The sequence below is a fragment of the Gossypium raimondii genome, chromosome 1 (genome assembly GCF_025698545.1).
Source record: "Gossypium raimondii isolate GPD5lz chromosome 1, ASM2569854v1, whole genome shotgun sequence".
In the NCBI taxonomy this organism is placed as follows: domain Eukaryota; kingdom Viridiplantae; phylum Streptophyta; class Magnoliopsida; order Malvales; family Malvaceae; genus Gossypium; species Gossypium raimondii.
The window spans coordinates 35,472,708-35,544,796 of record NC_068565.1 but is presented as its reverse complement, the minus strand read 5'-3'; the positions used below and the strand labels follow the sequence as shown (position 1 = coordinate 35,544,796).

Genomic DNA, 72,089 nt, shown 5'->3' with positions numbered 1-72,089 from the left:
TTGCGCCATCTTTTTTTGGGCAATATGGCATTAATCGTGAACAGAATGAAAACTTTTGATATTGTGCTATTGTTCAAATTTAGTACATTGTCAGATATGATCCTTTTGGCGTTCCATACTGACATATGATTCTTCACGAATTTGCTAACTGTCGATTTTGTGACATTGGCATATGAAGCAGCTTCCACCCATTTAGTAAAGTAATTGACAACCACAAAGATGAATCGATGACCTTCAGATTTTTTTGGCGAGATCGACCAAATGATCTTCATGCCCCACATAAGGAGAAGTCATGTATCCCAATGATTCTTTGTAGGGTAAGATTCGTTTCTCGACTTGTTCTACCATCCTTAACAAGTCCGGAAATAGGCTACAATCTATGTCAACTTCAAAGTCATGAGATCCCTCTAAACACATGTCTCGCTCAAAAGGAGATTCTGAGTCTGTATCAGCGTCACTCATGTCGTTGATATCCAGGGACCTATTGTAGGTACAAAAGATTATACAAAGAATGTATGAATTTAAGAATCAGCAAGATGATTATGAATGAAAGATTTATTTGGAAGATAATCCAATAGAATGAAAGAATAAAAAATAATTATTCATAAAGAATGAAAGAATATTGGCTCAAAAATGATCGCAAAGATGCATTTCATTAAAATAATGACGTTCAGACATTAGCCTATTTCACAAATGAGTTCTTATTGCCTCTAGGCTGAAAGCAACAAGTGTGTTCGAATATTACTCTAAGTAAGCTCTAAATACTACTGAGGATTTCTTCTGCGATCGATTATTCAGAACACTCCCAAGTTTATAAGGGTAGATGTCTAACAAGGTCCCTTTTCAGTTGTCTTCATGTATGACATTGATGTGAACATTTCTTTTAACTCCTTCATTTTTTATTATCCATCATATTTTGTTGGACCTTAGCTAACGCTCTTGCAGCAGTAACTAGTCCTACCTCTCCCTTTGGAGTTGTTCAGGTCTTTCCAATCTTTGGTCCATTACTTTGTTTTTTCCTCATGTGCCGATATTCTAGGATAACTGCCAAAATTTTAGAGTCATTTTGTGAGATTTAATGTATATGATGCAATGTAAAGCTAATGCAATGAATGTCATGAATGCAAAAGAAGAGAGGCGTTGATTCTGATTCAATTCTATTAGAACAACTTTTCTAGAAAACAAATCTCTTTACATAAAATGGATATTTATACGGCCTTGCCCTCATACTCCAGGTGAAGACATCAATCCCTTTTTTCATATCCGGATGTTAAAATCTCGTAAACTTTCCAAAAAAGGTGTCTCTTCTATCTCTTTTTTGCTTGATCCGGGTCGCGAATTGTTGCCCATTCATCCTCGTAATGCTCGTTGGCTTCTCTTTAAAAGGTCGGGAGGTTGACGACTCTCGAATAATCTTTATCAACTTGAATTCTCGGGCAACGAAGCAAAGTTGCGTAGTCCTCCCTTAGACCATCATCTTTCTCTCGTTACGTTTTCTCGGACTATATTTGGACGACCGTATTATCTCCCACTTTATCAAGAAATCTATTGTCTTATGACAAGCTCTCTATTTAGATACTGAACGTGAATCAACACCTCTTTTCTATGATGAAAATGCAATGCAATCATAACCATAACAAAATGAAACAGGTTAGTGCAAAACAAAAGCAAGCAAGAAAGAAACAAATTGAGCATCTACTCTGGAAACCACTAGGGTTTGGTGTAATTATTCCTAAGGTGGGCAACTAGGGTTCACTATATGTAGTTTGGCTCTAAGGTAAGGGTACCTGAACTAGCAGATTCCTCGATCCTCACCCATTATAGGCTCATACGGACCAAGTTCAGTTCAGGGGAATACATTTCCCTATGGCTGCACGAAGATGAAAATCTCACGAAGACATAGGTATGGATGTATCCCGAAAGCAATCCGCTATCCTGCACGGAGGTGAAGACCTCACGAAGAAAATAGCTTCTCACTCCCACTTAAAAGGATATAATCGAGTGGTTATGTAATGCAATATGCAGAAACATCAAAATTCAAACCAATAAAGTAATTACAAACCGAAGTAATTATAATCGTAACAAAAATGGAAAAAAATACAACAAAATGATCGTAAATTTAAACCAAGTTTTCGGGTGACCTCTAGGCATTCGATGTGATTCTACCTAGGGTAGGCTCCTAAGGCTCATTATATGCGGTTCGGTTCTAAAGTAAGGGTACCCAAACCAACAAATTCCTCGATCTTCACCCATTATAGGCTCATATAGATCAAGTTCGGTTCAGGGGAACACATTTTCCCTATGACTATATGGAGATGATAATATCACGAAGGCATAGGTACCGATGTATTCCGAAAGCGATCCACTATCCTATACGGAGGTGAAAACCTCACGAAGGAATAGTTTCTCACTCCCACTTAAAAGGGTAAAATCATTCAACTCATGTAATGTATAATGCAAAGATCAATTAAGCAAGAAAATAATGAATGCAAAAGGATCTCATGAATTTTTTTTAAAAAATATTCTCTCGACCATAAGACAAAAATTAATCAACTTTGTGGCTCGACTCTCGTATTTTTTTAAAAAGTCCCCAGTGGAGTCACCAAGCTGTCGAAACCATTTTTTATTTTTGGAAAAAAAACAAAAATTAATTGTCGACTTTAAAAAAAAAACAAAAATTGGGAGTCGCCACCAATCTTTTATTAAGGTGTGATTGGATCACCTAAAAAATAGCTTTGGTCTACGAGTTTCAGAAAAACAGATTCGGAGTCGATTCACGCGTGCGAGGAAGGATTAGCACCCTCGTAACGCCCAAAAATTGGTACCAAATTGATTAATTAATGTCTTAAAGTCGAGAATTTAAAAAAATACTATCCTTAGTTAAATGAAATTATTTATTAAGACTTTCTTTTTTTGAAAAGAAAAATATCACACCTAATGCGTTAGGGCACAACATTTCATTCTCTTCAAGATGAGTTGGTCCAAAAAACTCGTATAATAAAATTTAAGGAAATATTTAATTGTTTAAAATTTATGAGGAAATCGCAGCCCAATACATTAGGGCACGATTTTTTAAAATCCCAAACATTCAATATTTCCTTTATATATATATTATTTTTAAAAAATCTTTATCTCGAGAAATCAACGTGTCACATCCAATACGTTAGGACACAACACATTAAATTCCCAATGACAAGTTTTATTTTGTTTGATTAAAGAACAATCCTCGATTGTTAGATTTTACGAAGAAAATTAGAACTCAATACGTTAGGGCTCAATTTTCTTGAAAATCCTAAATACGAGTATTATCTTTATTTTGAAAATTTTCCATTTTAAATTCGAGTAAAAGATAATGTAATGTTATAATGTATGTATAAATATCGTGATAACAAATACAATAGTAATAAATACAACAATGGCATAGAAATATTATAAACAAATAAATAAATAAATAAAAATAAATCAATAACATGCAAAGCATCAAATAAATGAGCGAAATAAAAAAACATGCTTTTAAAATATAAATGAAAACATAAATTGATAAACAAAAGAAGGAAATAAACAAAAATATATATAAAGAGAGAAAAAGGGTACAAAATATATACATGTACATATATAAAAAAATTATATACATATATATAGATTATAAAAAGATAATTACATATATATATATAAACAAATAATAATAATTACATATATTAAAATTAATTAATTTAGAAAATATATATAAAAAATTTATGAAGAATAATATAAGAAAACATACGTATATACATATTTATCAAAGTAAAAATATATAAAAGTATATATATATATGCATATAAAAGTTAGGAAATAAAAATGTATATGTATATAAAATGTAAATGTATATATATGTATATAAAAGTTATGCAAATATAATAATAATAAAATATATATATATATAATATGTGCATGTGTTTATAAAAGTTTTTAAACAAATGTATGTATATATATTATTGTTAAAAAATATGTATGTGTATATATAATAATAATAATAATGATAATAATAATAACAATAATAATAACTTAATAACAAGAAAATCAAATTTAATAAAAATAAATAATAGATAAAAAAGACTAAATCGAGCTTTGACATAAATTCTGGGCCCAAATCCGCAAATAAATGAAGTCGAAAGGATCCTATTAAACACGCGAAAGAAAATAAAAAAGCAAGAGAAAGAGAAATTTGAGGGAGTACTCTTAAGAATTATTATTACTTCCAACTTCCCCCCTACAATGAAGGGAGAGGCATCTATTTATAGTTCAGCCTCCCCAAATCCAACGGTACAGATTAATTACATCAACGGCTAAGATTAAAAGGTATCTACAAATTAAATCTCTTAGATTACAAAATCATATTTTCTAAGATTGCATAAATCATATCTAAGATTGAATATATCATATCTAAGATTGCATATCATATCTAAGATTGCATATCCTTGAAGTTTATGTTTCCATATGTGAGCCCGGGCTAAAATTGGGTATTACACAAGTCTCTTTGATTTATAAGGAATCAAGACTTGCTAACATGCTACATTAATTATAATCAATCTTCACTTGAAACTACCAAGATAATAAGCATAAAGAACATCTTCAATGAGCACAAGATAAGTCTTGAATCTCCAAGATGTACTTCCAAGTTTTACCCAATTTGATAAAATCCAACAAATATGGGAAGTCGATTGCCTTTGATTCCATCAAAACCAATCTCAAGGATATATTGCTATAAACAATTTTGATATAAAAAATAGGCTTGTGGTAGACCAAAGTATCAACTAGAATCAAAGCCTATGGATTTTGTTACCAAAATTTACCAACACAAACATTGCAAGTTTCTAAGTTGAGTTGTGCCAGACACCATTAAGTAAACACTGCTCAAAAATTGCTTCAACATTTTACATATTTTAATGATCCTTAAATTTTTAATAAAATTAATAGTTTTATATATTTTAAGATATTATTATTAAGTTGTTATTTTGAGGAGGATCATAATGAATACTAAATAGTTGAATTTGCACAAGAGAGACAATGATTGTGAAATATCCTCCATAAGAAATTATTGGTGTTGATTTGAGACGATCTCCTCGAATGAAATGATTGGCAACTCCTACTAATTATACAATGTACCTAAATGAGTTTGACTATGATGTATTGTTGAAGATAGCCTAGATACATTTTTACAAGCTATGGAAAGTAGTAAATCTAAATTGTAATATGATGCTATGAATGATGAGATTATTTACATTCCATTATATTTAGATTTGACTTAAAGATTTCTTTTGCATTACAATTATATTAATAATCTTAATCAAAATCAATCCTTATAAATACAAAACAAAATAATTAAATCGACTCAAATTAATTGGAGAATGATTCATGCAACATGAGTTACTCAAATTAATTGGAGAAGGATTCATGCAACATGAAATCAATTTAATTTCTTAAAAGTTTAAAACCTCAACTATTATCAACAAAAAAACTATTTTAGCTAGACATGAGAATATTGAAAACCAACCCACACTATTGTACTATACTTACACCAAAACAATAATTAATGGTAAAAATAACTTATTAAAATAGTGAAACATACAAAACAACGCAGAAGTTAAAAATAGAAAATTTGTGTAAAAATTAAAAGTTATCACATTAAAAAAATAAAGGTTGCTCGTGATTGATCAATCCAATGACTTTTTTGTAATGTGGCTTTTTATAAACTTGGAGTCTTTTTTTTCTAAAGAATGATAGCTGGAAATTTTATTCAAAATACTTGCAAAAGCCTAAACAAAATAATCTTAAAAAGGCCAAGAACGAAACCCAAATCCAACCAACAATATGGAGCTTGATCTAGTGTCACGAGGCTAGACCTTTCGTCTCGCAAACCGAGTAACCTTAGGCGATCCGTTTGCTCCAAACTCGCCTAAGTCAGCCTTTACGCCCAAAAGTGAGGATTCCTTATAACTCCTCCAAGGCACCAGTTTGTATAGTGGAAGCGATTGTGCCAAAAGAAGCTACAAAAGAACAACAGAAAAACCAAAGAAAGAATGCACACAAAGTGTTTGAGTAAATGCTCAAGGAATTCTATTACTCTTAAGAATTCACCTTACAATGGATGAGAACAAATGAGGGGGAGGCTCTCTATTTATAGTTGAGCTCCCCCAAAACCGACGGTCAAGATACATTTACATCGATGGACGAGATTCACTATATCCCTTGATTTTAGGGATTTACAAGATTTTCCATATCAAATCTAATCTAATCTTTACAATATATGATTCTCTCTATCTTCTAAGATTAGTTACCAAAATTAGCCTAAGTTTCCATATCTTTATCATCGGGCCAACCAGGCTTCTTCAATAGTTCTCTGAATCGGGCCAGTTCTTGTGGGCTAAATGTTCCCCATCTAATCGATAGACCTCTATAGGGCACTTCTTGTGCCATGGTCATGGGCTTTGCACTTTGGCCCGTGACACTAGAAGCTTCTTAACCTCAACCTAATTAATTAATGTGGCACAAGTCCTGATAACCAAGAAGTGCATTGGAAAAATCCTTAGTACAAGTTCTTTTCATTTCCAATTTTTTATTGACCTTTCATAGGCTCATTCAATTTTCTTCCTTAGGCTCTTTCTCTCCCAAATCATTCACATCAAAACAGAGAAAAGAATCAGCAACCCTCTTCTTTTCCATCCCTTTCCACGTCTTTTTTAGCAAACTTAGGAACCCCATCTCGCAGGCACAACTGTTCCCCCACCTTCATGCCCTCGATAGCCAATAAATGGGCAACCCCATTTGTTGATCTAGATCTATATTTGAATTTACAAGTGTAGAAACTTTTGCCAAGGCCTTTCCCATCTCTAATGTATGCCTCGATTTTTTATTTGTCCTCATCTTCTCTTTGTATTTTCTAATAATAGAGAGAGCATCCCCTTCCATTTCAACCTTCAAAAATCCTAGATCCAGTCCCAGTTGACTACTTTGAATACATGCAAGTACTTCTATCTCAAAAGATAAAGGTAAGTTTTCATTTATTACCACTTTCGAACTCAACACTTGTCCCCCATTATATTTGGTTTCAATCCCTGAGCAAGATTTATTCTCTTGTTTTTTGAAAGTTGTGTCAAAGTTTACTTTCATGAACAGGTACTCCGACGGCCGCCATTTTTCCAACTCTGTCCTTTGAACAATTATGGAACTTTTCAACCCATCAAGCTCCTGAACATAATTCCTTATAGATTCTGGTATGACTAACCCTATCTCTTTTTCCCCTTACGCATCCATTTATTTTGTTCTGTCTAGATAGCCTATAAGGCACATGCAAACAATTAACTGTCGATAATAGAAGTGTGGTAAAAAAACTAGGTAACCCACTCTATTAGCTCTATGTGAATCACTGCATCTGACCAATTCCAATTCAAATGATGCCATATATCCTCTATCACAAGGCAATAATGCAAAGCATGTACACTAGTTTTAGCCTCACCTACATATCTCGAACAAAGGCCTTAGTTAGTGATTCTCTTATACTATAGATTATATAGAGTAGGTAGAAAATTGTTTATAATGTGCCAAATTGTCATTTTCAGTTCGGATGGCAAATTCAACCCCTACAATGTCTTGTAAAAATTTGCTTGCTCTATTTGGTTGTATAATTGGATAGCCGCGGTAGAATGTTGTAATAGAGATATATAGGCACTACAAACTGTAAACTCCCCAGATGCCTCACCTCTCCACACCTAGTAGTCATCATGCTGGAATTTTGACAGTGGGATGTTTAGGATTCTTTTAGCATCAGGATCACTAAAGATATCCCTTATACAATCCACTTTCCAACTTCTAGTAGCATTATCAATTAGATCTACCACTAAGATAGATTCTTGACATCTCTCACTATTTTGAATTATGTAATTCGCAGATCTTGGTACCCACGCCGAGTTACGTAACGAGATTTTTGTTTCAGTCCCTACTCGCCAACATAACCCTTCTTGGAGAATTCCTTTGGCAACCCAGATACTCTTCTAGGTATAGGAAGGTATATTTCCTAACCTTGCACTCAAAAAACCTATATCCGGATAGTATTTCACTTTCAAATTACATGCAAGTAACGAATTAGGATAATTAAGTAACCTCTAACCTTGTTTAGCAAGTACAGATAAATTAAATTAAGCTAAATTGCAAAAACTCAAGCCTTCATTCTCCTTTAATTTACATAGTTGCTTCTATTCACACTAATGAATCCCTCTTTTTTCTGTGACCTTTTTTGTCACCAAAAGTTCTCACAAATATTCTCCATTTCATGACACAACGATTTTGGCAGTGAAAAATAGGCCATTGAATATTTCGAGATTGCCTGAAGAATTGATTTTATAAAAATCTCCTTCCCTCTTTGCAATAAGTATTTTGTATTCCAACTGTCAATCTTTTGCATCATGCGCTCTTTTAATACTTGGAATGTCAATTTATTTACCCGACCAATCATATTAGGCAGACCAAGATATTTTTCAAGGTTTGTAAATGTAACACCCCAAACCTAGCCCAGTCATTATGGCCAAATTCGGAAAGCTACATTGGCCACCGGAATGGCCTAGAAAAACTTTCTTGATTTCAAACGTACTTTTTTTAAACCAATTGCACAATTCATTCAAAACTAGTAATATCGATTGGTCAACTTTATTTTCAATCTCATTTCAAAATCCATTTGTCCACGAAAATGGCCGAAATAAACTTTCAGAAGTTTAAAAAATATATTTTAAAACTATTGGCTTATCAATTCAAAACAAATGAAATAAAACATTTACTTTAATTTCATAAAACCGCAAATTTCAAGAATCGAAATAAATCATATCTCAATTGGAAACATTCAATTATTTATTCAAAACTATTTCAAATTTTCAATCATACTTCTAAATCATTTGTCTTTTATTCAAAATTGGAGAACTTGGTTATTCGTCATTATTTGAAATAAAACACATTAACTTCATAAATCAAATGTCTTTAGAAAACTCATTTGTAAACATTAATAATTTTGAAACTAAGTCTAATTTTATTAAAACTCATTTTCGTAATTGCAGTGGAAAATTGTGTTATTGGCATATTCTATTTTAAAAATCGAGTTTCAAGTGAAATCTTATCAAATACTAATTTATGCAAATTTTTAAAAAAAACTTAATATCATGCAAGCAATTTATGTAAATCAAAATGAAAAATTCCCAAAATAAATTTCATGTCACAGTTCATACTCAAACTTATTACAAACCTAAAATATCAAAATAAAATTTAATTACTTTAATTTAAAAAGACTTCTGAAAAAATCCTCCAAATGCCATCATCAAATCCTAAGCTCGGGATTATCCGTAAAATCAAAAAACTAAAAGGGTGAGCTATAAAGCTCAATGTGAGATTAACATAAACACAATCACATGCATATAAGCATATACATTATACAACTATAATAATCATATCAATTTCATATAACTCAATATTTCACACTTATACTATGCATGATCGTTTCAATGCACATTTCGTAAAACGATGTAGATTTTATGAAAACGGTCCTACTCATCTCTGCTACCGAACTCAAGTTCCTTAGAACTCGTCCATCCAACACACCAAATTGTGAACAGTGTTATCAAAATCATAGATAAACTACCAATAATCAATATCGTAGACGAGCCACCAAAATCACAGATATACTGCCACATAATCAAAATCATGAACAGTGTCACATTAATGCAGATAAACTGCCACATACTTTCACCTTTCACATATCCCACCCCATGCATGTGATGTGACCAAAATCACTCAAATCATATAGGCATATCTAACACGCAAATCTCATATGTACACATGGTACCAAAATTTCACAATTTATTTTCATGCGAACATTAAGTATGCCATATAATCACATAACATGAGAACGGGATGTACATATTTTTCAAATCAATAATAAGCATCAATATCACATAATATGCTTTTTCACAACATATACGATTTGGGGAAATACTTACTTGACAAAATCCATATTGATGGTTTATCTCTCTTTGTGGATACATAAAGTATCCTTATCAATAACATTATTTAAGTAACAACATTTTTATCAATATAAAATAAAGACTTAATTTAGTTTAGTGTTAAAATCCACACCTAATCGTAGATCCGATGTGCGACAAATCTCTAAGAATGCCCACACGTGGATCTAATGATTAGATTAACTAATCAATCAACAAATAGTGATCTTACGTTAATAACGATCGTCAATAAGGTTGATACAATAGTGGTGTCGATTTTTCCTTTATCACTTACCCTTAAAATAATCTCTCGGATAAGCGATTTAAATCCCAACGTTTAGTAGTCTCTCGGGTTGATGTTGGTCGACCCTTAAACAATACATAACATAAGAGATGTTAATACACGAGGAAAATAATTTACTAAGATTCTCTAAAGTATTTGGCCAAGGGAAGAAAAATAAGGAGAAGAAAAACATTTCTTCACAACCCTTATGCTTACATTATCACGATTGGAACGAAAGGATCAATAGATTGTCTTGCACACAAATCGGAGAGGAAAGAAGGATCTAAAGAGGACTATTTTTGAAATAAATAAGTCCATAAAAAAGTTTAGAATTAAGAATTAATTAAAAAAATAAATAATACAGAATTTTTGATGACTTAGAAGAATAAAAAAGGTTGAAAATTGAGGAAAAAATGAGGAAGAATCTCAACCATCGACAATGGTGTTACGGCAACGACGGTGGCAGTCTAGTGATTCGGTATAAGAGAAGAAGAAAATATGCGTTCGGTCACTCACTTAAAAAGAGAAGAAATGAGAAGAGAGAAAAATAATAAAAAAGAGAGGAGTTACGCGGTAGTTGACACGGTGGTGGTGGGTGGCGTTAAAGGCGGCGATGGAACAAAAAAAAGAAGAGAAGAAGAGGATGGGTGATGAAGTGGTGGTGGCTAACGGTGGAGGAAAGGAGACCAACATCAATATAATGGTGGTTCAATGTGGTGCAAAAGAGGAGGAGGAGAGAAAATAGAGGAGCAAAGGAGGGGAATGACAATGAAAAGGAAAAGAATGAAAAGGTGTAACAAAATGGTGTTCTTCATCTTTTCTAGGTTCAATGAACATCACAAAAGGTAAGGGTGAAGAGAATGGTATGTTGAGGGGACAAATGAGCAAAAAAGGGATCATGGGAGTGAAAATGGGGCTTAATGAGGAAAGGTTGACTCGCACACAAGGAAATAATCTTTTCCCATGCATGGTAACTAGGTTGGACGGCAAGGAGTGTTCACACTAGCTAAAGTTGTCAAAAAAATTAAATAAAAATTTGGAAGTGGAGAATTAAACATAGGACCTTTAGGAAATTATCTAAGCAGTTAACGACTTGACCACATTACTTCTTTTCATCATTTTAACAGAAAATATTTAAAAACATGAGATGACCTTTGCTAAGGGTTAAAAACAAATTTGCACCAAAAAGAAATTAATGAGAAGGAAGGGATTTGAACCCAGATCATCAAGGACAGCTCTACCACTACTCAATCACTATAATTGATATTTATTTATGAGCAAAAAATTATCTAAATAAAAATTCGGTCATGACCACTCTCGATTTATTAACTAAATTTTTACTAACTCGATTTTTCGGATGTGACAATAGAATTTCAGACATTCAAGATTTGTATAATGCAATTTATCATCTACTTAGTTGTATTCGTACTATAAAAAGCCGTAGACTTTTTATAATTAACACACTGACTAGAAACATCTTCGTACTCTATAAGGATCGTCTTTAACGTTTGTGCCCCCTTCTTAAAGCCTCCCCATATAATATACTATCATCAGCAAATAGTAAATGAGAGATCTACAGGCCTTTTCTGCTTACTCGAGCCCCCTACACCAACCCTTCTCGTTCAGCCAATCACATTAAAATCGATAGACTCCACTACAGCAAAATAGGCTTTTAGAAAACGCCGCAAAAAATGCCGCTATAGACAATGTCGCTAATTTTGGCGGCATTTTTTCACATAAATGCCGCTAAAAAACATGACTTTTAGCGGCGCTTTTATCACAAACGCTGCTAAAGATCATGACCTTTAGTGGCCTTTAAAGAGAAGCGCTACTAAAGGTCATGTTCTTTAGCGGCGCTTTTGTCACAAACGCTGATAAAGAACATGACCTTTAGCGGGGTTTTAACATAATCGCCGCTAAAGGTATCACAAACGCTACTAAAGAACATGACCTTTAGCGGCGTTTTTTTCACAAACGCCGCTAAAGAACATGACCTTTAGCAACACGTTTTCCACAAATGCCACTAAAAGTACCGTTTTTTAGCGGTGTTTTACAAAAAAATGCCACTAACTTTGGAAAATTTGTAGCATCCAATTTTCATCCATATGCAACCCTTCCTGTAGCATTGAATCCAACCAAAAATAGCAAATCTAAATGACTTCAAATTCAACGAAAGATATATGATATAAATTGATAAATGAAGTAGAATTCAAATTATTCTTACAATAATGTTAAAAGTTAAAATGTTAAAAATATTCATACAATAGTCTAAGATGGCGGATTTTGCGACTGCTGAAACATCTTCATCATATTCTAAAGTTGTAGCTGGAGTGCGTCGTACTTTTTGCTCTGCTCTGCTTCTCTCGTTGTTGCCTCCGCTTTAAGTTGTAGCTGGAGTTCTTCATATTTTCTTTCAGCTTCTACTTTAAGTTGAGCAATTCGCTCATCTGTGTTTGCTTGCATCTGTACCATCTGGTCTCTTAACCTCTGAACTTCAGCTTGAGCCTGACTCCCTGAAGGCATGTATTGTTGTAAGCTGGATCCAAAATATTGGGTTGGGTTAACAAAAGATCCTTGAAATCGAACCCGACCATACCTTTTAGGACCTAAAACTTCAGTAATAATCCGGTTATCAATGTCGTCAAGATGAACAGAACTATCACTCAAAGTAACCGCTTCATACTCTTCCTTTTTATCCTTTAGTTTCTCCTAATAAATCAATCAAAGAGTTAGAAACGTAATATATATTATAAAAATAAATGCAACATAACTTAACATTATTTGCATTACAAATAAATAATTAAATCATTATAATTAAACACTATAACTATTTAAAATAATTCAAATTTTATTAAGTAAACATACCATAATTTCTGCAGCTTCAGAAGTCATACGAGATTCATCTTTCTTCCTGTGTGTTATGTCAAAAATCTGAAGCCATCCAACTTTTTGACCAGACAATAGTTCCTATAATATAGTAGTAAAAATAGTATTTAATAGAGTAATAAATATTTGACACTATTAATAAATTTAAAATACCTCGGCCTCAGCTACACAAGCAAAACTTTTCGACACAACTGTGTGAGTGAACTTCTGTTTTTGCCTGTTGCTTGTTCCAACTCGTTCACGATCCTACATTATGAAATTATTATTACGTATATAGTAAATACTATAAACCGAAATAATTATAAGATTTTGGAAGTACATAATACCTCTTCTTTCTTTAAATTCAAAAATCTAACTGTATCTTTTTGTTGGTACCTCAACATTCTCGGCGAGATATTTCGCAATTTCTCTTCGAGGGTTATTTTTTTCTTCAAATATTCTTTCTTTAAAGTATTTTTATGGTCTCTCCATCTTTTTTCCAATGCCTTCTTGACATAATTATCCGAGACCTCTGAAGCAAACCTCTCTTACAAAAAAACACAAGTTTAGAAAGTAAATATAAATGAAACTTAAACCAAAGTATTATAAATTACATTCACATTTTGTTACCTTAATATTTTCGAGAGCTTGATTTTTGTTACTATCAGGCATTTGATGTCATGACTCGTAGTTGATAGGAAACATATTGGCATTTCGTGCTATAATGCCCAAATATCCTGCTAAAAGTCGAGCTTCTGATCCAACAGGCTGACCAAGATTGTTTCTAGATATTTTGACACGCTCGAAAGGATTTAACTAGTATAAATATTTAAGTAGTGTACGTCCTCGACCTCTACGCGTCCCATCACTTTCAGCTGAAAAATGGTATATTATAATATAAGAATTTGAAAAAGAAATCAATAATAAAAGTCAACAAACATGTAAATTAAATTTAACATTACTTTGAATTTCTACAGGTTCGTCAGGTGTATTCGGAACATTCAAAAATCCAATTGCGGTCTGTTGTTCACTATTTGTTTCTTCCGAATTGGGAGTATTTTGAACAATACTTAGATCTCGCAATCTTTTTCTAAGCATTTTATCTGCAATACACATAAAATAGTTTAAATTTTAGTAACTAATTACAACAATAATAGTACATATAAAATAGTTAAAATATTTAATAAGACCAAGATTTAAATTATGATATTACATATAATTAAAAAATCGTAAAATCTTACTACATCATAATTCGTAAATATCTTCATCAACATCCTGGCAAACCTATTGAAATTGTGTACTAGTACTAGGGATTTTTTATTTAAGTTTTGTTCTAGAAAAGGCAAAGTTTCTGATCTTTCGCCGATGCCATCTCTACTTCCATTGCCCATGTCAAATAAGACTCTAGGGATGTTACGGAGTACAGCGTACCAACCCTTATCAGTAGGATCTTTCGAGTAAAAAACTTGTTTCACTTAAGAAGAAAATACATACGGCTCAACTATCAATTGTTGTCCAGTGTGAATCAATCGAGAGAAGTTCACCATTGTAAAACCAAATTGATCTTATTTAATTCTACGAGAATTATTAATATCGACCCAATCACATCGAAATAAGACAACTTTCCATTTGTCATAGTAATCAAACTTAATAATGTCAGTAAGAAGTCCGTAATACTCCACATTTCCCTCAACAGGATTACTGTCCCTAGCACTAGCATACCTTGTAATTGAAGAATTAACAACTATTCCACAATTTTGAGTTCTCTTCAATCTCTCGCGATATTTCGTATGAAATCTGAATCTATTGATGAGGAAGGCACTATATCTTTTTACTACTCTATTCGGACCTTCGAAAAGCCATTTAACTTCGTCATTGATGTCCTGCCGACTCCAAACCTATTGAATCGAAAGTAAATTGAGTAATTATAAATGTTATGAGAAAACATTATTATTTATAAATGAAAGCTTCAATTGCATACCATTTGGCTTAACCATTCATGAAAAGATTCTGTGAATAACTTATTCATCTCTCGATGTTGTAATCTTCGGGAGCGTGAACGAGATCTCAAGATTTGTTTGTACTCACTATGTTAAAAAGAGGTTTACTTTGTTAGAAGATAAACAAATTAAAAAGATGAATATTTCTCAAATTATAGAACTTACTTGTGTAATGGTTCCATTGAATCGTGGTGAAAAAGAACATATCGATGTGCTTCTACCCACGATCTATCATCTAATTCTACAATTTCAACTTTGCTGATTGGTTTTCCTAACTTTGAAATAAATAAGTTTCGGCCAAGTTATGATCAGTGAGCCCAACATTTCTACTTGGTCTGTTAAGTTTTGTTTCAACATCTTCTAAATATCTAGAACAAAAAGTCATACAGTTCTCTGCCAAGTAACCTTCAGCAATTGATCCTTCTAGATACGCTTATTACGGCAATAAGACTTCAATTTGGATAGGAACCTAAACACGATATACAATATTATCAAAAGTTGTAACTAAAGGCATAGAGGTGAATGAATGAATAATTTACAAATAAATTAGCACCTTTCTATAGGATACATCCATCGATAGAAAACGGGTCTACCAAGTATTGCTTCATGAGGGAGATGGATTAGCAAGTGCACCATAATAGTGAAGAAGGAAGGTGGGAAGATCTTCTCTAAATTGCACAAAGTCAAAGCGGCTCGATCTTGTACTTTCTCAAGTTCTTCAACATTCAAAACTTTGCCACAAATGGCTTTCATTACATTGGGTAATCATGTGACATAGTACACATCGAGATATATTTGATGCATACGCATCTGAAACCTTTATATCCTTCAAGACCATGCAGAACACTTCTTTCTCTTTCTTCGAAATTGAAAAAATAGAAAGCAGCAACCGATATTTCCCATTCAAAAGTACTTGGGGATGAAGATCACGCTGAATTTTCATGTGAACTAAATCAAGTCGACTCTGAATATTGTCTTTTGATTTTCCATCGACATTCAAAATTGTTCCAATGATGTTCTCGCAAATAGTTTCTCAATATGCATCAAGATTGTGTCGCAAAATGTGTTGCTCCCAATAAGAAACTCAAAAAATACTTCTTTTTTTCCACAAGTCCGCCTCATTAGGGTCATCCTCTTCATCAGATTCATCCCTCGATCTTCTCTTTGTTTGTGTGTTGGGTGGTTGATTCATCTTCCCATAACTGAATCTTTCAACATGAACAAGATTTCAGATCCAATGGTCTACAAAGGAGCTTCTCTGAACTCTTCAGTACCGTCAAATAGAATACTCTGAAATCTAAATTTATGATTTCTCGGTAACCACCGACGATGCCCCATATAAGAGAATTTCTTCCCATTATATAACCATTTCGAACATGTTTGCGCAACACAATAAGGACAAGTATAACATCCCTTGGTACTCCAACCAGATAAATTGACATAAGCCGAGAAGTCATTAATAGTTCACAACAAAGCTGCACGTAAATTAAAGTTCTCCTTTCTCAATACATCATATGTCTCAACACCCGCCCATAATTGTTTTAACTCTTCAATAAGTGGTTGCAAATTGATGTCAATATCATTTCTGAGACCTTTCTCTCCAGGGATAATCATAGATAATATAAAGGAAGATTGCTTCATGCAAATCCATGGAGGCAAATTGTAAGGAACAAGCACTACAGCCCAAGTATTGTACGATGTGTTCATGATTTTATAAGGATTAAATCCATTAGATGCTAGCCCAAGCCTCACACTCCAAGTATCGCTTGCAAAGCTTGGAAATTTACTGTCAAATGATTTCCACGCTAAAGAATTTGCAGGATGCCTTAATAATCCATCATCGGTTCGTTCATCATGGTGCCACATCATAGACTCGGCTGTCTTTGACGACATGAAAAGCCTTTTAAGCCTTGGTATTAGCGGAAAATATCGCAAAATCTTAATTGGCTTCTTCCTTGACTGTGCACCATTTTTATCCTCATTCACATCTTCTGTATTTTTATTCATCCAACAAGATTTATCGCATACATGACAAGACTGTTGGTTTTTTCGATCACCCCAATACAACATGTAGTCATTTGGGCAACTATGAATTTTGTTGCACCCAATGCTTAAATCTTTTATCAGTTTCTTCATATCTTTGCATGAATGAGGGATTTTTACAAACGGAAACATATCTCTTAAAAAATCTAACAGCATTGTCAAAGAGTTTGCGGTCCACCCTCCCAAACATTTTAATTGAAAAAGATGAATACAGAAGGACATTTTTAAAAATTTTTATCCCTCATAAAGTTCTCCATTCATTTCATTAAGTAACGTGTAGAACTTTGCCGCTTCTCCATTCGGCTCTTCATCAGGTACATTTCTTCCTGTTTCGGTAAAAGCATTTCCACCATGATTACAATCATCGGATGCAACAAAGTCGGGTGGAAAGATTGTAAACCATGACTGCGCATATTAAACGCATCCCGCAACATACCTTCCATATCATCTTCTCTAACAGACTGATGGTAAGCACTATGAGAATAAGCCAGATTAATCGTTGAAGAGGTTCTACTAAGTGTGAACTGTCCATGGAAAATCCATTTTTTATACCCCCGAATAAACCCATCAACAATTAGATATTCGTAGACAACTTCACGAAAATGCCAATTGATGTTGCCACACTTCTTACACGGGTAAAGAATCATATTCTCTTGGCTTGCATTTTGAAATGCAAAATTTAGAAAAGTTTGTACTCCATTTCAATAGTCGTTACTTACCCTTGACAAATTCATCCAAGACTGGTCAATTTCGTAGTTCTTGACGTCTAAAGTTGACAATAAATTACACGGGTAAGTTGTTTATTTACAAGTATAATTAAGTTATGTAAGTTATGTAAGTTATGATATGATATATAAAAGTTATTAAGTTATGTAAGTTATGTGAGTTAGGTAAGTTATGATATGATATATATAAGTTATTAATTTACGTAAGTTATGTGAGTTATGTAAGTTATGATATGATATATAAAAATTATTAAGTTATGTAAATTATGTGAGTTAAGTAAGTTATGATATGATATATAAAAGTTATTAAGTTATGTAAATTATGTAAGTTATGTAAGTTTTGATGTGATATATATTTATGTAAGCTATGTAAATTAAAAAGTAAATTAAATAATTTACTTAATGAGACTTTATCCGTTTAAAATTATTAATTAAAACTGGAAGAAGAAAATTGCACGTTACTTTGAATTTTTTTCTTAAAATAACAATTAAAACATTGATTAATAAATTTTATTAATAATAATTTAATGATATGATAAATAAACTTTTATAGTTTTTATTTTTTATTTTTATTAGAGCTCTTTTTATATATTTTAAAATTATATATTGAACAATCTCAGAGTGCCACATGAACATCTCTTAATGATGATATATAAAATAAATATTTTACATTTTTGACATTTTAGTTCAAGAGCTAATCTAGACAAAAATAATAATATTTAATGAATTGAAAAAAATTATCAACTTGAAAGACTAAATGTTGCTTTGTGCCACAAATTTACCAAGATAAAAACACAAGCAAAAGGGAAACCATTGTATTTTTATTCTCACAAAAGCAAGATAAAAACAAATTTACCAATAATATTGAATTATCAATCTCACCAGACCCGAACCCGGAAACAAGATATTTCGAAAGTTATCTCAAACATACATTAGTAACACTTAAAACTGGGGTTTGAAGCTCGAATCGAACCAGACAAGATCCCTGCAGTCTACATCATTTATAATAACACAACCAAAGACCCAAGCCCTGCCTTCCCTTTCCCAAAAGAAAACAGTGTAAAACCGATAACAAGCAGGAAAGCAATAGGAAGATGGTAGCTAGGATAAAAGGATAGTAGAGTAAATTACATGACAAAGTTAGGAAACTTTTAACCAAATATTTTGAACAAAAAGAAATAATGCAGAAGAAGAAATTACTTGTCTCTTGCCGAGCAAGCAATTGATATTTTCCTACAAGCATTAGGAAGAAAAAAAATCAAAATTCAATGGAAACAGTTACAGCATTAGAATTAAGAAATGAAGATTGGGCAAGATTCAAATAGCTCCAGCAAATTCAGGAAATATTTTTTAGATCGAAAACATGAAGATATATTCACAAATAGATCCATAACATGAAGTTATATATGAGAACTAACACTTCAATATCTTTGAGACAGATTGCAATTTCACCGACTTGTTACGAAGAACAATTACAATACCATCATATTACAGATTATTGACCTTTGCACCTCACTTACTCAGAGTCTAACTTAATAACATTATTTCATCTAGAGGATACCGGGGGCAAACACAATCTCTCAATCTTAACAGCATCAAACACATAATCACCATGCAACAAGGCCGCCACATAATTCCATCAGTATTTTTTTCTTTTAAATAGCCTAAAACCTAAAATGCAAATTTCTCAAGTTTTAAAACTACCAATACTACCCAAATAACACTAAATGGTCAAACTCACGAGTAACAGCTCCATGAATTAATTTGAAAACAGAAACACTGCTGAAATTCCAACTACACGGAAGGACAATGAAGACTAAAATTTAACTTTCCATGACTCAATGGATCTATAGTTAAACGAGATTTCGACAAGCTGCCTAACAGTCAAAATTAAGCCTTTCCAATTCGACTTGGTAGAAACTGAAAGCCCTAGATTTTATAAATTCCAACGAACAGTCTCCAAAAATTATTTTAAAAAATGTTCATTTGTAATTATGGAAACAAAGATGAACAGCCATGAACAACCATGAACACCCATATCCATTTTTCTATCAGTCGAATCCAAGTTCACCATTTTTGAGCAATAATAAGCTAAAATATAGATACGCACATCTTAAAACATAACCAAAAATAATATAAAATCCATACGAAAAAAAACAAATCAAGACACGAGAACAAACCTTCAATATTGATTTCAAGGCTACCGATTTAGGGAAAAATAGTTAGGCTACTGATTTCGGGTGGAACTTAAGGATTTCGGGGGGAAAAAGGAATAAGGAGAACAGGTTGAGGAAAAAAAACAGAGGAAAAAAGGTTGGGCTGCAAATTTTGGGTGAAATTTAAGGATCTCAGACTGGGAAAAAGGGGGAAATGAAATTCAGAAGAAGGGGGAAATGAATAAGGTTCATCGGGTTTATTGGTTGGGTAAAATGGAGGAAAGCAAAACGACGACGTTTTGCCTAAAAGAAATCAACCTTTACGGCGTTTATCCATAGCGCCGCTAAATCCCTACATATTGCATCGTTTAACTGAAAACACCACTAAAAAACCTACAAAAATGGCGCCATTTTGATTAAAACAAAATAACATTTTGCGGTGTTTTTTGGTAGCGCCGCTAAAGCCCTACCTATTGCGGCATTTTGACGAAAATGCCACTAAAAAATAAAATAAAACGGCTTCGTTTTGATTAAAACAAATTAACCTTTTGTGGTGTTTTTCACCTAGCGCCGCTAAAGCCCGACATGTTGCGGCGTTTTACCAAAAACGCCACTAAAAAATCAAATAAAAAGACGCCGTTTTAATAAAAACAGAATAACTTTTTGCGGCATTTTTAGGATAGCGCCGCTATAGCCCGACATATTGTAGCGTTTCACCAAAAACACCACTAAGAAATCCAATAAAACGGCGCCATTTTTATTAAAACAAAATGATTTTTGCTTAATTTTTTGCGGCATTTATGAAAAAAACGCCGTTAATGCCTTTGATACTACTAAATATTTAAAGATTCAATCCAATTTTCTTCTTTGTTTCTATATTTGAAAGGTTTAATTATTTCTTAAATTCCTTTAAATTAAATTTGTTTTGTTCCACACTATATATTTAATTTGTAAAATTTATAATTGTGAATGAAAATAATTTTAAATAATATGAAAACTTGAGCTGGATATGTCTTCCTGATGAATAATACATAGTTTTTTGTATTAAAGAAGACAGAGCTTATGATGTTACGATAGAATCGAACAAATTAGAAGGATCAAATCAATCCGAAAGAAGTTCATGGTTGGTTAATAGAAAGGATAATTCTATTCCTTTGACTCTTGATTTTACTTGAAGTATCAGTGTCTGAAACTTGTTTCTAACACGAGCACGAACATATGACATTCTAAGAACCCTGCAAATAAGGGTGAAAAAGGCTTGATTAAAAAACACTAATTAATCTAAACCCTAAACCCCTATCCCTTAAACCCTAAATCATAAAACATAAACCATAAACCCCTAAACTTTAAACCCCAACCTTAGATCATAAACCATAAACCATAATCCCTAAACCCATAATCCATAAACCTTAAAATAGTAACTCTTAAATCTTAAACCCTAAACCCTAAACCATAATCCCTAAACCTATAATCCATAAACCTGAAAATAGTAACTCCTAAACCTTAAACTCTAAATCATATACCCTAAACCATAAACCCTAAACTATAATGATAATTAATTCAATATTTTAAAATTAATACTATCTCTTTTACAATTACATAAGAAATTATTTAATATATAAATTAAAAACAATCAGTCATGCACCCAAAAAATTTAAAATTATTTTAAATAATAGTATTTTAATTTTTTCATTTTTAACAAATATTTTTCTATGTTTTACTTTCAAATTTTTTCTACGTGTCATTAAGAATTTAAATATTCAATTAAAAATAAATTGTATTTTAATTAATATAAATAAACCAGTTAAATAATAAATAGACAAATAAAATTTCTTTTGCGACGTTTTTCAAAAAGCGCCGCTAATGGTCGACCTATAGCGGCATTTTACAAAAAGCGTCACTAATGCCGCTAATGCTCGACCTATAGCGGTGTTTTTAAAGAAGCACCGCTAATGCCACTAAAGCTCAACATAAAACGACGGCGTTGTGCTTATTTTTTACGGTGTTTTTCAAAAAGCGCCGCTAATGCTCGATCTATAGCGGCGATTTTCAAAAAGCGCCACTAATGCCACTAAAGCTAAGGGTGCTTAATTTTTTTGCAGCGTTTTTCAAAAGGCGCCGCTAAAGGTCGACCATTAGTGGTGTTTTTCAAAAAGTGCCGCTAATGCTTGATCTATTACAGTGTTTTTCAAAAAACGCCGCTAATGCCACTAAATCTAAACATAAAACGACGGCATTGTGGTTAATTTTTTTGCAGCGTTTTTCAAAAGGCACCGCTAGTTGTCGACCTATAGCGGCGTTTTTTGTCCAAACGCCGCTAAAAATGCCGCTAAAAACCTGTTTTGCTGTAGTGCCCTTACTACGCACCATAAATAGATAGGGACTTAATGGGTCCTCTGCCTTAATCCTCTAGTAGGATGAAATTTCTCTCCCTTTTTGCCATTAACCACAATTGAGTACGTTATTGAACTTATGCAATGCATAATGAAATCCACCCACGAGCTAGCAAAACCCATCTTAAATAACATTTGACATAAAAAGGACCATTCAACTCAATCACATGTTTTGCTCATATCCAATTTTAACATCAAAAAGCTTTTTCTTCCTATTATTTTTTGCTTGAACGCATGTAAAACTTCATAAGCAATGAGAACATTATCAGTAATCAGCCTTCTCGGAACAAAGGAACTTTGAGCCTCATCAATACAACATTATAAAACTTTTTGAAATCGACTCGCCACAGTTTTAGAAATAATTTTGTAAAGAACCGTACAAATACTTATAGGCCTAAAGTTTGACAAATTCGTAGGCTGAGCAATTTTCAGAATAACAACAATATTTGTAACATTGCATAATTCCAAAAACATACCTTCATTCAGCCTATTCAGACAAAAAGTGCTCACATCCCTTCCGATAATATGCCAAAATTGCTGGAAAAAGTTGTTGGAAAACCATCACTTCCAGTTGCTTTAGTTGGTCTCATTCTTTTCAGAGTAATAAACACCTCCTCAGGCATATACTTTGCTAATAACATTTGATTCATATCCTCTGTTATTCATCGCTCCACTCCGAACAATATATGCTACATATTTCCAATGCCTTTAGTGGTGAATAAATCATTAAAATAATTTCGAGCAATTTCTTCCATTTCGTCCTCTTTATTAGTTATCGCTCCCGAGTCATTCTCCAATCCCCTGATTTGATTCATATGTCTCATTTGGGAAGCAAACTTGTGGGAAAACGCAATATTTCTATCTCCTATTCTCAACCAATTTGCTCGAGCCCTCTATTCCCAATACACTTTTTGTTTCACCATCTCCCAATTTAATTGTAACTTGACATCAACAATTTCTGCAAGTGTCTCATCATCCCTTTCCGCTTCTGTAAGTAGTTCCAATCTATTATTCAACTTTTTTGTTACATCACTCCGTTTCTTTTTAATTTTTTTTCCCATTCTTGTAAGGTATTTCTGATAGAGTCCATTTTTAACAAGACGTTACCCGTCATGGCCTCCCATACTTAGTGAATTACTTCTTCACAAGAATCCTCTAAAACCCACCAGGCTTCAAATCTGAATTTTCTTCGTGTCCCCTATTTTATAACCTGGTCCGTTTAGACTAAAAGTGGGCAGTGATCTGAAAAAGAGTGAGATATGTGTTCAATTGAGAAATTAGGGAACGAGTTCAACCATTCTGAATTAACCACTCCCCTATCCAGTCGTTCTCTTATGTTAGTTTCTAGTAAATTCCCTCTTTCCCAAGTGAACCAAAGTCCCGAAAAACCCCCATCCACCAACTAGCATTCTTCTAACACCTTTCGGAAATTCTCCATTTGCCTCTCGTCCTTTAGAATTCCTCAAATCTTTTCATGGAAGTACAAGTTCTCATTAAATTCTCCACAAACTATCCATGGAAGATCGCAATTTCTCCTTAATCGTCGAAGCAAATCCAAACTTTCCTCCTTATTTTTAACATCCGAGGCTCCATAGAAACCTGTAAATCTCTAGTTCAAACTATCATCCACCTCTTGAATGTCTGCATCAATATGGTTTTTTGAGAAGCTATGAACATTTACTATATCATTACCATTCCAGGCTAGACTGAACCCCCCTTTAAAGCCTTCCGCCTGAATATGAATCCCATTCTTAAAGCCACAACTCCTGCGCACCTTCTCCATATGCACACCATTTAATTTAATCTCTATCAAGAAGACAATTTGAGGATTAATAGACTTCAGCATGAACCGAAGCCTCCGAATTGCCCGCGTACTCCCTAATTCGCGAGTATTCCAAGATAAGATTTTCATGGCTCCCTATCGACTTGCCCATTAGCAATCGTCGATATCTGATGAAGGTGAACATTATGTTGCTCAACTAGGATTCCTAATGAATCAGAGAATCAGAAACATTAGGAACCGACACGTCAATTCTAGGCCTTATCTTCCCTTCGACATTTTCTACTGTATCATCTTCAAAATCGTGCTCCATATTAATTCGACTCATTTCACTAGACCATTTCAATTCAAATCAACATTAATTTAATATCCTTCCAAATTAAAAACCAAAATCAGATTGATATGTGTAATCACTGAATTTTGTCCTGGAATAATTTCGTGTTTTAAAAAAATTTTCATTTTGACCCCTAAACTTTTCTAAAATTACATTTTAACCCCTAAACTTTCTTAAAATTACATTTCAACCCCTAAACTTTTCTAAATTACATTTTAACCCCTAAACATTCTTAAAATTACATTTTAACCCCTAAACTTTCTTGAAATTAAGTTTTAGCCCTAAAACTTTTACTACGTTTACGTTTTAGTCCTTCTGACAGTAACTAGCACAACTTGCGCCTGCAACGGCGGCGGCCGGCCTACCCCTCCCTAGCCACCTACAACCTGCAAAAAAGGAGAAGAAAAATCAACAATTTAAAAGGGGTTTTAAACCCCCAAAATTTGGAGCCAAGCAAGAGAAAAAAAGAAAAAAAACAACAATTTTGAGCAAAAAAACACCAAAAATAGCAGCCCACTGCCGCCGTCGTGCCCGCACCATCATGCCTACCGCCACAACGCCACCGTCCCAACACCTAGCAAAGTAACCAAAAAGTAAAAAACAAAAACAAAAAAAAAGAAAACAAAGAGGAAAAAAAGAAAATGAGAGAAAGGGGAGATGAAGGAGCACCGCCTTGGCCGCCACACTGTCGGGCAGCAAGGCATCGTCGACGAATGCAGAGGAAAGGGGGTGAATGGAGAAGAAAGAAAAAAAAGAAAAAGGGAAGAAAGAAAGAAGAAAAAAAAAGGAAAGAAGAAAGAAAGAAGAAAGGGAAAGAAAAAAGAGAAAGAAGGAAAAAAATTAAAAGCATCGGGTTAATCCACCAGACCACGTGATCTGACCCAATCAAGAAGAAGCCCAAAGAAGAAAGACAGCCCAAGAAAAAAAAAGCAATGACCAAAAAATAAACCAGAAAAAAAGGCAAAAAAAGAGTAGGCCATTAGCAGCAGACCTGCAGCAGGCCCAATTCCAGCAGCCCAGGAAATAAAAGAAAGCAGGCCAGCAGTTTGGCCCAATAGCAGGACAGCCCAGCAAGCCTGCCCAAGCCCACACGCAGCAGGCCCAACAAACAGGCCAGGCAGGAAGCAGCAAGCCAGCAACTTGCCCAGTCCAGCCAAAAAAAGAAAAAAAAAGGAAAATGGCCCACTCTACAAGCCCATAATTTCGGGCCGTTGGTAATTTTTTGTCCTCATTTTAAATTAGTCCGTATATTTAATTATTGTTTCATTTCAATTTAATTAGTACTTTTAAATAACATATTTAGAAATATTATCACATTTATTTTACTTGCATTTTTAAAATAAAAATTTTATTTTAATGCATAAGGCAACGAATCGATTTAACATTAAATCGTTGATTTCATTGCTATGTTGGGTGAATATCACCGGTTTGTGTTAAACACGATACACCCTTTTAAAAATCGAAAATATTCAAAAATTTTCGTGTTTTAAAAAATTATCGTGCTTTAATAGAATCACGAATAAATATTAAATTGAATCGATTTGACACTAATTCGATGATTTCATCGCTATGTTGAGTGAATATCATCGGTTTGTGTTAAGTACAATAGTCTTTAAAAAAATTGAAAAATTTCATTTTTAAAAAAAACTTTCTCGCGTTTAAAAAATTTTCGCGTTTTCAAAAAAAACTTTCTTGTGTTTAAAAAAATTTTGTGTTTTCAAAAAATTCTCGTGTTTAAAAATTTTCGTGTTTCAAAAAATTTTATGTTTTCAAAAAATTCTCGTGTTTCAAAATTTCATTTTTTAAAAAAAAATCCCGTGTTTCAATCTGATCACGATTAAATATTAAATTGAACTCGTAATTTTTAAAAATTAAGACAACGTGCGTTTAACGAGATACCAATTTTGGGCGTCGCGAGGGTGCTAATACCTTCCTCGCGCGTAACCGACTCCCGAACTCTAATTTTCTCTGAATTTTCACGTAGACCTAAAATCACCTCTTTTTTAGAAAAATTTAAAAATAATTTTTTCTTCTAAAAAGAGAATTTATTAGGTGACCGATCACACCTAGAAAAAAGATCGGTGGCGACTCCTTTTTCAAATAAAATCGAGATTCTGTTTTCAAATTTTCAATAATTACTTCGACTAGCGCCTGTGCCAAATTTTTTTTAGGTCGCTACAGCTGGGGACTCCACTGGGGACTTTTTTTTTTTAGAGTCAAGTCTGATGTTAAACGCGTATTGTCAAAATTTTTAAAATTTCTTGTTCAAATTAATTTTTAATCGTGATCTTTAAATTTTATTTTTAAAAAAGTCATGCATCTTCATCTTGTTTACAAATTAATATTTTTCTAACTCGTTTTATTTTTTCGTTTTTTTCTCAGCTTTAAGTTTTACAGTTTTTTAGTTTGTTTTTTTAGTAAAAATAAAAAATAAAAAGGTTTGTGAGTTTCTCCTCACACACCGTGCACTTGCATTCTTGCGTAACATGAGCTCTTTACCCGGGCTCCATCCGTTTAAGTGGAAATAAACGCTATGCCTTCGTGAGTTAACTCGTCCCTCCGCACAGGCTAGTGAAATACTTCCGGGTTTCATATGACTTATGCTTTCGTGAGTTAACTTGTCCCTCCGCATAGGCATAAGTAAATGTAATCCCTCGAATTGAGCTCGCGAGCCCATGATAGGTGATGACCGAGGCTCCGTACTAACCTTAGTAGGTGACAGTATAGACAATTCGAGTACCTTTCTAGAACCGAAACCGCATATAGTGAACCGTATGAGCCACCCGATTAGAGCCATGTCGAACCTCTGTCCGTTAGATAGTTACCAAAATAAGTACATGGGAGAAACGCCTCTTACCTTTTATTTTTTTTCCATTTATATTTGTTTTTGCAAGAGAATTAGGTCTGTTTAATAAATTGGATCGGGTAGAATATCATGTGGGGTAAGTTTATTTTGTAAAGCATAATGGGGTAAAAACAAAAAAAAAACGTAGGTCGGTTTCCCCAAAATGCATGTTTAGATAGCTTAATTTGTTAGATTTTCCATAGTTTTTCCTCTGTTTATATTTGTCGTGATTGCTACTTTAGTTTATTTGTCTTCATTTCATTTCTCATCATGCATCATAGGCATTTTATTAGGAATGTGTTGATTAGAGATTGGTTGCCCAAAACGAGTTTCTGATGGATGAGTCAATTACGCAAGTAACCGAGAAAAATGCTGTAGTTCGAGATTGGTCTTTGAGAACCCAGAAAGTAAAAGGAGAAGGATATATCTCCGATCTTCCTAAACATGTGACTTCGAATGCTTGACAGAATAACCTCGAAGACTTGACTAGGATCGGGAAACAATGGGACTTAAACACTAGGGGCATTTTCATTGGCAAAATATTTTGTAATGGACTCTTTTGATTAATGAAACGTCTAAGTATGGGGCTATCTTGAAATCAACACCATTTTTTTTTGCATATTCATGTGTGGCTGACATTCATTGGTCATTCATTCTTTCATTCATTGCATGTGCATATCACCCCAATCATTCACTAAGGCCAAAACCGTATAATCCACAGTTGCAACACTACAAGTCTTGAAATCACGTCATTCTTATAGGATACGTCTAAGAGCTAGAGCTATGGATGCTGAACTCAACGAGAGTGATACTATTGAGGATGTTTCAACGATACACCCCTGCCCTCCAGGATATGTTTTGAACAATTGGACTACTGTGGACCTTTTTGTAGTTTCTAAGTCCTCTCCTGAGTAATGCCCAATGTTATTTCTCCATTTATTTTGTGTGCCCCTAAATAGTGAGATTCCTTTTGTAAGAGCTTATTTTTGCTCTTTATCATTTCAATGAAACATTAATGAAGATGCATTTTGTCATGATCTTTTCATTTCCATCAGTTTCATAATTACCCCCTCGCTTCATATCCTTTATCCCCATGTATCTCATATCATTTTATAACATTGTGTATGTTGATTCCAATACTTTTATGTTCCTCTATAGTTTTATTTCCCATTCACCTTTCAGGTGCTCAGATATCCATGGCATGAACAATCCCGTTACAAGTCCTGGAATCGATTTTGAGAAAGCTGTTTGTTTAGGAGAATTCGAAGCCGAAGAAAGTGTTGAAGATTGTGTCTCGTCCTCTGACTTACTAAAAATGGTTGAACAAGAAGAGAAACATATTTGACCCTATCAAGAATCTGTTGAGACAGTGAACTTAGGGAGTGAAGAAAAGAAACAAGAGGTGAAGATTGGGACTTCCATTTCAGAGAACACCAAATAGAATTTGATCGCCTTGCTCCGTGAGTATAAAGATGTATTTGCCTGGTCGTATCAGGACATGCCAGGGTTGAATGAAGATGTGGTGGTCCATATGCTCCCACTGAAACCAGAATGCAAACCAGTTCAGCAAAAGTTAAGAAGGATGAGACCTAAAATGCTACTAAAGATAAAAGAAAAAGTCAAGAAACAATATGATGCTGGCTTCTTACAGGTATCTAAATATCCGGAATGGGTAGCTAACATAGTCCCGGTACCAAAGAAAGACGGCAAGGTACGAATGTGCATGGATTATCGTGATCTGAATCAAGCAAGCCCTAAGGATAATTTTCCTTTTCCAGACATTGATATGTTGGTGGATAACACGGCAAAACATTCTTTATTTTCGTTCATGGATGGTTTCTAGGGTTATAATCAGATAAAGTTGGCTCCCGAAGACATGGAGAAAACCACATTCGTGACAATGTGGGGAACGTTCTCCTACAAAGTGATGCCATTTGGATTGAAGAATGCTGAGGCAACATATCAGAGAGCCATAGTGATGCTGTTCCACGACATGATGCACAAAGAAATAGAAGTTTATGTCGATGATATGATTGCAAAGTCCCGGGAAGAAGAAGAGCATGTTAGCAACCTCAAGAAGTTGTTCGAAACATTAAGAAAGTTTCAGTTGAAGCTTAACCCAACCAAGTGTACATTTGGGGCTACCTCAGGAAAATTGTTAGGTTTCATTGTCAGCGAGAGAGGTATTGAGGTTGATCCGGACAAGATAAAGGCCATACAAGAATTGCCACCTCCGCGTACACAAAAAGAAGTCAGAGGATTTTTAGGAAGGTTGAATTACATTGCTCGATTCATTTCTCAACTTAGCAATCAATGTGATCCGATTTTTCAACTCCTTCGAAAACATAATCTAGGAGAGTGGAATGAGGAGTGCCAAGTGGCTTTTGACAAGATAAAACAATATTTGTCTAATCCTCCGGTGCTAGTACCGCCGACCTCTGGAAAACCCTTAATATTGTACCTGACCGTGTTCGAAAACTCAATGGGTTGCATACTGGGGCAACATGATGAGTTAGGGAAAAAAGAAAAAATGATTTATTAACTCAGCAAAAAGTTCACAGAATATGAGGCAAAGTACCCGTCAATTGAAAAATTCTGCTGTGTATTGGTCTGGGTAGTTCGAAGGCTCAGACAATACATGTTGTATCATACAACATGGTTAATTTCAAAGCTAGATCCATTAAAGTATTTGATGGAATCGCCCGCACTCTCAGGGAGAATGGCACGATTGCAGATCCTATTGTCTGAGTATGACATTGTGTATGAGAGCCAAAAGTCGATAAAGGGAAGCGCGATAGCTGACTTCTTGGCAAGTCGAGCAATGGAGGAATATGAGCCGTTGAGATTTGATTTCCCAGATGAATACTTGATGTGCATTTTCGAAGGTGAATCATCAAAAGATCAGTCATGGAAAATGAGTTTTGATGGGGCATCGAACGCATTGGGGCACGGGATAGGAGCAGTCTTAGTGTCACCGGAAGGAAACCATTACCCGCTCACTGCCAGATTGAATTTCTTCTGTACTAATAACATAGCAGAATATGAAGCTTGCATCATGGGACTTCGTGCAGCTATTGAACGGAAAATAGAAATCTTAGAGGTGTATGGGGACTCAGCGTTAGTGATTTATCAAATTCGTGGAGATTGGGAAGTAAGAGATTCGAAATTAGTCAAGTATCGCTATCTCGTGGCGGAATTGGTCAAAGAATTCAAAGAAGTGACATTTCATTACTTCCCAAAAGAAGAAAACCAGTTGGCTAACGCCCTGGCCACATTGGCTTCAATGTTCAAAGCAAACAGAGAAACAGAAATAATGCCTCTCCAAATGAGCATATATGAGGTCCCCGCACACTGTTTTAGCATTGAGAAGGAGTCATATGGACGACCATGGTTTCATGACATCTTGGAGTACATTAAGAATCAAAGGTATCCCGAGCAAGCAAACGAGAATGACAAGAGAACAATCAGGAGAATAACGGCTGGGTTTGTTCTTGACGGGGATATCCTATACAAAAGAGGAAAGGATCAAATGCTTCTGAGATGCGTGGACGCTGTTGAAGCCAGAAAAATACTTAAAGAGGTCCATGAAGGAATTTTTGGAACGCATGCAATGGGTTTACTATGGCTAGGCAGATTGTGAGACATGGTTATTTTTGGCTGACGATGGAAAGAGATTGTATTAGCTACGCACGAAAATGCCACAAGTGTCAAGTTTAAGGCGATAAAATTCATGCAGCTCCTTCGCCCCTTCATGTCATGACTTCTCCGTGGCCTTTTTTTATGTGGGGCATAGATGTTATAGGACCAATTTCCCTGAAGGCCTTCAATGGGCATCGATTCATTTTTGTGGTTATAAATTACTTCACAAAATGGGTAGAAGCCGCTTCATTTGCTAATGTGACGAAGACCGCAGTCTACAGGTTTCTAAAAAAGAAGATCATATGTCGATATGGTTTGCCTGAGAGAATCATTTCAGATAATGCTTTGAATTTGAACAACAAGATGATGAAAGAAGTGTGTGAGCAATTTCAGATAAAGCATCATAATTCCTCACCCTATTGCCCGAAAATGAACGGAGCTGTTGAAGTGGCCAACAAAAATATTAAAAGGATTATCGGGAAAATGACTAAGACATATAAGGATTGGCACGAGAAGCTACCATTTGCTTTGTACGTGTATCGCACCTTTGTACAGACATCTACGGAAGCCACTCCTTTCTCTCTGGTATGGAAGCTGTTTTGCCTATTAAAGTAGAAATCCCATCCCTGCGCGTCTTGATGGAGACGAAGTTAGAAGAATTAGAGTGGGTTCGAGCTTGATATGACCAGCTAAACCTTATTGAAGGAAACTGCTTGAAGGCAATTTGCCACGGACAGATGTACCAGAAGCGAATGATCACGGCCCGTGATAAAAAGGTGCGGCCAAGAGAATTCCGCGAAAGGGAACTTGTACTAAGAAAAATTCTCCCAGTATAAAAAGACTTTCAGGGAAAATGGTCACCAAATTGGGAAAGGCCATACGTTGTAAAAAAGGCATTCTCAATAAGGGCTTTGATTCTCACTGAAATGGATGGGAAAGAATTACCTAATCCAGTGAACTCAGATGCTGTGAAGAAATGTTATGCCTAAAAAAATAGAAAAAAACAAAAAAAAAACAAAAAAAGCAGAAAAAAATAGAAAAAACAAAAAATGAAAAATCAAGATGAAAACCTGAAAAGGGCGTCTTGATAAACAAAAAAAATTAGGATGAAAACCCGAAAGGGCGTCCTAATGAAACGGGCTCGAACTTAAAGGAGAAAGACGACTTGAACGGGGAGTCGAATGGCGAGGTTACAATATTTGGAGCATTCTCAGAAGCTTGAAATCTTCTACATAGGAAGCCATGCTCGAAAAGATCCTTGACGAAGAAATGTGGAGAAGTTTATGCGTTGGATATCTAGAGCATTTGTGGCAATTGAATTCACTTTCCTTTCTTTATGATGCTTTCTTTATTGGAACTTCCTTGTCGTTTTTCTTTGATTTGTTGCTTTTGAAAAATTGAATGTGAGGTATTTCTTTCATGCCTACTTTGTTTTTTTATGCATCTCTTGTTTGATTCATTTAAATGATAAATAGTAAGATGACATACTCTAAACAAAAGGAATGTTGAGCATTACCTGGATGAGAATTTGATAAATACAAGGGCCTCAAAGCAGGAACAAAGTTCAACAAGGGGACAAGAGGGTGATATACGAAGAAATGTGGGTCACTCAACAAACTTGAAGATGAGTACAAAACCTGAGAGAAAAGTCAAAGATTGAGGCAATGAATGCAGTCCCTCACGAAAATGGGGCATGTAACAAACGGCCCAGGGTGCATGACATGATCATGTAGGCATAAAAGAATTTAGAATAAACACGTGCATATCATGATAACATCATACATGACATATACAGGCATCCCAGTAGAGCCAGGAATTTTGGAAGAAAGTTGCACAGAATCAATGAAAAAAAAGGCTTTTAGTTTCACCCGATGTTTTTTGAAACCCTGTTTCTTTCAAGATTTATTTTTCAATTTCTATTTTTGCAAAAAAATCAACTCATATTGCGAGAGGTGAGTTGAGGCTTGGGTCACATCCTGAGGTATTTTTCAATTTCTATTTTTCAAAAAATCAACTCATAATGCGAGAGGTGAGTTGAGCCTCGGGTCACATCCTGAGGTATTTTTCAATTTCTGTTTTTCAAAAAAAATTAACTCATAATGCGAGAGGTGAGTTGAGCCTCGGGTCACATCCTGAGGTATTTTTCAATTTCTGTTTTTCAAAAAAATCAACTCATAATGCGAGAGTACGAGAGGTGAGTTGAGCCTCGGGTCACATCCTGAGGTATTTTTCAATTTCTGTTTTTCAAAAACATCAACTCATAATGCGAGAGGTGAGTTGAGCCCCGGGTCACATCCTGAGGTATTTTTCAATTTCTGTTTTTCAAAAAAATCAACTCATATTGCGAGAGGTGAGTTGAGCCTCGGGTCACATCCTGAGGTATTTTTCAATTTCTGTTTTTCAAAAAATCAACTCATAATGCGAGAGGTGAGTTGAGCCTCGGGTCATGCTGAGGTATTTTCAATTTCTGTTTTTCAAAAAAATCAACTCATATTGCGAGAGGTGAGTTGAGCCTCGGGTCACATGCCGAGGTTTTTTTTTAGTTTCTGTTTTTCAAAAAAATCAACACATAATGCAAGAGGTGAGTTGAGCCTTGGGCACACGCCAAGGTATTTCTCAATTTCTTTTTTTTCAAAAATCAACTCATATTACGAGAGGTGAGTTAAGCCTCGGGTCACGTCGAGGTATTTATTTTAATTTCTGTTTTTTTAAATCAACTCATATTGCGAAAGGTGAGTTGAGCCTCGGGTCACTTACCGAGGTATCTTTAATTTTTGTTTTTCAAAAAAATCAACTAATAATGCGAGAGGTGAGTTGAGCCTCGAGTCACGCTGAGGTATTTTCAGTTTCTATTTTTCAAAAAAAATCAACTCATATTGCGAGAGGTGAGTTGAGCCTCAGGTCACATACTGAGGTATCTTTATTTTCTGTTTTTCAAAAAATCAACTCATACTGCGAGAGGTGAGTTGAGCATCGGATCACATACCGAGGTATCTTTAATTTCTTTTTTTTCAAAAATCAACTCAAATTGCGAGAGGTGAGTTGAGCCTCGGACACATGCCGATGTATTTTTTAAATTTCTATTTTTCAAAAATCAACTCAAATTGCGAGAGGTGAGTTGAGCCTCGGACACATGCCGAGGTATTTTTTAAAATTTCTGTATTTCAAAAATCAACTCATAATGCGAGAGGTGAATTGAGCCTCGGGCACATGCCGAGGTATTTTTTAAATTTCTGTTTTCAAAAAATCAACTCATATTACGAGAGGTGAGTTGAGCCTCGGGTCACATGCCGAGATATTTTTTAAATTTCTGTTTTCAAAAATCAACTCATATTGCGAGAGGTGAGTTGAGCCTCGGGTCACATGCCAAGGTATTTCTTTTAAGTTTCTGTTTTTCAAAAATCAACTCATATTGCTAGAAGTGAGTTGAGCCTTGGGTCACACACTGAGGTATTTTTCAATTTCTGTCTTTTTCAAAAATCAACTCATATTGCGAGAGGTGAGTTGAGCCTCGGGTCGCACGTTGAGGTATTTTAAATTTCTTTTTTTCAAAAATCAACTCATATTGCGAGAGGTGAGTTAAGCCTCAGGTCACACGCTGAGATATTTTTCAATTTCTGTTTTTTCAAAAAATCAACTCATATTGCTAGAGGTGAGTTGAGCCTCGGGTCGCATGCCGAGGTATTATTTTCAATTTCTTTTTTCAAGAATCAACTCATATTGCGAGAGGTGAGTTGAGCCTCAGGTGACACGCCAAGCTATTCTCGATATCTGCTTTTCAAATAAAAAGAAAATTTTGGATGGTCGAACAAAATTCAGTGCTTTTAAGTCTTTGCTATATCCCTGTTTCACAGCGATGAGCAATGAGGGACAGCTGTAATCACTGAATTTTGTCCTGAAATAATTTTGTGTTTTAAAAAATTTGCATTTTGACCCCTAAACTTTTTCAAAATTACATTTCAACCCCTAAAATTTTCTAAATTACATTTTGACCCTTAAAATTTCTCAAAATTACATTTAAACCCTTAAATTTTCTTGAAATTACATTTTAGCCCCAAAACTTTTCTCAGATTTACGTTTTGGTCCTTCCGACAAAGAATCAACAACTTGCGCTTGCAGAATGGCGATGGTAGGCCTACCCTCCCTAGCCACCTGCAACCTGCAAAAAAGGAGAAGAAAAATCAACAATTTAAAAGGGGTTTTAAACCCCCAAAATTTGGAGCCAAGCAAGAGAGGAAAAAAGAAAAAAAATAATAATTTTGAGCGAAAAAACACCAAAAACAGCAACCCACCACCGCCGTCGTGCCCGCACCACCGTGCCTACCGCTGCAACGCCACCGTCCTAACACCTAGCAAAGCAACCAAGAAGTAAAAAATAAAAAAAAGCAAGCGAAAAAAAAGAAAGCAAAGAAGAAAAAAAAGAAAATGAGAGAAAGGGGAGACGGAGGAGCACCGCCGTGGCCGCCACACCGCCGGGCAGCAAGGCATCATCGACGAAAGTAGAGGAAAGGGGATGAACGGAGAAGAAAGAAAAAAAGAAAAAAGGGAAGAAAGAAGGAAAGAAGAAAGGGAAAAAAAAAAGAGAAAAAAAGGAAAAAAAATAAAACAGTCGGGTTAATTCGACAAGGAGCGTGACAAACCAGTCGTGCCCAAAAAAAAAGAAAGAAAAAAAAAGGCAAAAAAAGAGCAAGCCACCAGCAGCAGACCTGTAGCAGGCCCAATTCCAGCAGCCAAGGAAATAAAAGAAAGCAGGCCAGCAGTTTGGCCCAATAGCAGGATAGCCCAACAGGCTTGTCCAAGCCCACACGCAAAGAAGCCAAAGAACAGCCAGACAAGAAGAAAAGAAAGCCAAAGAACCAAATTTCACCCAAACCAAAAAAAAAAAAAAAGGAAAAGTGCCCAATCTACAAGCCCATAATTTCGGGCCATTGGAAATTTTTTATCCTCGTTTTAAATTAGTTCGTATATTTAATTATTGTTTCATTTCAATTTAATTAGTACTTTTAAATAACATATTTAGAAATATTATCACATTTATTTTACTTGCATTTTTAAAATAAAAATTTTTATTTTAATGCATAAGGCAACGAATCGATTTAACAGTAAATCATTGATTTCATCGCTATGTTAGGTGAATATCACCGGTTTGTGTTAAACACGATACACCCTTTTAAAAATCGAAAATATTCAAAAATTTTCGTATTTTAAAAAATTATCGTGCTTTAATAGAATCACGAATAAATATTAAATTGAATCGATTTGACACTAATTCGATGATTTCATCGCTATGTTGAGTGAATATCATCGGTTCGTGCTAAGTACGATACGTCTTTAAAAAAATTGAAAAAATTCGTTTTTAAAAAAAAACTTTCTCGTGTTTAAAAAAATTTCGTGTTTTCAAAAAATTCTCGTGTTTAAAAATTTTCGTGTTTCAAAAAATTTCATGTTTTCAAAAAATTCTCGTGTTTTAAAATTTTGTTTTTTTACAAAAAAAATTTTCTCGTGTTTCAATCTGATCACGATTAAATATTAAATTGAACTCGTAACTTTTAAAAATTAAGACAACGTGCGTTTAACGAGATACCAATTTTGGGCGTCGCGAGGGTGCTAATACCTTCCTCGCGCGTAACCGACTCCCGAACTCTAATTTTCTCTGGATTTTCACGTAGACCTAAAATCACCTCTTTTTTAGAAAAATTTAAAAATAATTTTTTCTTCTAAAAAGAGAATTTATTAGGTGTCCGATCACACCTAGAAAAAAGATCGGTGGCGACTCCTTTTTCAAATAAAATTGAGATTCTGTTTTCAAATTTTCAATAATTACTTCGACTAGCGCTCGTGCCAAATTAAAAACCAAAATCAATTGATATGACTCCCCAAATCACTCCTCCATTCATCCCTTAAATTACTCCCCAAACCATGCATACTCAGATTTGTTTCCCTAGAATCATCATCCCCTTCCTCACGAAGCCAAACATTGTTTGTTGTATTATCCCTCCTCACTTTTTCTTTTAGAGATATATTCCACCAAAAATTCATAATAATTCATCTTCGATTCAATGTAACAGGGCAAAACTTATCATTAGGGCCTAAGCAACTACATAAGAAACAAAACAAAGTGAGCCTTTCATACTAAAAATTCACATAAGTAAATTTCGATAATGGGAGTACAATTTTCTTCCTCTTCTTCAAAGGTTTTCTAACATCTAACTCTACTTGTATTTTGAGATGATTCATTAACCCTCTATTTAACTGTTTCAAGTCATATTCCAAAAACCTTCCAATAAAGTTTCCCAACTGCTTAGCCACCGTTTCCAAGAAAAAGCCTACGGGTAAATCATGAACTTGTACCCAAAAAGTCGAAGAAACTAGTGGTACTTACATCGGATCTTCGTCATTCTCCAGTTGATGGATGAGCAATAGATGATTTTTAAACGTCCAAGGATTTCCATTAACCACCCGATCTATATCTATCTTATGAAAGAATTTGAATAGGTATATCATCCCCCCAAGATTCAATATCTGAACACCCCTTGTCGAAACCATTTTTAAATTCGAAAAAAAAGGAATCGACTTTGAAAATGAAAATGGGAGTCGCCACCGATCATTTATTGAGGTGTGATCGGCTCACCTTAAAAATGATTTTTTGGTCTGTGAAATTTTAAGAAAATAGGCTCGGGAGTTGGTTACGTACGAGGAAGGGTTAGCACCCTCGTAACGCCCAAAATTGGTACCGAATTGATTGTTTAATGTCTTAATGTCAGAATTTTGAAAAGATTTTAAAATACGATCATTTTAACTTGAATAAATTGAATAATAAAACACTCTTATTTCAAAGAAATAAAATGACACACCCAGTGAGTTAGGGCGCAACATTTTTAATTTTCAAAATTAAGTTTATCTTTTAACTTTAAAAACTCATGCATTTGAGAATGATATTTGATTATTCGGGTCAAATGAGAAAATCAAAACCCAGTAAGTTAGGGTTCGATTTCACAAAATTCCTAAATATCGAACATTGCCTTTATTTTTTTTTAAATCCTCGTCTCGAGAAAATAACATGTCATATCCAATGCGTTAGGACACAACGTATTGAATTCTCGAGAATGAGCTTTTTATTTTGAAATTTCTATATTCAATTTGAAAAAGGGGGTATTCGGTTATTTAAATCCAACAAGGAGAATTGAAGGCCAGTAAGTTAGGGCACAATCCTCTCGAGAATTTTGGATACCGAGTATTTTGAAAATTATGAATTTGAATGATTGTAGTGCTTTAATAAAATTCAATTCTTACGAATGGAACATGATCGAATAGCAACACATATAATGTAAAAAGATGAAATACAATCTAAACTTAAATTAAAAAACATTTAAATAAATTTCATGCAAATACCAACATTAATTTAAATCACATCATACAAACTTAAATAAACACCCAATAAAACCAATAAAATAAATAGAATTTAAGTAACAAAGTGTTTATGTTTAAAACTATATAATAGGGAAAAAGTTAATTCAAAGTTAATGCTATATTTTATATATATAAATACTAAAAATATTTTCATAGAAATTATATATATACAAAAGAATCATACAATATTATTATGAAAATAAGATTTAAGTTATATTTTAAAATACACTATTCAAAGATATAAAGTGACCAATAGAAATGTATCAAGAACAAATGAATCAATGATAATATCAAATTTGAACATATAATATACCATAGAAGTTTTGAAATAATATTCAATAAATTTAAAGCATATTAAAATAATAATATGAAAGAATTTGTATATTATTTATAAAATTTATACAAAAATGTTTTAAAACAATATTAAGCTAAATATTAAAATAATATTAAAGACAATGAATATGAAAATTGATTTGTTAAAAAACTTTTGAAATCAAAATTAAATATGAAAAGTATTTTGAAATTGAAAGTAATAATCAACTATTTTTAAATCGAAGCTTAAATGAAATTAGAATAATAATAAAAGAAAACAAAACTAAAATGCAATTGACTCAAAATATTGGTGTATAATGAATTTAAAAAATAAAATACAAACGAAAATAATAATTTATTACATTCTAAACTATAATAATAAATTTAAACACTATTAAAAATAAATATTACAAATAATGCTTAATTTTATAATATATATGTATGGAAGTAAGACTAATTATACTTATAAATATTATTGAATTAAAAAGGAAATTAAATTCGTATTAAAGTGAAATCTATTTCAATATTGAAGGACTAAATCTGCAATTAAACGCAAGCATTGAAATAAAAAAAATCAATCACAGAAAACGACACCGTTTAGGCTTGGATCCAAATGAAGACAGAATCAAATATGCGGCCCAAATTACGAACAATTGAAGGAAATCAAATTGCAAATGAGCGAAACATAGAGGGACCTACTGAGCAAATGGACCAAACGCCCAAAATGCGCGGATCCTTCCCCGGATCGGGTCACCACGCAGGTCATTGGCCTCTAAACTGCACTGTTTCAGAGCCATTGCATTGGCTCTAAACGACGGCGTTTAAACTTCGTACTCAAAGGTAAAAAACCTACAAATCTGTTTACTTTGAAAACCAAAAGGGGAACCAAAGTCCCCTGCGTCGTTTTGTATTCCGAGGGCACTCGGATGGTTTCCGATTCAAGCCCGTTCTCCAAAAACGACGGAGAGGGCCCGAACCTCGTCACCAGATACGTTCTCTCTTCTTTTGCTACCTCTCCCTTAACTAATGATTATTGAACACGAAAAATAAGAGAAAAAAAGAAAACTGGTACTTGCTGAATGAAAAATGAAAAAAGCCACCCCGAGTCCTTTCAATTTTTTTCTTTATATTCTCTATGCCTCCCCTCTGTTTACAGTGTTTGAATTAGCCTTATATCCGAATCGAATAGAAGAGAAAAAATAAATACAAAAAAAGAATAAAAATCCGTCCTTTTCTCTGCTATTTTTTCTATTTTATATTTTCTGTTGCTCTTGTTGGTGTTGTTTGTGCATTTCTGCTTGTGGCATGCAGGCGTCTGGCGCCTTGTGGGCGTGGAGGCGATGCGCTACGTGCATGAAGTGCTTGGCGTGGCTAGGAGAGGAGGCCTTATTGCGGTGGTGGAGGAAGTGATGCTAAAGGGCTAGGGTTTCTGATTCTTTGTGTTGGGCTTGGGTCAACTTTGGGCTGATGGTTAGGCTTAGTGGGTTTGGGTAGTTTAGGTTAAAACGGGTTGGGCCACGTTGGGCCATGTATTTGGACTATTTTTGGACTGTTATTTTATTTGGTTTATTTTACGGGCCCAGGCAAAAATGGGCTATTACACCCCTTAAAGGATGCCACAGATTTTCCATTATATTATTCATTATCGGAAAATGGACAACACTCACTATCAGAAAACACCCTACCAAACAATACTCATACGTCGCTTTCTATAAACCCAGATCGATCGGCAAAAGCAGTGCTTCCTCTTCCCCATCCTCGATATTGAGCCCCACCATTTCCTTTTCCAAAATGAAAATCCACTTTCAAAAACACCCAATATAGACTTTTTGGAGAAAAAAAAACTGTGAAAAAACTTCAAACAAAGACAAAATAAAATAACAATATTGTGCTACATAGAGCAAACAAATCGTACTTTGATTACTTTGAGTCTTTTTTTAGTCATCAACTAACCATTATTTTGATATTCATTAATAATATATGGATACAAGATGTAATTTTAATTTTAATTTTAATAAAAAGGTTTTAATATTTAAAAGTTAATAACCAAAACTATTATTTTAATCTCAATTTAATAATATAATAGATAAAAATATTTTGTCCGCTTAAAAATATATTTTTATATTCGTAGTTTTATATATATTAAAATTATAAATAATTAAAAATTGAATAATGAAATTCCTTTTTTTTTTTGCAAATTTAATGACGTTCTTTTGGTAAAATAGAAGTTGCAATATGAAATAAAAAATCTCAAATACATTAATTCTCTCTTTAAAATTAGGATACATAAATAGTCACTCAATTATACAAAATTTTTATTTTAGACATCCAAAATAAAATGTTTATAATTTAAGCATCCACGTTATATAGTTCAGTCATATTAAAATCATAAGCGGAAGTGACGTGACAGTTAAAAAAATCAGTATAATAACAAATTTGACCCTCAACTTTTATATATTATATCAATTTAGTCATGACTTTTAAAAATTATATCAACTTATAATTTTAAAAATTTAGTCATAAATTTTAGTTTATTTAATATTAATATAATTATATTTGTTTAATATTAATATTAATATAAAAATTTAAAGTTATTATTATATTTTTAAAAATATTTATGTATTTTTTATATATTTCTTTAATTTTTTAGAATTAAGATCAAATTAAAACTATTTGTAAATTTTGAGGATTAGTTTTAAAAATTATGACTAAATTGATATAATATATAAAAATGAGAAGTAAGCTTTGTTATTATGTCGATTTTTTTAACTACCACGTCATCTTGTCATTTATAATTTTAATAGGAGTGATTCAAATGATCGAATTATATAACGTAAATGTTTAAATTACAAATTTTTATTTCGAGCACTTAATTTTTTTTAATTGAGTCAACGTTAGAATTATTGTGTGAATCAATGGAATTACATCTGAAATTTGTCTTTTCCAAGTCCAAAGAAATTTTAGAATCGCTTTATTCATTATCGTCTTTTGTCGTCTCTTCTTTTTCCAGTTTTGTTTCATTCCATCTCTACTTAGCTCACCCGACAAATTGTCGTGCGAGTCGTTGGATTAGGTTAGGGAGCTGAGCTCTTAGTTTCTACCTATCTTTTTTCCCAGAATGCTTTTAAATAAATAGTTTTTAAATTCTTTTATGTAAGAATTAAAATATTTCAAATATATTTTTTTATTGTTTAGATACCTCAAATTTATATTTAGGCGTGGTTTTTGTGAAACAAATATTTTTGAAGAGAAGTTAAAATTTTCAACTAATTTTTAACTTGGAAAAATACTTTTCTTTCAAAAAGCAGCTTATTTAGGATTGCTTTTGTCCCAAAAGTATTTCTTAGAAACAATATTAAACTAGCTCTTAGATATCGAGTAGTTTTAAGGTGTAACTTTTTAATATGATATTAGTTAATGAATTTTATAGAATTTGAGATTTAATTTATTTATTTAAAAGTTAAAATTTCAATTTTTTACTTTTTTAATTTAAAATTTTAATTCAATCATTATTGTCGCTAGTAATTTTCATTAAAATTTGTCAACTTAACATGTTTATTTTTCGTTAATCATATGTCACAACACAAGAGGGCAGCTTAACTAACATGCCAAGTTGATAAATTTTAATCGAAAATACTTATGATTTTAATAATTGGATTGAGATTTGTAAATAACAAAAGTTGGAAAACTTAAATTTTAACTTTTTAAATACAAGGACTAAGTTTCAAATTTTGTCCAAGTACAAGAATTAACAACATAATTTAACTTTTTCAAAAATAAATTATTTATAATTTATAAGTGAAAAATACTATAACAATCATAATGTATATCAATTTTATCTCAAGTCCAAGCTCTAAAATCCATTATTAAATTAAGATTTGAATTTAAATTACTTCAAAACAAATTTTAAAAATCAAATAATAATAATTAAAAAATTATTTTTGCTCATTTTATATTTTGAGGACTAAACTAAAATAATTTAGAACTATATTAAAAACTAAAAAATAGTCAAAGGGTATTCATTAAATCAATGAAAAATAGCCCTTCCAAGTTAACATGTACCCCATAACTGGTAAAGGAGCAACAGATTTTAATTTTATTTAGTTAATTCAACATGATTTAAACTTTGTTATAAAAAATATAATAATATAGTAAAAGAACAGTGATCTATATATTCGAAATAACAAATTTTACATAGATCAATTAATTGCTGGGTGCCGACAGAATATACAGTAAGAAAAGAAAGAAAAGTACTAATTTCTATGCATAAGTCAATTCCACGGGTATTTTAGATAAATGATAAAAATAAAATTTATAAAATATAAATTATTATATTTTCATTTATATTTTCAGAGTTAAATAAAAAATATATTTTTTAATATTTATGGTGCCGCCACATTATTTGGAGGAATCAAAATGAAATAAAAAATTATTTTTTGGTGCCGCCTTCTTACATGGAGGCACCCAAATTGAATTAAAATTTTTTGTAATTTATTGATGCCGCCACTTCATATGTTGTATCCAAAATTTGAATTTTTGGTCCCGCCACTTCATGTGGTGTTACGAAAAACGGTAAGAAAAATTTCTCAGTCCCTACTAAAGATGTGGCAGCACTAGTATATTTTTTTGAATTTTTTTTCCCAGCATTTCATATAAAGTCACCAGAATGGGTAAAAAATTTATTTTTTTGGTTCCTACACTAGACATGGTGGCACCAAGTAAATTGTTTTTTTGGTGCAGCCTGTAAATGTGGCAGTACCAAAATCATGTTATATAAGCCCCCATTCTAGGCATAATTCATTATATGTGTTTATTGTTAATTGTTAAAAAGAAGAAGAAAAAAAGGCTGTCTTTTTCTTAGTTGGAGTGTGCAGCACAAAAATTGTATAAAACATGAATAACCAAATTATTGTTTATGTTTATTTTGATGGAGTCATTTTAGAAAGAGCGGTTGGTTATGTATTTGAATCTTGTCAGAAGGTTGGAATGAGATTCAATAAAATGTTGGGTTTAAAGAAATGAAAGAAAGGATTGGTACCACAATAGCTCGACGTTGTGAGAGGAAAATGTCTAGACTATTCTACAGATTTCCAATTTCCTTCAATCCATTGAAATTTCAATAGATAGAACTTGTAGACGGAGAAGACTAGGGCACAATGGTAGGAATTTATTGCTCGAATGGAGACAACAACACTAAACAAATTCCATTGTTTGCTGAGTTAGTCGACCCTGAGCTCGTTGAAAATTACGTTCCATTAAAAATACATTCGAACCTGGAGCTGTGTCCGGGGTGTACCGTTGAGGTGGCCTTCTTTGTCATCGGGGGTGAAGGTTGTCGTCATCATTCTCCTTGCGCTGCCCCAAACCTTGGGACATATTGAACAATTCTGAGAAATCATATCCCCTTAATGGTTAGTCGTCGGGGTGCAGTATTGGGTGTCTAGGGATGCTGATGGAAACATATCCTCCATCATCATTGATTGTGGTTGCTCAAAATGACTGCTACATCCGCCCATCTTCGGATTATGATGGTTAGAACTAGAAACTTGCATATTCGGACGATAAGAATTGGCCTTAGATTGTGAATGTGATTGCTGATGCTAGGGATCAAGGTTGGCCTTGGGGTGTGGCTCAGCATCGAGGTATTTGCAGCCGAATTGTCGAAGAACTCGATCGTTGTTATACCATTCAATGGTCGAGAAAATCAACACCGGAACGTTGATGCACCACACGACTGAGTGTGCATGAGCCCACTGTGGAATAACAACGGCAACATCCGACGTAAAATATGACATCCAAGCAAACTATAAATATTTAACATAGTTATAAAAACTTAAAAAAAATGATGTAATCAATTAAAAATCATGATACGATTTTTATTGACATTTTTCATAAAAATTCCACCTCCATTCTGGAATAAGCCTCGATCATTTGACAATTCAGCCCAAGCTGTGTAAACCTCCCAATAACGGGGCACGTAAACCATCTGTCAACAAAGGAAATTATTAACAAATAAATTAATGCCAGAAAATTGAACTATTGATTGAGCTATTTTTTATATTTACTTACCTATTTACAATCGGCCACACTGGTGGTTGATGGCTCACAGATGCCAAAAACAGCACCCTATGCAACGCCTATGATTGTAACAGTATTAGACAACCTCTTATTTCTTGTGTATCGTGCTTTGTAGCCTAGCATAGTTCACGATACAATGTTGCCAAAACTGCCGACCCCAAACTATACTCTCGGGCAATGCGTAAATCTGACAATAAGGGCAAGTACATAATGTGGACTCTATTATTGTTCGCGAGCTGCATAATCAATGCTCGAGCAACACACGTAAGCTCTAACTCTGAGGCAATACTGATACATTTTTGAAATTTTGTTTTAACCAACAAAATTTCAAACTGGTAAATTTATTCTCCCCACAACCCGGCGATCGACCAAGCAAACAGTAGCACAAAATCGCAAGTTTGGCCACTTTACTGAAACCGGTGACCGCATAACCATCCACTAGTAGCCCGAGTTGTAGTTCAACATCCTCGAGCGTGATGGTGCACTCCCCACATAGTAAATGGAATGTGTGAGTTTTTGGCCGCCACCTCTCAACCAATGCGGATATTAAGTCTGTCCACAACTCAAACATCTCGATTAAACCAACTGATCCAAATCCAACCATTTCCAAGTATGGCATTATACGGTCGTCAGGACGATAGTCCGGCCCATGGCAACGCAACCTCAAAACCCGATACTCAATGCTGTCAATTAAAAAAAATTGATCAACTAAAAAATAATTTCACAAATTTAGCATTTCAACTTCTCGATATTATAAAATTAATTTTTTAACCTTCTCATTTATCTCTCGTGCCGTGTGATCGTCTGATCTGATAAGTGTACTCATATCTTAAATACGAAAAACAGATAAAACTTGAATAAAAAATAATAAATTAATTAATATAACAAATTAATTATATTAATAAACACAATTCCCCAAATATTAAATAAACTCAAATAACCAATTATAAAAAACATGCTCATACCTTAAATACGAAAAACATTGTGGAATATAAGATTCTTACCCATATTAATAAAAAATTAATCAAACCTAAATACAAGCTTAAAGCTAATAAAACACAACAACAAAAATAACATTTCAAGAAAATACAAAAAATTAATATAAGATACCACAAAACATTAATAAAATAAATTAATCATACCTTCAATACAAATATAAAACTAAAAAACACAACAAAAAATATCATTTCCTTGAATACGAAAAAACTGATATAAGATACAACAATAACATTAATAAAACAAATTAACCATACATTTAATACAAACTTAAATCTAAAAAAATTATAAAAAATTATCTTTTAAATATAAAAAACTATTATAAAACATCATAAAAACAATAATAAAACACACAAATCTTTCTATCAATATAAACTTAAACTTAATAAAATACCCAAAAAAAATTTACCTTTCAGTTTGTTAAACTCCAATGGGTTGTGGGGGCAAACTTTTTTCTTCTCCTAATTATTAACTAACAGTTTAAATAGGGCGAGAAGAAGAGAAGAAAAAAAACTGATGGACTTGTAACCGACGGGTCACAGCAGCTGTAGCGGATTTCACCCATCAAACATTAAATCAACGTGTTAAAAAAAGTAATAATTAGACTTACAAAACTTGAAGAAGAAGAATTCCTAGAAATGTGAATTATTGGGTTTGGAGAACTTGAAGAGAAGATTTGAAAGTAAACAAATATAAGAAGAAAAGAATCAGTATGCTTCACCCAGACAATAAAAAGAAATATTCTCAAACTTAAATCTCTTTTATATAAGCATTTACATGATAAAAGTTTTAAAAAACAACAATATAAAATTTAGTATTAACAATTTAATTCTATTTAATGAAAAACAATTAATTAAAAACTCTTTAAACTAATTAAGTGTTCAATTATATATGTTTTATATAGAGAAAATTCTAATTAAATGAATAAATAAATATTTTATATTTTATATAAAGCATAAAACTCTAAATCTCATACCAAATGGATAGCAATTTACAGTACGTTTGGTTCGCTGTAATGGAATAGATGCGTAATGGAATAGAGGCGTAATAGGTAATTCTTTTGTTTGGTTGAATGGAATGGAATAGAGGCGTAATGATATTCTTGTGTTTGGCTGAATGGAATAGAAGTGTAATGGCATAAGGAAAAAAACTAAAATGACTAGAATACCCTTAGCAGAATTTTTTTAGGTAGATAATTATTGTTATTGTTATTAATTTTTAATAATATTATTAATATAAATAATAAATAATTTAATCATATTTTAACATAATTATTATTAAATATAATTTAATAAAATATATAATTTAATAAAATATATGAATTTACTAAAATCATAATATATAATACTATAAAATATAATTTAAAATAATTATTATTAAATATAATTTAACAAAAATATATAATTTAATAAAATTCTTAGTATTAAATATTCTTATGATTGTATCAACAAACTTTATCAATATCTTCTATCAAATATTAAAATATTTGAACTTGACTTTAAATAATGATTTTATGATTGTTACTTTACCATCAGCAACCCAAGTTCAATTTGCTTAACAACATAATGAATTAGGGTTTTTCTTCATATTCCCAATTATGTATTCCATTTCCGACCGTAAAGCACCTTTCAACTCATCTCATCAGTGATTTTCTGTCCATTGACAAATTAGGATTCTATTGTTTGTGCATCAACAATTTCGAATTCTAAAATTTAGAAAGCAAATTTTATTTTCTCAATTTCATTTTTGTTTCTAGTTTTGAATTGTAGCAATTTTGGTCTTCAATGTTGTTTTCTTCTTTCATTTTAATTTTTTTTTTGTATTTTCTGTAGAAAGATGAATTTTTTTATGATTAAACTTTTAGACATGTTTATTTTCAATTTTCTCCACGAGCATTTAGATAAGAAAAATATTAAAACTATTCAAAAGTTACTTGTTTGCTTCAAAACGAATTATATAAGGACTAAATTGCTCATTTTTATATTAGAGGACCCAATTTGCTCTTGAATTTCTAATAGTTTAACCAACAAAAGTCTTACATGACCTAACAAAAAACCTCTCGAACTAAATTGCACGCATAACTTGTTTCTCCTTTTGTCATAAATGTTGATGAAATTGTTGGAAGTTTCTCCTTTTGTCCATAATGTTGCCCGTGATCGACTGAAGAACGTTGCCTTCCCAGAAGTGATAGTTGTAGCTAGTGCACCCCTGTTGACAAAGCCTTGCATTAATATGGCTCCAGTGTCAACATTTTGAGCTATAGCCACTGCTAAACCTTTGTCATCCCATTTGATACCGTCCAACAATGTATCAACCTAAAATTAAAACTTTTAGATATTTAGGTCCTTATAGATGTGCGGTTTTTCAAAATATACAGAAGTCTAAGAGAATATATATACAAAATCAATGAGATACCATACAAGAATAACAACTTCACTATAACCATGCATCTACATAGTGCAAAGAACTACCATATTGTATTTTCACTACCATACATGCAGAGGGCAGGAACACGACCCCAATTCTTGATTCCGGATTCAAGAGCTAAGTGCTTATATTCCATGCCAATCTCTTCCAGATGTGGAAATGGAGAACTGAGGATATAATGGCAGCACAACAAGCTTTTTTATCCTGTCTAGCTTAATTTGTGTTGCACATAATAAATGCTTATCGGTAATCAGTATATAACCCGAATTGAATTTGAAGATAGATCATTCAATGCTACACAGAGAATTCCAAATTAATATATGAGGTATAAAGTTCTTCAAAGGCATAACCAAATAAGAGTATCCCTCATGTAAGGATTTAATCAACTTAACAAGCACCTTAAATATCAACAAAAGCACAACAGAAAGAGCTCACTCTCCGTATATGGTATCATACAAGTTCAAAACACATGCAAATTTGTTAGGCTATCAAGAGACGAACCTGCTCAATGACCTCCTCTGTGAATGGATACCAATATCGCATTCCAACATACACACTGACATTCACATTCTTTGCCTCCAAAGCCATTCGAAGAGCATTTTCCTGCAACGAGTTCTTTAAACTATAAATATACTTGCCAGTTTCCCCAAAGCACAGCATGGTTCGTTTTGGAAAAAAATATCCATATAAAAGTACAATAGTTCATTTTCAAATCACTAGCTCAGGACAAAGTAATAAGAAAATTTCTACAATCAAGGGACTTGATTTTACCTGTTCATCGGTTATTTTACGCAAAAGCGAGCCGCCACCAATGGCAGCATACCCTTCTTCACTTTTCAGAGCTCGAAGAACAGATATTAGCTTCGCCAATGGCCGTTGAAGTAACTTAAACAGCCCAGGCAACCGTATTATATCCTGCACAAAGAAACATCATCACCTCAACACCATTGTAACTTGAAACCCACAAATGTTCATATGAAATACACACACAAAACAAAAAAAAGAACAAGCAAAATAACGTACAGGATCAGCAAACAAGTTATATAGAAAAGGTTGAATATCTTTAAGTGTCTCTGGCCCTCCAAGGTTCAAAAGAAGAACCCCAATTTTTTCCTCCATGGCATGTGAGTGATGAGATTCCACAACATCATTTTCACCCAAGGTGTAAACCCCCACCCTGCAAATTGCTTGCAAATGTAGATTTCTCCTCTGAATTAGGCCATCACTGAGAAAGGGTCCTTTGATAAGGGCTTTAGATGAAGGTTTATTCACACCATTGAATCCATTAGATGAATGTCGTGAGAAAGACGCAATGCGTATGCCTCGAGGAATCGACCAGAAAAAAAACAATATAAAAAAATGGACAAATCCAAGAATTTCATCTTTGATTCACAAAAAGAAGAGCTAAGAACAATCTTAGGTTCTATAAAGTTAAAAAAAAACCCCATTCAGACAAAAACTATAAAGCATAAACCTCTGATTAACAGTTCAAAGAAAATAAAAGGATTACCTTGAAAATCTATCATCAGAATAGCAGAGACTGGAACCACAGAGTTTGGTATATGAAAGAACTCCGGATAAAGATGCTGCCTCCATGATTTTTATCAAAAATAAGAGTTGGAATCTGGGTATTAGGTGAATTTGGGAGAGATTTTCCATGGGTTAGTTGAGAAAAAAATGGCGAAAATTGTTTATAAAGAAAACTGGAAATATCAGATTAAAAACTGCGTTGGTACCCAAGATTGAACGTATTATTAATGCCTCCAAAAATGTTGCTTCAAACACCCCCTAATAAAAGCCTTCCTTGAGAATTATTGAAGTCGGTTGATTAAGCGACGGCAGAACCGATGGCAGAACCGATGGAAGGGAAAAGAAATTATAGAGATAATACATGAAGAAAATAAAAGAAAATAAAACGAGAAGAATCGATGGCAGAACCGAACGAGATAATCTATGAAGAAAATAACAACAATAACAGAGATAATCCATGAAGAAAATAAAAGAAACGAACGAGAAGAACAGATGGCAGAACCGATGGAAGGGAAAAGAAATTACCTCTGGAAGGGAAACTTGGGAGAACCGGAAGCTTGATGAGGGCAGAAAATGGAATAGAAAAGATGAAAAGCGGGCGGAATCCCTAATCGGCGCTGAGGGGGCGTAATAGCTATTACGGGCAATGAAAGTAATAGGCCAGTAACCGATTCGGGCTGTAATGTTATTACAGTGAACCAAACACCCGTTTGGTTGTGGGCCCGCTGCATAGGGGGAATGCATGCCTGTTCCCCCCAACCAAATGCCCTCTTAGTGTAAAAAGGCTTTCAAAGGATATCACTCACTAGTCCTATATTAAGTATATTGAGTTGAACTCTCGACCAATTATCCTAAGTTCATCCAATGAGTCTCTTTGTTATGTTTTTTCTTTTTTCCAAATGTAGACAAATGCATTCAATTTAATCTTTAATTGATTGACTTTAGTTTTAGTGGTTCCACCATTTGAAATATTGATGTTTTGATGTTCTTCTTTTTAATTCCTTTGGGATATGTATTATCTTAATATCTGACAGTAGTTTATGAAAATTTAATTAAAATAAAAAAATCATATATACAATTTTGTAAAATCAAAATTCATATATCATATTAAATATTAAATCAAATATTCATATATAATTTTGAATTTATATTATTTTATGTGATATATATTTTGAGTAATTTTTTATACAATAGAAAATTTTAACTCTACAAGCAAGATTAAAATTTTGACACATGTACTATTTACTTTTAAATTTTTAAATACAATTTAAGTACCCATGATAAAATCTCAACCTCGCTCAATTGACATAAACATTGTTGTCAATGCAGGAAAACGTGTGTTCGAATGCTCTGAAGTATTATCCTTTTATATATGGATTGAGAAGAAACTATGGGTAATTCTAACCAGTTCTGTTAAAAATACTAGATATGACTAGAACATAGATTTATTTGTCGCTAAAAAAATCATTTTTAAAAATATATCAATAATTATTTGTTTTCTCTTTTAAAATAATTTTATTTTAATTTTTAATCCGAAATTCTTTGGAGAGAAATCTATTAAGGAAGGACCTTTCTATTGACACATGCATCTCTTGGTGCTTTTTTTTTCCTTACATTATATATTAGTGGTTAAATTTTAATTGTGATCTCTCTAGAATGTCTAAATTTGTAATTTAATCTTAATATTTTAATTTCTAATATAATTTGATCCTATATTTTTATATGTTATTAATTAGTTCAAATAGTTAGTTTCGTTAATTTTTATAAAAATATTATGTGGTTATAATATATAATTTGAATATATTAATGTTATATTTGGTGTGAGTATTATTTTTATGCATGTTTTAATATACGAGTGAGCAATAAACTAATTCAATTGGTAATATTTAGTCATTTCTATGACTTATTTTTAGCATAGATAAGAAAAATTTTCGCTTAATTTGAAAATGTCTTATTTTTGGTTTTTACTCATTTTCTAATTTCAAGTTTAAAATTGTACTAACTATTCTTTATTCTATGTCTAACTATTGTGATAGATATGTAATAAGTAAGTATTTTTCTCATGTTTTTACACTAATAACCAAACGAGGCATAAGAGTCTTAGAACCCCTTTGGATGGGAAGTGCGCATTTACCTGCGGTTAGTGTAAAAATAGTTATGGCGATGAGATTAGACACTATAGCCATACTGTAGAGTGAGACAAAAAAAAAAAGCTAAACGCACCGCACTAGAGGTAAACACCCATCTAAAGGAGCCCTTAGTGTAAAAACTGTTGTGGCGATGAGATTAGATACTATAACCATACTGTAGCGTGAGACAAAAAAAAGCTAAATGCACCGCACTAGAGGTAAACACCCATCTAAAGGAGCCCTTAGAGACTTACGAGTGGCTTCCCATCTCTTTTGAGTTTGCATTTATTTATTTATTTACATTATAAGGTAATGATCAAATTTCAATTTGACTCCTACACTATGCTAAAACTTGAGGTTTAATATATACACTTACTTTTTTATATGTATAATTTGATTTCTCTACTTTATAATGCTATTAGTTAGTCTAAATAGTTAGTATTGATAATCATATAAATCAAATGTGGACGTCAATTTTTTCTTAAACTACAACAAAAATCCATTTTATCATGATTAATTCAAATGCTTATTTTTAAGAAAAAAACATAATCAATATTTTCAACATTATTTTATTGTTGTATGACTACCAAGTGAATATATATATTTTTAATTTCAAATGTCACTCCAGTAAATTTAATAGAATAATTTTAATAATGATAACAACTGAACCTAAATTTTAAATTCAAAAGTTGAGAGATTAAATTCTGAAAATAAAAATAGAGAGTAAATTTCAAATATACATAATATATAGAGACTTAAAACATATTTTAACTTTCATATTTTTACTATATATGATATAAACAAATAACCAATCTAATGCGAAGTTCGAAACAATACTAATAACAATAATGTGTATATAAATATCAATTTTCTTTCAACAGGAAAAGAATATAATTTATAAATTTGTCACCGACCCTGTTTAACTAGCAAGTTGGAAAGGTGCATATCACATTGGGGACATTAATAATAGAAATATACACAAAATATGGAAAGACAAACTACATAATTGGTCATCAAACTTTTATAAATTTTATTTTGAGTATCGAAAAATAAAAATTTTCATTTTAGGCATGGCAAATTTTATTTCAAGGCTATTAAAAAACTATTCTTATTTTGGTCACCATTGTTAATTCAATATTATCGTATATTTATTATAGTCACCCAATTTTAATAAATTTTCATTTTAATCACTTATTCCATTTTAAATTAATTTTATTTTAAAAATACTAAATTTTTACGGAAATTGAATTATTTAATTGCGAAGATGAAACCTAAGTTTTTCCTTATGACCAATTCCTTGTAAAAATTCATATATTTCTCTATAAAAACCAAGTAATTCGCTAGAAAAACCTAGGTTTTCCTTGTTGCTGGAAAAAAAGAAAAGCAAAAGTTAATTTTAAAAGGGAAAAGGAATGATAAAAATAAAAATAAAATAAATGATATTATTAAAGTTAAGTGACTAAAATAAAAATTTATTAAAGCTAGTGATCAGCATAAATGTACAATAATATTAAATTAACAGCTTAGGGCTAAAATGAAAATAAATTTAAATGGCAATACTTAAAATGAACAGCACCTGAATTTTTTATTTGTTATGGATAAAATAACAATTTTAAAAGTTAAATGAAAATATTAAATTTATATTTAGACTTTACGAAGAATCTCAGGATAATAACCAAATCTCTAAGAAATCTTTTTATTTGCAGAAAAAACAAATTAATTTCATAGAGAAGATCGGCCGTGATGATAATGTGTCGGCTCAATTATTTGCTGACGATGTGACTTGTGCAACCTAATTTCTATTTATGTTTTATGAAGTTGTTGTAATATCTCTGAATAAAAACAACATTATCCTTCCACTCTCAGTTTCGAAAATAGAATTCACTTTGCACATGCTTATTTATTTATGATTTAATTGCCAAATGATATTCTGTAAATCAACACAATAGTTTACGTTTCTAAACCAAGGCTTGGGTTGGCTGTAAAACATCTTTCATTTACAAACAAATAATGCAATTTCTAGCGTTAAGGACTTCAACGTCATTAAATTTTGATTTTTTTTAATACTTACTTATTTTATTAATTACGATTTAATCAATTATATTAGTAAAGTTTAATATACTGAATTAGCTTACTATCTATTTTATTGCAGAGAGTTAGCCATTGTCGTAACTAGAACCAAGTTTCGTATTTCATTTAAATTTTATTCATTCACGAACTGCACATCACATCTCCAAAAGCCTGTTTTAACCAAAAAAAAAAAAAATTATAATACCGTGCATCGAAATCCAATCTAAAGAGAGGAGTTAAATGATTTCCCTTCCAACAACTCAGAATGAGTTGAATTGGTGATTATTTTCTTTTTCATTTTTAGTGTTACAAAATTTTAAGTTAAATTAATTAGAACGGACGAATCAATAAAATCAGATATTGGTGATTTAATTGATTCGATTACCAGTTCAGTTTTGAACACTTTACAAAAAAAAAAAACTTGTGAGTTTGAATATTTGGATTTGGAAAAAAGAAGAAGTTCTAAATTATTATTTTTCATTTAGATATCAAATTAAAAATTTTGAATTCAGTCTAGTAAATTCAACTTTTTTATAATGCTTACTTTTATCTATAATCTCTTACTAATCTTTATATCGGAGGAAAAGTATGTTTAAGCATGTTCAAACCCACGTCCTCTTAGTTGCTAAAATAGAAACAGTGCCAACTGAACTAAAACTCAATCGACGTTCAACATCACTTTTATATAGGCTTAATTCATAAATTGCTTCTTAAACTATATCTGATTTTTTTTTTTATCTTGATACTTAAAATGATGCCTAAAACATTTTTTTTCACTTTGATACCTTCGCCAATGAGTTATCAGTAAACAATGATCAAGGATCACATAACGACACAAGACATAAAAGCATTGAAGAAAATAGAGCTCAATCTAGAAAGCACCAGTTATGAAGACACTAACTGAACTACTTTTGTCAGGAAGCCTACGGTTTACTTTACTTAAAAAGTGTTAGAAATCCTATTTGTTAGCAATCTTTATTGTTTTTGTACCTTGGATATTCAGAAGATTATTGTATGTAATCCTCTAGGTCCATAAATAAGAGGAAGCTTGTAAATTCAGGGCAGATTGAGCCTATTAATAAAGTTACAGGGTGTTTTTTTTTTAAATTTTCTTTGTCTTCCTTATCTGAGTTAGCTATTTGAATAATAATTTTTATGAATCTCCTGTGAGTTTTAGAGTACACTCTATACTTACCATATTTATATGTATTCTACATATCAAAATAAAACTTAAACCATGATGCTAGTAAGATGATAAACCTATGAAAATGTCACATCCCAAAATTAGGGCTAGAAGAAATGGGGATACAATTTAGATTTTAAAGCATAATAATAATAGGGTAAGAAAACTTAGAATGCCTTCAGAATTATTGTTGATAAGGAAATAATAAGAATAGACCACTAGGATTAATGGTTAAGTGTTAGGCAAGCTAAGGTCCTAGATTTGAACTCCCTTGATTGCACACCTTTGTCAATTTTTTTCCAATTTCCCTTGATGCTTTGCCAAAACCTTTAAAAACAGTTTCTTGAAGCCTTATGTTGAGAATGAGCCTGTTGGATCAATGGTTAAGACTTAGCATCCTCTTTGATCCAAAGTTTGAAACCACTTGTGCACCTTCAGCCAAACTGTTTTATTTTCTTATTTTACCTCCTAAAGTACCAAATTTTTAAACCAACCTAGACTGAAACTTGTATTTTTTTAATTTAGTCCTTAATTTAAATCAATCTTAATTCTAAACTAATTCCTAATTCTATTTCAATTAGGGAAGAAATTTTATAAATAGCCAATCTTTTCAAAACCTAGAATTTTTATTTAGAAAACTTTTCAAGAAAAACCCTCAAAATTCTTTCTTTCTTCTTCGTCTTCATTCCCGAAACCCTCATTACAGTTAGGGTTCTTAAAAGTTCAATTTCGCCCCTTTTTTTCCTCCATTGCCGAACCACATTATTCAACCATAGATTTCAAGGTTTTCAATTTCATCCCTCTCCTCCCAGTGGTTGTCAAAGTCTTCATCCAAAAATTAAGGTTTTTGTGTTTTCAATCAAGTGTGATATCTAATTTAAGTCATTATGTATGATTAATTAGTTGAATCACTAGAAATTAGGGTTTAAGTCGAAAATAATAAACATGCAAACCCTCTTATGTAAATAAACCTGGGAACCCTTAGGTGAACTATCATGTGATCCCTTGGTAAATATTGTGCAAATCCCTTACACTATGTTTGGTTCGTTGTAATGGAATAGAACTGTAATGGAATAGAGCTGCAATCAATAATTCAATTGTTTGGTTGAATGGAATAGAATAGAGCTGTAATGGTATTCTTATGCTTGGTTGAATGGAAAAGATGTAATAGCATAAGGGAAAATGCTTAAATGACTAGAGTACCCTTGGTGGAATTTTTTTAGGTAGATGATCATTGTTATTGTTATTAAATTTTAATAGGATTATTATTAAATAAATTTAATAATAAATAATAATAAATAATTTAATCATATTTTAATATAATTATTATTAAATACAATTTAATAAAAATAATATATAATTTAATAACATTCTTAATTTAATTATTATTAAAATATGAATTAATAAAAATCATTACATAATCTCATGGGATCATAGTTGCCAAAGTTACAAATATTGATCCAAAAACAATAAATATTCTCATTTATATATATATATATATGAAAAATATCAAACATCTATACACCAAACAAACCCCAACAGGTAGACCCCTGTTCCAATTTCTCTATATTTTTTCCCAACCCATTAACATCAACTCCAAAAATATTCCCCAAAAAATATCAAAAAAGAAAAAAGACTCTATTGCTGCCATTGATGTATCTTCAATCTGAATCACTTTCCATACTCCCCATGGCCTTCAATCCTCTTGGTCTTTGCATCATGCCAAAACCCCACATCAGAAACATGAATAATAACATAAAAAATTATTGCATTGTAGGAAATGTAAAAAAAGATAAATCAAATCATTTGTTACCTTCTTAGAACTCTTCTTTTCCCTAACTTCATATCTTTCTTGGAAAATATCAGTCAACCATGCCTCAGGGCTCACCAGCAGCCACCATGTCAAATTTACACAAAAAATATATGAAGCCTACGTGTATGCTTCAAATACAACAATTTTTAATTACAAGTAAGCTCATTAGGATAATTTGGTAAATAAATATTGAAAAAAAGATACAAAGATCTAATGCTTCTTTTATACAAAGTTTTTTGAACCAAGTTGCTATTTTTGGTTCTTAGTTTGAGGAATGAAAGTAGTTCACCATAAAGTAGTCATCCAAGTTTATATGTTTCAGAACTTTGCAATAAGAGAGGACATACAAGAGACCAAAAAAAGAACAAGAATATATTTCTATTAAAGGTAAAAAATAGCTTCAAAACATATATGTTTTGGTTTTCATCGCAGCCAAAGCACAAATCGGTGTACATGTTTATGGTAATAAAATTAGGTTACTCTAGAACAAGGGTCCAAAGGAGGTAGATCGAAACATTATTAGTACATGAAATTTTTTAAGTGAAATGGAGATAAGGGCAAATGAACAATTAGTGGCTACTCAACAACTTACGCTATGAAATTAACTTGTAAGTTTATGCAATTGAACAATGAACTTTTTTATATGTTTTGCTTAAAATATGCAATTAGCCTTGAAACTACATAATCTACAAAAGAGAATAAGGTTGCAGTCTGCAACCTAGCTCACCTTTACTGTGTAAATAAAGAATTGGTTCCCATTGGTATTAGGACTTGTATTGGCTATGGTTAATACTCTGGGTCCAACATGCTTCATTGCAGATAATAGCCTCAAAATATTAGAAACCAAGCTAACAATTCATTACAGATACCATTTAACCCATCAACCCCAAATATAAATTCTCAAATATTGAAACTTGAAGGGTTTTAGTTACTAGAGAACAACTCACAAGCAAAGCTCTTATCTTCAAACTTGGATCCTAAATACTCATTCCACTAGTTCCCTGCAGCACCAATTTTCTACTTAGTAATGGAAATTTATTTATTTAGAAAGCCAAAGGAAAATGGGAAAGAAAGAGAGGGCTTCCATTTCCATTAGTAAAATCACCACCCTGGATCATGATATCTTTAATAATACGGTGAAAGGAGCATCCTTTGAAACCATATCTGTTCTCTCCTGCAAGAAATAAATATGTTGATCTAATTAAGAAAACTATAAAGGAAAAAAATAAAAGTGAATGTAAAAGACTCAGCCTAGCTTGCCTGTGCAGAGGGCATAAGAATTCTCAACAGGTTTATGAACAACAACCCCAAAAAGTCCCATAACGATTCTGCCAACAACCTTACCATCGATTTCAACATCAAAGAAGCACTTGGTCGTCACTTTCGCTTGCAACTCTACAACCAAAGAAAAAGAAGAAAAAAGAAAAAAAAAGGGATGCAAGTTTGCAACCAAAGGGTTTTATTAGCTTAAAACGTAATGAAAAAGAAGAAAGAATGGAGGATGATGGCTTCAATCGGTTGACTTAGATCTCCTTTGCAACCAAAGGAAAGAAAAAGGAAAGCGTAGAGATGGAAAGGAAAGGAAGTTACCAGTGACACCGAAGGAGAACGATGATGGTTCGAGTTACAACGTCTTCATCCTTTGGGTAAAAGTGTGGGCAAAAATTGAAGATGGGAAAAGAATTTCCCTATTCCATAGAGTTGAATGGCTATCCAGTGGTGAGGGAAAGTAACAACTATGCAACCTCTTCTTGGAAAAAAACCTTAAATCAATACAGGTCATAATAGGCTATTACAGCTAGCCAAACATAAGTTTGGTGGTGGGCCCGCCAAATTGGGCAGTAATCTATTCTTACTCCCCCAACCAAACATAGTGTTAGTAAATGTTAGACAATACCTTAATGAATATTATGCGAACCCTTTAAAGAATTAGAACTAACATGCAAAACCTTATGTGAATAAGTATGCGAAAATTAAGGTAAATATGTAAACGAACACTTATGTACATAGGTATGAGAACTCTTATATGCAATGCGAACCTTATATGAATACGAACTGAATGCGAACCCTTACATAAACAGATATAAATGCAAACTCTATTATAAATTGATAGGCAAATTGTAGCTGATATGAGAACCTTCATGCGAACCCTCATGTGATTTAGTATGTGAACCCTATATGCGAACCTGTTATGCATGTGTTAGCTAAACTAGCATGTTAACAACCTAATGTTAATATATCAATACAAGTTTCTAGTTCACATGAAGAAATTGTATATGTGAAATTGATATGAATAAATGCATGAATACATGCTATTAGATGACAGTATGAAATAATAAATGTGCTTGACAAGCATAACATCGATTGTTGATAAATAGTATGATATGTTGAGTTTATGTGCATGATTACATGAAATTCGGTATGGAGGACGGAGGAGTCTTGTGGAGAAAGTCACAATTTAAGTCCACACCGAAAGTCAGTACTGCACGAAAATCAGAATGATAGTTTAAAAAGGCCATCGAAATTGGGCAACCTGGGTTGGTAAGATATTGTAGTAAAAGTCATCATCACGGATGATAAGTGAACTACTATCGTTACCAAGAAATTCGGGATGGTCAGTTATTGGTATGCATTTTGGAGTGTCGAGCTATGCTCGAGGGTGAATAGGATGGATGGGTGGGAACTTAAAATTTAAAATTTCATTGCATCATGAACATAACTTGTACATGCATTGATTTACTGAATGGTCCTTACATTATGCTTAATTTGCTATGATACTATAAATTGAATGCTTTACTGCATAAGCTCATTCCCCCCTTTCCTTATCTCTCAGGTAACACAGAAAACTAGGACTCGGAATGGCATCGGAGAAACCTCGGACTAGCATCTCATTTTTTATATTATTATTTAAAAGTTCCCATTAAAGCCTTCCTTAGTCATTTTATTGGTTTATTTATCGGGTTGTAAATTATTAATTATTTGTTGCTTTTATAACTGTGGTTTGAGATTATTTAGCTTAAGCATGATACTTGGTTAATACTCTGATAATTGCATGCTATTTGATTTAGAAAACTATTACTCTTAATGATGTTTTCCGTTGCTTTGCTAATTACTTAAAGTTTTGATAAGTCTTTTTAAGCCTTAACCGTTTTTCTCCAAACTTCACATTAATAATATTGTAATTGGATTACTAAGTAAAACCGGTTTGATTAATGAATGTTTTTCTTAAAAAGCAAAAGAATGATTTTCATACAACTCAACTCAGGTAAAAGAATGGCTTTACTGGATCACTTTATTGATTAATATAACGCCTTTAACTTAGCTGAATCTCCTAAATTGGGTTGGAGGTGTTATAGAAAAACTCTAATTTAAGTATTTGTAGCTAAAAGACAATGCCACACGAGTGGCCGATCATATATACTACTATACTTATATCATTGTAGCTTTTAATTTTAATATATATGTTTTGACTCATTTATATTTTACATAATTTATATAATATAAAAATATAAAAATATTATGTTAATAATTAATAGCTCTCATATTATATTGCGCGTCATCTTGTTGGTATTATTTTTTGCATAAGTTTTTCAAGGTAAAATATTAATAAATATTAATATCTTTTATGTAATTTTCATTACATTTGGTTCGTATTATCTTTTATATTTGATAATATTTTAACCATTTAAATCATAAATTTTAGTTTATTTTTATTCATCCAAACAAAAAGTTTTAAATCCAAAAATTTGGAAATTAGAAATATTGAAATTAAATTTTAAAATTAAATATTAAATTTCGTTTAAACTTTCATATTTTTCAAAATTCAATGATCCTATTATAAAAGTTTTAAATTCTAATCATTAAAATGATTTTTTAAAACTAAATAATCGAAATTGTAATTTATATTTTAAAATTTCAAAATCTTATGTAATACCATGTTACATGTCAAATGACATGGCAACGCTGCATGTCCTTCGAAAGGCGACCGGATATTTACCGTAACTAGTTTGGTTCCTCGTATTTTGCCTTACATTATAATAAACTTTTAAGTTTTTATACACTGAAAATTTGAATTTTAGTTTGTTTATTTATTTTAATAATTTAATTTCTCTATTTTTAAATTACAAAAATAAAATTTAATTTTACTTTGGATAAATTTCTTCTATTAAATTCACTATTGTACATTTTAAAATTTTAAAATTCACTTAATAGTAATGTAATAAAAAATTATGTTGAAAATGTTTATATGATTTTTCCTAAAAACACTCACTTGAACTCATCACGATAAAATAAATTTTTGTTTGAATATTGTTCTTAAGAACAAAATGGCATGGCCATTGTAACTGAAATAGTCAACAAAATTAACAATTTAGAATAACCAATGACATTATAAAAGTAGATGGATCAAATTATGTCAAACATTAAACTATATTGATTCAATCTAAGTTTTTAGAGTAACCAAAATGAAAGTTGACCACTATCTTATAATGTAAAAAGAAAAAAAGAAAAAAAAAGTAAGGCAAACCCAAAAGATGTATCAACCTCTAAGATTTTAAGGCGTTCAAGTTATATATGATCACTTACGTTTTAATTGAAAAGTTAATGATATTAACTATTTGAGCTAACTAAGCCGTTTGTTTATTATCTTTTGTTTTGCTCAGCGACGGTGCTAGCCTCTTGGCTGGCTATCGCTCGCTTTTTTTCCCTTCCCACCAACTATTTCTTTCTTTCTTTTTCTCATTCACTCGACATGTCTTTCCTCTTTTTCAATTTGCAGATCTATTTTGTGGGTATCTTTGTTGTCTTCACAAGTTATGATGGATAGATGACAATGTCTGTCGTTCGCTAAAACTCCACCGGCCACTAGTAGTTTTTTTGGAAAGTGGGTGGCTCTTCGTCAGTTTCTTAATTTGTTTCTGTTTTGAGAATATTTCAGAATAATAAATGATTTTACGAGTTGATTTAGACTCGTGTTGTCTTAAGTTTTATATTTTCTTTGATTTGTTTTTCCATTATTTAATAAGTCTTCAGTTTTAGAAGTTTTTGTCTGCTCTTGTAGCACGGTTTTTAGTCTTTCTTATACATGTAATCTTAGTTTTACAAGTGGTTTTAGGGATGATTTCGTTGTCATCCTCTAAAATTTGGTGAATGCTTGATTTTTTTGTCAATTTTTGCTCGCCGCTTTGGACCATCATATAAATTTTTTAAAAAATATTAAATATTATAAAAAATTAAAAATTACTACTCTTTCTAATAAATATTATAAATTTATAATTTTTTAATAAATTTTATTAATTGCAAAAATGCAAACTTAAGCTATATTTCTCATGAAACTAAAATTTCAACTAGCAAACTTGAAACTCAATTATCTCAGTCTATATTTAATCTTTTTGCCTAAAACTGATTTCATTAATCTAATTATTCACCTATGACTTATTCTCAACCCTAAATTACACAAAACTACTCAATTCATGGTATCAAAAATTTTCGACATATCATGGCAATTTTTATGAAAATCCAATAAAATTTAAGAAATCTTTAACGAAACTTGAAACTCAGTTTAGAAACCTTCTATTCACATCAAAACTAAATGAAAAACACTTTGAAACCATATTTTTATCCAAAATCTCGAAATCCACCATTAACGACCCAATTTTCGGCTGTTACTCAAAACATATGATTTAATGGGTAAAAACTCAATTTAAAAGGCTAGATAACATAAAAAAGTGTAATAGAAAAATGAATCGTTACTTTAGTTGACGAAGAACCGAGCGTTTGATTGAAAATCCGAAAAACCCAAAAGTTAAGCAATAGAGAAATCTATTGGATTTTTTATGGTTTTTATAGAATTCTAAAGAGGTTTAATGTTATGAGGATGAAATACATCAAAGGAATGAAGATTGAGAATCAAAATTGAATAAATGGGGTTTGGGAAGACAATGGATGACAAAACAAAAAGACTGGGAAGAACTAATGTGGGCTTTGTGAAGATAAAGGGAGAAAATAGAGTATTTTTAAAACTTTGGCATAACTCTTTTATAAACACTCAAAATTTAGCCACTTTTTCAAACCAGTCATCATTTCAAAATTGAAAGTCTTTTCAGTATTATTTTCAAAAATTGATTTGATTTTCAAAAAGGCCATAGACGAAAATATTTTTGATTTATCATGCTACGAAATTCCTGTGTATACTAGAGCTAAAATTCTCATTTTACCCTCGAAACTCATAGGCCCAATTTTGGTGTGTGACATACTTGTGGACATCGTTGTTTAATTAGTTATCTTTTTGCTGCAGTATTTTTAGTCTAAACGTTCGCATATCTGAGGGCGGCTAGTGATATAGGGAAAGTTGTTAATGATGAAATAAGGTTTGATGCATGGTAGCGTACAATAGAAAACAAAAAAAAAAGGCAATAAGTTTTTTACTAAAAGTTTTTAAAAATAGTAAAATATTATTAAAAGTTGTAGAAAATTATAAAATTGAAAATCATAGAAAATTTAAAATATTAAATATTATAAAAATTTCCACTCTTTCTTATAAATTCTATAAATTTATATATATATTTTATAAATTTTATTAATTGCAATAATTTTTATCATTTTAATAATTTTATATAATTTTATTTAACTTTTTTATAATTTTAATGATTTTTATAAAATTTAAAATTGATTAAGCCCTTATAAAATAATAAAAATCAATTAACCCTTCCATATCAACATTTTCAATGTTTTACGTCACATTATCATCTTTTTTCACGTCGGTCACCACATAATCACTTAACAGTCAATAAAAAGCTTTGGTGAAAACTATATTTTAAAAGCTTAATTTATTGCTAACATTTGATTAATAGCTTAATTGATTGCAATATTCAATTAATACTTAATTAATACTTTTTTAAGTATTTAGAAGAATATTATTTAGGGCTTAAACCTAAACTGAAATCAAATTCCAACGTCAAGTTAAATATATATATATGAATTTTGATAAGTTTAGACAACTCTATTTCCAAAAGAGAGGTTGACCAAGCTAAAGGCAAGCCTCGATAAGATTCATTTTAGAGGGAACAATGTGAATCATGTGATACAAACGGTAAATTTTTAAATAATTAAGGCTCTTTGCATTTGAAGACGACAGTCTGATAACGATTCAAGTTGAATAAAACTTATTCAAACTCAAATTTCTCGCTATGGATTATAATTTAAAATGCCAGATGCATAGACTTTTTGAACACTATTTTCAATAATCAAATTACTTTCGATTTATTCGTCCATTTTAAATCTTTTACAAAATTTATATAAAATGTATATCTAATTATTTGCATTTTAATTCTTTTATTCAATTTTATATTGATAAATAAATCTCGATACAAAAGTGTATTTTTCAACCATTTTAAAATATTGAATCAAACTTTGATTTTGATTCGAGACCTTTTATTTTATTTCTCATGTACTAATGTCATATTTTCATTTTAAAAATAAATATTTATTTTCATTTAACAGACATGCTTCTAAATTTCAAAATTAAAATGAAATTTTATTAAAAAAACCAAACAAGTCTAACATTGTCTTAACCTTTATTTTACTACGATTTTTCTTATTTTTTTATTTTTAAATATTTATGTTGAATAAGAACTTTAAAATACTAATATTGGACGACTTTTGAAAAGTAACTTAGAAATAAATATATAAGGATGACAACGGATTTTTGTAAATTTCGAATATGAACTCACAAATTTATTTTCAAAATCTAGAATTATATTAAATTTAAGTATTAATATCTAATTAAATTATGAAGTGGATATCCGAATTTACTAAATATTCAAGTTTAATAAATATAAATTTCTATTAAATAAAAATTTTAAAATGTGACGCAGTTAATGACTTCAATGATTAATACGCACATGCACTCTAAATATGCTGGAATAACAATATTCAAATAAAATATTATCGGTATTTAAATAAAAGAATAAATAAATAAATAAATCCACCCCCGAAAACAGTTGAGTGAGCTTTATGAATCTGATAAGTTTTAGTGGAGAGGACTACACCTGGACACCAGTATAAAAGGTGACCCACGCAGCTCAGATTTGCAATTAAACTGAGAATTGTTTCTATAAACAAAGCGAAACTTGGTGTGAAACAATGGCGTCCTCGGATCTTATTGGCAAGCTTGAGACTGATGTCGAAATCGATATTTCTCCCGAAAAGTTCCACCATATGTGGTGCCACAGGCCGCACCATGTCCACCACACTAGCTCCGAAAAAGTACAAGGATGCGATTTACATGAAGGTGAATTTGGAACTCCCGGCGTCGTTATCTGCTGGAGATATGTGCATGGTAAACCAACAAACCTTCATTCTTTTCCCCTGTATTTCAACATATATTTGAGAGTAGAAATTTTTCTTTTAAATTATAACAAACCTAAGCTTTTGTTTGTTTGGATTTATATAGATGGAAAGGCTAAAACTGCAAAGCAGGTAGTTGAAGTTATGGACCATGAGAAAAAGTCAATAACTTTCAAAATGCTTGAAGGAGATCTGATGGAGGAATACAAAAGCTTCGTGATTACAATCCAAACTTCCCCCAAGAGCGACGGTAAAGGCAGTATAGTGCACTGGACTCTGGATTATGAAAAGCTGCACGAGGGTATTGGACATCCTGAGTCTCTGCTCCAGTTCTTTATCGAACTCACCGCCGACATGGCTGCTCATCTCCGCAAGGAAACTTAATTAATGGATAGACCATGGCAAGAAAATCCCATGTCGAATCGTCTGCTATTACTATTACTATCAGTACTGATCTAAGAATAAAATTAGCAGCTTTGTACTGTGTTTTCATTTGAATATTTGAATGTTAGGTTTGATTATGCTGTTATGAGTGGGGGCGCGCAGCGTTCTGTGTTTATGTATTAAATCTACTATGTGCTTTTATTTGTGTGATATTATTTATATATGGTTTCATAATGTCTTTCTATAATTTCAGAGGGATAGGGTATTTCAGATTTTTGTGTTTTGATCTAGACACATCCTGCAAAGGGAAAATCTAAATTTGTATTCCTTTGAACCAAATAAGATGGGGGAAATAGATGGCGGGAAATGCGTACAATGTCTGCCATACGTTAGTAATGATATATATATATATATTAAAAATAATGATATATATTTTTTAAATGATAAGATTGTTCAAAAATTATGAAAATGTTAATTAATAATTTCATCCCCAAATTTTTTTTACTTCACCTTTAAATTAAAGTTATTTAATTCAGCACTAGTAATAATTAAATTTGATTGAAATTATTGATATATTTAATTAATTGTAGTTTAAATAAAATAATTATAGATATACGAATTCTAGATTTCTAATTGGTTTGCATAGAGTTTGTCAGAAGTTTTACTTTTATCAATTTATTAATATTTTCATTATAAAAATTATTATTTTCTCTTTGTTATTTATTTCAATTAAAGTTATTGGAAATAAACATTCAGAGCTTGAAATATATTTGTAATACCTAAATTTTGCCCGAACCAAACCCAAGTAGTAAAACCCAAATATAAAAAATATATATATAAAATAAATATAATAAAAGTCCAATACTGTCCAGTATCACAAATTTAAATCCAAGCCTAGATTACATTAAGCCTCTAACCCACTAAACACCAGTCCGAAAATTAGCCCAAACAATTAAGGTCCAACATCTAATACCCAACCCAATCAGCCCAATACCGAATCTAACCCCAATCAGAAACCCTAGACAAGAATAACTTCATGCACATGACCAAGCCTTCCATGAGACCAACCTTTCAGACGCCCACCACCACATGACGCCTCAGACGGCCACCTTCGTACCTCCAGGTTGGCCGAATACCTGCAAAAAGCGCACGGAAATAGCAGCAAATAGGAAAATAACAGAATAGGGGGAACCTTTTATTCATTTTTTATTTTTCTGTAAATCGAGCTATTAAGAAGGCCATTCAAACACTGTAAACGGATTACGCATTGAGAATACAGAAATTAAAATACCGAAAGGTGATTTTTTTCTCTTGCATTTTTGTTAATCATTCGATTCCTTTCTGTTCTTTCATTTTCTTTTAGTGATTCATCTATTATTAATTAAGAGAAAAACGGTAAAGGAAAAGAGAGAACGTACCTGGTGACGAGATTCAGGCCCTTTCTGCCGTCATCGGAGAACGGGCTTGAATCGAAAACCATTCGAATGCCATCCGAACACAAAACGGCGCAGGGAATATTGGTTCCCCTTTAGGTTTTCAAAGTAACAGATTTTAGGTTTTTTTTTACCTTTAAGCACGAAGTTAAAACGCCATCGTTTAGAGCCAATGCAATGGCTCTGAAACAGCGTCGTTTGAAGACCTGATCCGAACGGTGACCCGATCCGGGAAGTATCCGCGCATTAAGGATCGTCTGGTCTATTTATTCAACAGGTCCTTCCGTGTTTAATGGAATTGTGATTTGATTTTCTTTAATGGTTTGTAATTTGTACCACATATTCGATGCTGTGTTCATTTAGATCCAGGCTTAAACGGTGCCGTTTTGTGGATGATTGAGATTATTTCGATACTTGCGCTTAATTGCAGATTTAGTCCTTCAATTTGGAAATAAATTAAACTTTAATACAAATTTAGTTTTCTTCCTTAAAATTCAACAGTATTTTTTTATATTATAATAAATCCTACTTTCGTATATTATAGTATTTAATATTATTTATAGTGTTTAAATTTATTATTATAGTTTAAAATGTAATAAATTATTATTTTCGTTTGTATTTTATTTTTTAAAATTCATTATACACCAATATTTTGAGTCAATTGTATTTTAGTTTTGTCTTCTTTTATTATTAATTTAATTTTATTTAAACCTCGATTTAAAATTTGTTGATTATTATTTTCAACTTCAAAATACTTTTCATATTTAATTTTGATTTCAAAAGTTTTTTTAATAAATCAATTTTTATTTTATTCAACCTTTTTATTTTAATTTTGTTTTTTTACAATAATATTATACGATAATTATATGCATAATTTATATGGAATTATTTTAATATATGTATATGTTTATAAAATGTATTATAATTTATAATTTATAAAATTTTATTTTATGTTTTAAAATTTTTATTCATTTCGATTATTTTTGGTTTACTTGTAATTAAATTATTTTATATTAATTATTCTCATTTTTTTTATTTGTAAGATTAATTATTAGTTTATTTGATTATTATTGTGGATGCATTATATGTTTGGTTGCTCTATATTGTAAATTTAGTTGACTATTCATCATTTGCTTTATATATTGTTATTCAATTATATTATTTGTAAGAATTGCATTTCATTAAAATATTATAATAGTCTTATTTCAAAACTCCAAAAATGCTTGGTATTCCTAAGTTTTCGAGAGAATTGTGCCCTAACTTATCGAGCTTCAATTCTTCTCGATGAATTAAGATAATCAAGTGTTCATTTTATTAAAACCTTACAATCATTTAAATAAAATTCTTTAGATTTCAGAATGTTGGATCCTAACTTACTGGGTACGATATTTTGTCATCTCGTTTTTAAAATAATGGCAATATTTGATGTTTAAGAATTTTGAGAAATCGAACCCTAACTTACTGGATTCCAATTTCTCGATTGACTTAAATCATCAAATATCCTTTTTAAAACGTGTTAAAATTTTTTTAGAAAGGGACAAACTTAGTTTCGAGGATTTGAAATGTTACACTCTAACTTACTGAGTGTGACAATTTATTCCTTTGAAATAAGAGAGCTTTATAATCCAATTCATTTTATTCAAGATAAAAGGATCGTATTTTAAAATCTTTTCAAAATTTCGACATTAAGATATTAAACAATCATTTCGGTACCAATTTTGGGCGTCACGAAGGCGCTAACCCTTCCTTGTGCGTAATCGACTCCCGAATCTATTTTCTCAAAATTCGTAAACCTAAAATTATTTTCAAGGTGATCTGATCACACCTCAATAAAAGATCGGTGGTGACTCCCAATTTTCATTTTTAAGTCGACAACTAATTTTTTTTCAAAAAAAATGGTTTCGACAGCTTGGCGACTCCACTGGGGAAACCATTTAGAGAGTCAAGCCGTAAAATTAATTGTTTTCTGTCTTATTGTCGAAAATCGAAAATTTGATTTGAAAAATTACGACCCTTTCTTTGAATTTGATTGCATGATTATTGTAGGTTGAGTTTTGTAAAAATCTTCGCATCATATTGCATAAAGGCTATTTTGGTCTTACCACTTTAAGTGGGAGTGAGAAGCTACTCCTTCGTGAGCTTTTCACCCCCGTGCAGGATGGTGGATCACTTTCGGGATACATTCGTACTTATGTCTTCGTGAGATTTTCATCTCTGTGCAGCCATAGAGAAATGTATTCCCCTAAACCGAACTCGGTCTGTATGAGCCTATAATGGGTAAAGATTGAGGAATTTGCTGGTTCGGGTACCTTAACTTTAGAACCAAACTCCATATAGTGGACTTAGGAACCTAACCCAGGTAGAACTACTCCAAACTCTAGCGATTGTCCAAATAGGTGCTTGATTTTCTTATATTTGCTTTGAATTTTGTTTTGTGTTGTACTGACTTGTTTGTGTTTTGTTGATATTTTTACATGTCACTGTATATCTCAAAGAGTGTCGATTCAAGTTCAGTTACTAAATTAGAAAATTGTCATGGAAAAAGAATTTCTTGATAAAGTGGAAAACAATGCCATTGTCCATATATGGTCAGAGAAGGTGCAATTGGAGAAAGGAGACAGTTTAGCTAAGGGATATGTGTCAGAGCTTTGGGATTACACTCGTATTAGTGTGACACAAAATAGCCTTTAGGAGTTAAATGAGATTTGGGATCGGTGGAATGATGAAACCAAGCAGTTGTTCTACTCTAATTATGGGGACTTGCCGTACTTACTTAACATCAAGGTGGATGAACGACTATTTCGCGCTCTCGCTCAATATTGGAATCCTGGATATAGCTGTTTTACTTTTGGGAACGTAGATTTGGTGCCTACAGTGGAGGAATATCTGACTTTCTTGACCGCCCTAGGCTTCAGGTTGATAAAGCATATTCCAGAGCCGCATACGTCCCAGCGTTTTGGAAGAAATTAATGAGTATTACGGGAATGAGTGAACAATGGATCTCAGCCAGGATCAAACAGAAGGGCGAGTGTAAATGTATCCCATGGAGGAATTTGCGAGACTTGATCCTAGCATATCCTGATGGGAAAAAGAAGGTCGATGTGTTTGCTTTGAGTATCTACGGGTTAGTGATTTTCCCTAGAGCATTAGGGCATGTTGAAGCGGTTTCAGATCTCTTTGATCGATTGGGTAAATGGGTCACGCCTGTTCCTGCGATTTTGGCTGAAACGTGTAGATCTTTGAATGCGTGTAGGTGAGCTGGTGAAGACAGATTTATAGATTGTGCGCAATTGCTAATAGCTTGGTTCCATAGTCATTTCTGGAAGGTCGAAAAAGTTTTGTATCGGGTTTTCTCTGGGCATTACTCCCCGTTAAAAGAGATAGTGGCTACGCCAAGAAGGGACGATATATCAGAGGAGAATTGGATAGCAATTCTATAAAATCTTTAAGAGGATGATGTGGAGTGGAGAGCTCCTTGGTTGATTCCTGATGGAATTCTCTACCGTTGTGGAAGTTTTGACTGGGTTCCGTTGCTTGGGATTTGGGGAGCCGTCGGGTATGCACCTTTATTGGTCCTAAGGCAATACAATTTAAGACAGTTTGTGCCGGCAACGCATGGTTTAGCTCAATGTGAGTTCTCATACCGATGAGACAATTACAAGAAAAAGGTGAAAGAAATTTCTCAGGCTTGGAATCAAGTTCATAGGATGAAAAGGCTAGCTGTGGGTTCGATGACAACTCCAGAGTACGGTGAGTGGCGAAGTAAAAGAATTAATGATAACATTCCGGAGTTAAACTTGGAGGGTGTTCGACCAATGGAAGAGTACCTACAAGTGATCCCATCAGAGTTGGAGATTATAAAATAAGATTTTGAAAAGAGGAATTTAGAACTTGAAAAGAAAATAGAGCGGTTGGAAGAAGAGAGGATACATTTGAGGCTAGACGTTGATGTCCAAAAGTTAGAAGCTGAAAAATAAAGAAAGGGAATAATAAAGTAGAGGAGGATCTAGATAGCTTAAAGACAGACTACAAAAAGCTACGACTATCAATGAGAACTGCTGGGTTGGGAAAGACTTCAGAGCAGTGGCGACAGGAGATTCAGGAAGAAAGAGACAAAGCCGATCGGTGGGAAAGGAAGTCCCGGGAGACTCAAGTTCAGAAAGAGACCTTAGAACGGCAGGTGTTAGAAACTCAAAACTATCAAGCGGACTTAAAAGCTAAAATAGCGAAACTCGAGAGATCACTTGCTTCGTATAGAAGTCGTAATTCTGTGGTGGAATTAAAGACAAGTCTGTACAAGATTGAAGAAATGAAAAAGAGGATTGAAAAATTGGAGTACACATTACAAGGCTGTAGGCGACGGATCAAATTCTTGGAAGGAAATGAAGAGCGTTGGAGGGAGCAACTTTATCATTCGCAGAATCAAATTCAGAACAGAGATTACATTATGGGCAGGGCTATTGCTCAGATTCGGAAGGTAGCTGATCATTTGCAAACAATGGCAATTCAGGCTGATGTGTTAAGCGTAAAGTATGAGCTGGAATCAGATCGGGGTCAGGAGTTAGCTTCATTGTTAAAAGAAGTTAAAACTTTGAGCATTAGGGTAAAGCCATATTTGTAATCCATTTTATGTAAAGAATTTTGTTTATCAATAAAGTTTTCTAAAAGAAATTGGATTAGAATCGACACCTTTTTGCATTCATTCCATGTATTTGCATTACATGAAATAATATGCGTTCAGGATTATTAAGAAGGGTTTTAATTAGTTAAAATTGCCTCAGTTAATTTGGAAACCAACAAAAACTCATCAACCAAGCACCGCTATGGTACCCGTGCAAAATAAAAAATTATAGATCAGAGATTGGAAAAGTTGGAGTGACTTCAAAAGGAAATGAA

The 72,089-nt window shown here is 32.3% G+C and overlaps 4 protein-coding genes and 2 long non-coding RNA genes across 10 annotated transcripts; 2 read left to right on the top strand and 4 right to left on the bottom strand.

The window, feature by feature from the left end:
• Nucleotides 1-12,467: 12,467 nt before the first annotated feature.
• LOC105785698 (uncharacterized) lies at nt 12,468-14,277 on the bottom strand. 2 transcript variants are annotated; one of them, XM_052627980.1, is made up of 5 exons: nt 14,130-14,277; nt 13,798-14,042; nt 13,342-13,434; nt 13,168-13,269; nt 12,468-13,011 (listed from the first exon to the last, which is right to left on the bottom strand). In XM_052627980.1, the coding sequence occupies exons 2-5, from the start codon at nt 13,837-13,839 to the stop codon at nt 12,616-12,618; spliced, it is 633 nt and encodes a 210-aa protein (XP_052483940.1). In that variant the 5' UTR covers nt 13,840-14,042; nt 14,130-14,277; the 3' UTR covers nt 12,468-12,615. The 2 variants fall into 2 exon arrangements, with proteins under 2 accessions (XP_052483940.1, XP_052483935.1); XM_052627975.1 differs by lacking the exons at nt 13,798-14,042; nt 14,130-14,277 and adding an exon at nt 13,515-13,772.
• Nucleotides 14,278-18,736: 4,459 nt separating this feature from the next.
• LOC128042434 (uncharacterized) lies at nt 18,737-20,438 on the bottom strand. Its single transcript, XR_008197836.1, has 2 exons — nt 20,116-20,438; nt 18,737-19,168 (listed from the first exon to the last, which is right to left on the bottom strand). It is a non-coding gene; the product is annotated as an uncharacterized LOC128042434 (long non-coding RNA).
• Nucleotides 20,439-30,162: 9,724 nt separating this feature from the next.
• LOC105786985 (uncharacterized) lies at nt 30,163-31,083 on the top strand. Its single transcript, XM_012613449.1, has one exon. It carries the CDS (start codon nt 30,163-30,165, stop codon nt 31,081-31,083), a length of 921 nt encoding a protein of 306 aa, XP_012468903.1.
• A 16,736-nt stretch (nt 31,084-47,819) lies between these two features.
• On the bottom strand, nt 47,820-50,642 carry LOC105785697 (ferrochelatase-1, chloroplastic). Of its 3 annotated transcripts, XM_052633483.1 has the most exons (6): nt 50,042-50,641; nt 49,816-49,929; nt 49,329-49,627; nt 49,077-49,220; nt 48,807-48,908; nt 47,820-48,193 (listed from the first exon to the last, which is right to left on the bottom strand). In XM_052633483.1, exons 2-6 carry the CDS (start codon nt 49,829-49,831, stop codon nt 47,831-47,833), a joined length of 924 nt encoding a protein of 307 aa, XP_052489443.1. In that variant the 5' UTR covers nt 49,832-49,929; nt 50,042-50,641; the 3' UTR covers nt 47,820-47,830. The 3 variants fall into 3 exon arrangements, with proteins under 3 accessions (XP_052489443.1, XP_052489440.1, XP_052489445.1); XM_052633480.1 differs by having other exon boundaries at nt 49,816-50,641; XM_052633485.1 differs by lacking the exons at nt 49,329-49,627; nt 49,816-49,929 and having other exon boundaries at nt 50,361-50,642.
• A 6,030-nt stretch (nt 50,643-56,672) lies between these two features.
• On the bottom strand, nt 56,673-58,790 carry LOC128042433 (uncharacterized). Of its 2 annotated transcripts, none has more exons than XR_008197829.1 (6): nt 58,621-58,790; nt 58,375-58,425; nt 57,978-58,204; nt 57,758-57,838; nt 57,031-57,158; nt 56,673-56,927 (listed from the first exon to the last, which is right to left on the bottom strand). It is a non-coding gene; the product is annotated as an uncharacterized LOC128042433 (long non-coding RNA). The 2 variants fall into 2 exon arrangements; XR_008197831.1 differs by having other exon boundaries at nt 57,031-57,147.
• Nucleotides 58,791-65,114: 6,324 nt separating this feature from the next.
• Nucleotides 65,115-66,007, top strand: LOC105785695 (MLP-like protein 43). Its single transcript, XM_012611816.2, has 2 exons — nt 65,115-65,368; nt 65,483-66,007. The coding sequence occupies exons 1-2, from the start codon at nt 65,173-65,175 to the stop codon at nt 65,758-65,760; spliced, it is 474 nt and encodes a 157-aa protein (XP_012467270.1). The 5' UTR covers nt 65,115-65,172; the 3' UTR covers nt 65,761-66,007.
• The last annotated feature ends 6,082 nt before the right edge of the window (nt 66,008-72,089 follow it).

Bases quoted from the DNA above. Each gene is read 5' to 3' on its own strand.
- LOC105785695 (XM_012611816.2), top strand. From the start codon at position 65,173: ATGGCGTCCTCGGATCTTATTGGCAAGCTTGAGACTGATGTCGAAATC. The intron at 65,369-65,482 runs GTAAACCAACAA...GGATTTATATAG, and splicing joins CTGCTGGAGATATGTGCATG to ATGGAAAGGCTAAAACTGCA.
- LOC105786985 (XM_012613449.1), top strand. From the start codon at position 30,163: ATGGCACGATTGCAGATCCTATTGTCTGAGTATGACATTGTGTATGAG.
- LOC105785698 (XM_052627975.1), bottom strand. From the start codon at position 13,571: ATGTTGAGGTACCAACAAAAAGATACAGTTAGATTTTTGAATTTAAAG. The intron at 13,435-13,514 runs GTATTATGTACT...TTCATAATGTAG, and splicing joins TGAATTTAAAGAAAGAAGAG to GATCGTGAACGAGTTGGAAC. The intron at 13,270-13,341 runs GTATTTTAAATT...ACTATATTATAG, and splicing joins CTTGTGTAGCTGAGGCCGAG to GAACTATTGTCTGGTCAAAA.
- LOC105785697 (XM_052633480.1), bottom strand. The intron at 49,221-49,328 runs GTACGTTATTTT...TTCTTTGTGCAG, and splicing joins ATAACTTGTTTGCTGATCCT to GATATAATACGGTTGCCTGG. The intron at 48,194-48,806 runs GTTCGTCTCTTG...TTTTAATTTTAG, and splicing joins CAGAGGAGGTCATTGAGCAG to GTTGATACATTGTTGGACGG.